Genomic DNA, 72,089 nt, shown 5'->3' on the forward strand with positions numbered 1-72,089 from the left:
GACCAAGTTAATATTATATTTTATCGTATTGTTAAATATATATTTTCGATATTAATAAACACGTTTTAAAATACATATCGCAAGTTATTCATATATCTAATTCCAACAGTTGATATTCCTTATTATTGTATGTGTCCAAATTACGTTATTTAAACAAACACTTTACCATTTATTCCGAATACCGTTAAGAATGAATGATTTCCCAAATCAACGTGGACCTTACAACAGAGACCCGTAATAATATCATAATCCTTAAGGGACTCAATAATTATCTTTTAATTCAATCGTTTGGCATAATCTTTTAACTCTGTATCTAAATATATCAATCAGATAATCAAACCAATAAGTTTAATGCACAGTATCATATACTCAACACTTTGTTACGTTTTCAAGTTATGGTATATATATGTATCTATTTACCTATAATTATTTGTGAATCGTTAAGAACAATCGAAAGGTAATTGAATAGTTCAAAAATTTTGAGATTCAACTTTACGGACTTTGCTTATCGTGTCGAAAACATTAAATCATTTAAAGATAAAGTTTAAATTTGGTCAGAAATTTCTGGGTCATCACAGTACCTACCCGTTAAAGAAATTTCGTTCCGAAATTTAAGTGAGGTCGTCATGGCTAACAATAAAAATGTTTTCATGACGAATATGAGTTGATAAATAGAGTTTTATCACCGTTGAATAATATGGATAAAACAATCCGATTTCTCGAAGCGTATGAGAGAAGTTATCGTAAAAGAGTGAAATGAAAGAATAGAGATTCGTCTTAACTTTTGACGTAGTTACGATTGATTTCCGGAATTTAAGGAATAGAAAATCTTCATAATCTAAATAAGATTTGATTCTTCGAAATTTAAGGAAATTAAGATTTCCTTTAAATGCGTAATCTGCCTCGATTGTTATGTCTGATATTTCGCTATAAATTAACCACTTCCGTTTCAATATTTTCACCACTCCTACATCTTCTTCCTTATTTTATACTTCCAAAAGATTGTGAAATGCTTAATCCAGTTCTGATTCTTGATATTTTCTTGGCTATCGTATCCTTCATTCTTCTTTTTCATCTGCCACCAGAGGAAGTTATTTTCTTCTACTATTACCTTGGGGTTATAGTATTTTTCATTCTCCCGTGTCTTTATATTGCTATACGCATTGATATACACGGTTTGTAATTTCGGGGTTGTTATCGGGCTTTATATTCTCCATTATATTTCGGAGCTTCATGCTTTCGTTTTCTCTTCCCGACCTTAAGTCAAGCGGATAATGGTCCAGAATTCGTAGCTATACATTTCGGAATGAACATAGTTAATGTTCTAAGAAAGAAATTGTAATGACACGATCTTGATTTGTCAAATTACCAGAATATCTGGAAAAGACCGAATCATCAAGAAAAGTATTTTCTTGATATATTTAAAGATTAAATAGAATGAAAGAGTTATGTAATATGGTTCATGATGAGGGTGTGATCTGTGAACCTTTATCACGTTCCATTAGAAACTCAGCATGACTTACTGTAATATAATCACGTTGATCAAGTGTCATTATATTATACTAACTCATGCTTCAATTCCCAACATTACTTCAAAACATCTATTTTTCGAATTTTTCAGATTTTAGAAACTAAAATAGTTTCTTTTATGATGTAACACAGATAGCGCGAAGAGATGAATGATTTCAGATAAGAATGGTTATAAAAAAATATTTTCAAAAATATCGAGGATATTTATAATGAAAGATACGATGATATTTTAGAATTTCTAATATCAGAGGATGATGCGGAAAATCTGTCTGTGAAGGTTTAGAATAAAAAGTAAGGTTCTTACTAATGGTTTCAGCAGACACTGAATCATTTGGATTCTTTAAAGGCAGGTTCAGTCTTTGTGATTTATCTACAGCCTCTTTCATACTTTACTCAATCCGTTTTTCAGTTCCAAACTTTCTCTTTTTCTCAGCTTTACCACCATACTATTCTTTATCATCAAACTTTTGACTGTTAAGGTCGTTTACAGTTTTTGCTACTTCATCAGCATTTTTCCAATTTCAGAGAACTAATTCATAGTTTGGGATGTTTCTCAGAAACTTCACATTCGAAGTATGTAAGTCTAAAAGATAGACATTATATGTATATATATAACTGTTGGCATAGAATTGCTGCGAAATTCGAAATACTGATTGCTAATTCTCGGTAGTTGGTATGGCAATTTTCGTTACAAGATGTAGATGAGTACATGATAGGGTTTCAATGAGTATAAAGATTTTTCGAAAGATCAAGGATCAATGAGGTTGTTGGTAAATTTACTGCTAATGTGGTGGAACATGAAAGGTTCCCCGGTAACAAGAATGTATATGTCAAGATTATAATAAGGTTAATCTGAAAAGTCGAGGTTGAATGGTTGATAATACTGGATACTTTGAAAATGGATTGCAAGATTATTTTCGGTAAAAAAATAACGTTAAAGGATCTTGCACAGTTTTGAAGTCAAAGTATAGCTTTGAAAGATGTAGAGATCTAAGAATGATGTCACCGGTTCAGAGTTATGACTTGGATTCTGATCCGTCAATATCAGAATATGTAATTAAATTTGTATGAAAACGATTGTATATCGTTGTGAGTATTGTTAATAATTTTTGAATCAAAATTGAAGAATGTACAGTGTAACATATTAATTGCAAACTTATATATTTCCAGGGTATTACCTACCCGTTAAAGATTTCACAATTAATACTTTGTAAAAAAGAATTTTTATTACCGTCTTTATGAAAATATATGTATGTATATTTTCTTCAGATGTAACACAGATTTAATGAGTTAATATCATATTAAGCTCATTTAATTTTCGGCTTGACTTAGAAATGATTAATCTCTAAAACATTAAAGATTACATAATCTTTGAGAAGTATTTCGCTAATGTAATCGATACTTCATTATTTATTCTTATTGATATTCCTCGGTGAAGGATGTTGGTGCTCGTGAAATTTTTGTGAACCTTACAAGGCACATATGATGTTTTCTGGAAAGTTTCGAGTATATCGAAATTGAAAATGTAAAATCAATTATGTAATTGATTAATACACTTGGTTTATTATGAAATGGAATTCATGGAGTTGAAACGGAGATTGTAGTTAACAATGGTTAAGTTGTTAAGGAAGGATGTACATCATTGCATATTAGTAATATGAATTAACCGAGTAGTACCTACCAGTTAAGATTCACACGTAATAGCTTAGTACGAAAATATTTATTTTGATTTCAAAATTCATATATATTAAATATACATAAAATTTCTTCAGGGGAAATGAGTTAATACTTCATCGGTTATTATTGCTGGTATTTCTTGGTAACTACGGTGCGTATGACGTTGATGCTCGTGGAACAGATTGTGAAGTTGAGGTTTGCGATGCGGATGTTGTTGGTGGTGGTAATGGTACTGTTGGTGTTGTTGTCGGTGGTACTGTTGATGCCGGTGATGCTGCTGGTGTTTGTAACCTTTGCACCATATTCTCCAAAGCCACTACCCGAGCACGAAGCTCGTTGACTTCTTCTACTACACCGGGATGATTGGCGGTTCGGACGAGCGGATGAATAAGATCCAGAATTTGAGATAGTATATTATCATGACGAGATACTCTGGAAATTAGAGAGAAAATGGTGTCTCGAACAGGTTCGCCGGTAAGTGCTTCAGGTTCTTCGCCAAGAGGGCATTGTGGTGGATGGAAGGGATCGCCTTCTTCTTGTCTCCAATAATTAAGTAGGCTACGAACCCATCCCCAATTCATCCAGAATAGGTGATGACTGATTGGTTGATCCATTCCGGTTACACTGTCTTCGGAATTCAGATGAATATCCATATCGGAATAGCTGTCGGAGTTTAAGGAATTTGAACTAGATACGGGATCCATCTTGTATAATTAAAGAGATGATTTTTGATATAAAATAGATTATAGAATTTAGATTGGTACTCTTCAATACATAATTTACATATGTATATATAATACCAAAATTCCATAAATCACGGAGGAATTTTTTGAAGATGTCAGGAAAAGTTTACAGTAACAGATACGCTAAGATATGAATTTGTCTATACACTATCTATGCAATCAATGCAATAAGACGCGTTTAGACTTTAGATGATAAACATGTAATTTCCAACAAGAAATGATAAGCAAAACTTTTAACATGCAGACACGGTCGAAGTCCAGACTTACTAATGCATCCTAACCATTATCAGTTAGACACTCATGCAAGACCTGGTTCGCTAGGACCAACGCTCTGATACCAACTGTGACGATCGCTCCAAATCCATATGGATGAACACGTCATTCATTGATTTCATTGCGAGGTATTTGACCTCTATATGATACGTTTTGTAAACATTGCATTCTTTTGAAAAGGCACACCATAAATAAATATTTAAATCAAAGGTTTTCGACATCTGATGATTTCTACATATAGACAATTACCGTATATAATAGTTTACAATAGTACTTCCGTTGACAATGCAGTCAAAATAAGGTACATGATGATGAATCGGTGAATGCAACGTTTTCTTGAAAAATATGCCATATAAGACTCCATGCACATAGCTTGTCTATCATATAAGCAAACAGCGGAAGACTTCTAGGGAACCTGAGAATAAACATGCTAACAAGTGTCAACACAAAGGTTGGTGAGTTCATAGTTTGTATGTTTCGCATAATCTGTATATAAAGATGGATCACAAGATTTCAGTTGTTTCATCCAGAAACGTTTATCAAAATATTCTACAAGATTGAGCACCCTGGTAACTAAACTTTAACGTTATAATAAGTACCCCTGTTTTAACATACATGCAACCAACATGTACAATACACGCAAACCAACGTGTACTAAACTCAAATAGCATACATCTGTTTTATAGTTCAGGCTAGGGTTTCTATACCTGGAACAGAAGGGGATGTCAAGCCCTATGGATCCATATACTACTACTCGCGCCTACCAGTTCTTATAACCGGCAGTTACTAGTTACCAAAGCTAAGGGATTTTCGGTTCAAACTCAGTATAGAATTTTGTATGTACTTTTGTCCATTGTTTAAAATAAAGTGCATGTATTCTCAGCCCAAAAATATATATTGCAAAAGCATTTAAAAAGGGAGCAAATGAGACTCACGCATATAAATATTGTATATCGGTTAATAAAGCATTTGCATGTATTCTCAGCCCAAAAATATAGAGAGTAAAAGGGATCTTATGAAACTCACGCATATAAATATTATATATCGGTTAATAAAGCATTTGCATGTATTCTCAGCCCAAAAATATAGAGAGTAAAAGGGATCTTATGAAACTCACCTTAGCAGCACATAAAGTTGTTCATCGTAATGTGACAAAAACTCGGTATATCAAATAATCGTAGATCTCAACCTAGAGAACATATGTTGGTCAATAAATGTCTATCAAGCTAGGTCAGGTCATAGTGTATCACAATCCTAATGCTCGAAATTGACATACAAAAGTTATTCAAAGTTGTTTCAAAAAGTCAATTTTGACAATAGTTCAACAAACGAGACGTACCTTATATAAGGATTCATTTACTCGGTTGGTAATATTCAAAAATCCATTTTATCAATCTCGTAAACAAGTTGTTTAAGTATTAATTGTAGATTCAAAAAGCAATTCCAATTAATGTCAATTATAATTCAGTTGACCATATCTTTTGATTCGTTCCTCGAAACTATTCGATATCTAAATGAAAAGTTATTGATTTTTCGCCAGCTTTCCGAAAACATGTATATCATATACCTTTTACCCGTAATATATATATTTAATTCGTGATTTATTATAAACTGTTTAACGACGAAATTTAGCATACAAGCATGTATAAATATATACACTCGAGCACTAGTATGTATACACTATTAATTTATAAAATATAAAATATAAATGCTTACGTATTAATATTGAGATTCAATATTGTAGAAAGTACGTAGACGTAACGGAGATGATAAACACTAAGTTTGATTCACAATTATACCCCCGAACATTACCCATAACCTCCTTGGCAATAACCCATAATTTCCTTAGCTTTAATTCACTCGAAAATCATTTTTGAAATCGTTTGAACATGACCTCGTCGTAGTATTTTATGTATAATACTAATAAAAATAATATTAATACTACTGATAATAATAAGATTAATATTAATATTAATCTTTAATAATAATAATTATAATAATTAAAATAATAATATTAATAATAATATTAATAATAATAATAATAATATAAATAATATAAATATTACGGAGTATATATCTATATATGTGTAACTGTGTGTGATTGTTCGAGCAAAATAATTGAATTTATAGTACCTTTTCTGAAAAAGCACCCCATGCGATCGCATGGGATTTGTGCTTCAAGGCCATGCGATCGCATGGCCCTCTGATCCAGCTCACAAACTTTTAACTTTTTGTTTGTCGACATAATTTTATATAATATATATAATATATTTAATTTATATAATTAATTATATATTATATTAAATTCACATGCATAGTTGACTTGTAATTTTTGTTCCGATAAGTCGTACTTCATCATTCGACTTATGTCCCGGTTCCGGTTTTTCAAATGTCCTTTCGTACGCTGAGAAAACTTGTATTTTACATTTCGTGTCATGTACCTTTGTCAAAATATAGCCTTAAATTATCCCTAAACTATACCACTCAAAGTATATCTTAAACTTTCGAGTATTTTGATCATTTACTTCTATAAATCATCGTCTCGCTATTTGTTAATATATATATAATAACAATTTGTTTTTATGACCAAGTTAATATTATATTTTATCGTATTGTTAAATATATATTTTCGATATTAATAAACACGTTTTAAAATACATATCGCAAGTTATTCATATATCTAATTCCAATAGTTGATATTCCTTATTATTGTATGTGACCAAATTACGTTATTTAAACAAACACTTTACCATTTATTCCGAATACCGTTAAGAATGAATGATTTCCCAAATCAACGTGGACCTTACAACAGAGACCCGTAATAATATCATAATCCTTAAGGGACTCAATAATTATCTTTTAATTCAATCGTTTGGCATAATCTTTTAACTCTGTATCTAAATATATCAATCAGATAATCAAACCAATAAGTTTAATGCACAGTATCATATACTCAACACTTTGTTACGTTTTCAAGTTATGGTATATATATGTATCTATTTACCTATAATTATTCGCGAATCGTTGAGAACAATCGAAAGGTAAATGAATAGTTCAAAAATTTTGAGATTCAACTTTACGGACTTTGCTTATCATGTCGAAAACATTAAATCATTTAAAGATAAAGTTTAAATTTGGTCAGAAATTTCTGGGTCATCACACTGATGTACAACCTCTTCCACATAATAATCAATGGACTAAAAGTCATCCAATTGATCTTATCATTGGTGATTCATCTGCTCCAGTCTCAACTCGAAGGGAAACTCGAAATATGTGTCTATACACTGCCTTTCTTAGTATGATTGAACCAACAACGGTTGCTCAAGCTTTACTAGATCCAAACTGGGTGGTAGCAATGCAAGAAGAGATTAATCAATTTGATCGTTTAAAAGTATGGTGATTAGTTCCAAGACTAACGGGTCAATGACCAATAGAGGTTAAGTGGATTTTTAAGAACAAGAAGGATTCTGATGGAATTGTGGTTCGAAATAAGGCACGTCTTGTGGCCAAGGGATATCGACAACAAGAGGGTATTGATTATGACGAAACGTTTGCTCTGGTTGCTAGGATTGAGGCTATTCGTCTTTTCCTTGCATTTGCTTCTCATATGAAGTTCACGGTGTTTCAAATGGATGTCAAAACTGCTTTTCTGAACGGTCATCTTCAAGAGGACGTTTATGTTGATCAACCAGAAGGCTTTGTCGATCCCATTTATCCAAACCACGTCTACTACTTGGAGAAAGCTTTGTATGGTCTGAAGTAAGCACCGCGTGCATGGTACGAGACCTTAACAAAGTATTTGCTGGACAATAGCTTCTCTCATGGAACGATTGATACAACGCTATTCATCCGTAAAAACCACGGTCACATTCTCTTGGTTCAAATTTATGTTGATGACATTATTTTTGGTTCCACGTCCTCGGCCTTATGCAAAGAATTTGGTGACCTTATGGCCAACAAATTCGAAATGAGCATGCTTGACCAGTTAAATTTCTTCTTGGGGTTACAAGTAAAACAATTACCAAATTAGATTTTTATCAGTCAAACAAAGTATATCAATGATATGCTAAAAGGTTTTAAAATGACTGCTTTAAAACCAATGACAACCCCAATGAGGACTTTACTGGATGCTGATGCTAATTTTATCAAAGCATGGTTGGTTCTTTAATGTATCTGACTGCAAGTAGACCCGACATTACACTTACTGTAACTGTCTGTGCCCGCTTTCTGTCCAACCCTAAGAAATCACACTACAAAGCGGTTGTTAGGATTTTTCAGTACCTTAAAGGTACACCTAACCTTGGGATCTGGTATCCTCATGGATCCAATTTCAATCTCACTGCTTATACTGATGCGGATCATGGCGGTTGCCATGTTGATAGAAAGAGAACATCTGGATCAATTCAGATGTTGGGGAATAGGCTAGTTGGTTGGTCATCCAAAAAGCAGAACTGTGTGTCTTTATCAACAGCTGAGTCTGAGTACATTGCTGCAGCTCACTGTTGTTCACAAGTTTTGTGGATACAAACTCAACTTTTGGACTATGGCTTTAAGATTTCTAAGACTCCAATTTACTGTGATTCACAAAGTGCTATAGCAATTACAAGCAACCTGGTCCAGCATTCTAAGACTAAACACATTGATATTCGTTATCATTTCATTAAAGACCATGTAGAAAAAGGAGATGTAGAGTTATACTTTGTGCCTACCAAAGTGCAATTAGCTGACATGTTCACTAAGCCTTTAGATGAACTTAGGCTATGTAGTGACCCGAACTTTTTCATGTTTATATATATATTAAATGAAATTGTTATTTACAAGATTAAGTGTTTCCAACATGTTAAGCAATCAAACTTGTTAAGACTTGATTAATTGAAATAGGTTTCATATAGACAATTGACCACCCAAGATGACTGGTGATTCACGAAAGTTAAAACTTGTAAAAACTATATGATGACATATGTATGGATATATATATATATATATATATATATATTTAACATGATATTATGATAAGTAAACATATAATTAAGTATATTAACAATGAACTGCATATGTAAAAGCAAGACTACTAACTTAATGATGTTGAAACGAGACATATATGTAACGATTATCGTTGTAACGACATTTAATGTATATATATCATATTAAGAGATACTCATACATCATATTATCATGATAATATAATAATTTAAAATCTCATTTGATATTATAAACATTGGGTTAACAACATTTAACAAGATCGTTAACCTAAAGGTTTCAAAACAATACTTACATGTAACGACTAACGATGACTTAACGACTCAGTTAAAATGTATATACATGTAGTGTTTTAATATGTATTCATACACTTTTGAAAGACTTCAAGAAACTTATCAAAATACTTCTACTTAAAAAAAATGCTTACAATTACATCCTCGTTCAGTTTCATCAACAATTCTATTCGTATGCACCCGTATTCGTACTCGTACAATACACAGCTTTTAGATGTATGTACTATTGGTATATACACTCCAATGATCATCTCTTAGCAGCTCATGTGACTCACCTAACACATGTGGGAACCATCATTTGGCAACTAGCATGAAATATCTCATAAAATTACAAAAATATGAGTAATCATTCATGACTTATTTACATGAAAATAAAATTACATATCCTTTATATCTAATCCATACACCAATGACCAAAAACACCTACAAACACTTTCATTCTTCATTTTTATTCATCTAATTGATCTCTCTCAAGTTCTATCTTCAAGTTCTAAGTGTTCTTCATAAATTCTACAAGTTCTAGTTTCATAAAATCAAGAATACTTCCAAGTTTGCTAGCTTACTTCCAATATTGTAGAGTGATCATCCAACCTCAAGAAATCTTTCTTATTTACAGTAAGATATTTTTCTAATATAAGGTAATACTCATATTCAAACTTTGATTCAATTTCTATAACTATAACAATCTTATTTCGAGTGAAAATCTTACTTGAACTTGTTTTCGTGTCATGATTCTACTTCAATAACTTTCATGCCATCCAAGATCCTTTGAAGCTAGATCCATTTGTCTCTTTTCCAGTAGGTGTATCCACAAAACTTGAGGTAGTAATGATGTTCATAACATCATTCGATTCATACATATAAAGCTATCTTATTCGAAGGTTTAAACTTGAAATCACTAGAACATAGTTTAGTTAATTCTAAACTTGTTCGCAAACAAAAGTTAATCCTTCTAACTTGACTTTTAAAATCAACTAAACACATGTTCTATATCTATATGATATGCTAACTTAATGATTTAAAACCTGGAAACACAAAAAACACCGTAAAACTGGACATACGCTGTCGTTGTAACACCGCGGGCTGTTTTGGGTTTGATAATTAAAAACTATGATAAACTTTGATTAAAAGTTGTTCTTCTGGGAAAATGATTTTTCTTATGAACATGAAACTATATCCAAAAATCATGGTTAAACTCAAAGTGGAAGTATGTTTTTCAAAATGGTCATCAAGACGTCGTTCTTTCGACTGAAATGACTACCTCTTACAAAAATGACTTGTAACTTATATTTCCGACTATAAACCTATACTTTTTCTGTTTAGATTCATAAAATAGAGTTCAATATGAAACCATAGCAATTTGATTCACTCAAAACGGATTTAAAATGAAGAAGTTATGGGTAAAACAAGATTAGATTTTTTTTATTTTTGTAGCTACGGGAAATATTAACAATTCTATACAAATCATATTCTAGCTAACTTATATTGTATTATACATGTATTATACATGTATTATAATATATTATGTAATCTTGGGATACCATAGACACGTATGCAAATATTTTGACATATCATATCGACCCATGTATATATATTATTTGAAACAACCATAGACACTCTATATGCAGTAATGTTGGAGTTAGCTATACAGGGTTAAGGTTGATTCCAAAAATATATATACTTTGAGTTGTGATCTAGCCTGAGACGTGTATACACTGGGTCGTGGATTGATTCAAGATAATATATATATCAATTTATTTCTGTACATTTAACTATGGACAACTAGTTGTAGGTTACTAACGAGGACAGCTGACTTAATAAACTTAAAACATCAAAATGTATTAAAAGTGTTGTAAATATATTTTGAACTTACTTTAATATATATGTACATATTTGTTATAGATTCGTGAATCGACCAGTGGCCAAGTCTTACTTCCCGACGAAGTAAAAATCTGTGAAAGTGAGTTATAGTCCCACTTTTAAAATCTAATATTTTGGGATGAGAATACATGCAGTTTTATAAATGTTTTACGAAATAGACACAAGTAATTGAAACTACATTATATGGGTGAATGATCGAAGCCGAATATGCCCCTTTTGCTTGGTAGCCTAAGAATTAGTAAACCGATCTACTAATTGACGCGAATCCTAAAGATAGATCTATTGGGCCTAACGAACCCCATCCAAAGTACCGGATGCTTTAGTACTTCGAATTCATTTTTATCATGTCCGAAGGATTTCCCGGAATGATAGGGGATATTCTTATATGCATCTTGTTAATGTCGGTTACCAGGTGTTCATCATATGAATGAATTTTATCTATATGTATGGAATGTATATTGAAATATGAAACCTTGTGGTCTATTATTATGATTTGATAATATACAAGTTAAACCTATAACTCACCAACATTTTTGTTGACGTTTTAAGCATGTTTATTCTCAGGTGATTATTAAGAGCTTCCGCTGTCGCATACTTAAATAAGGACGAGATTTGGAGTCCTTGCTTGTCTGATATTGTGGAAAAACTGCATTCAAGAAACTTATTTCATTGTAACATATTTGTATTGTAAACCATTATGTAATGGTCGTATGTAAACAGGATATTTTAGATTATCATTATTTGATAATCTACGTAAAGCTTTTTAAACCTTTATTGATGAAATAAAGGTTATGGTTTGTTTTAAAATGAATGCAGTCTTTGAAAAACGTCTCATATAGAGGTCAAAACCTCGCAACGAAATCAATTAATATGGAACGTTTTTAATCAATAAGAACGGGACATTTCAGTTGGTATTCGAGCGTTGGTCTTAGAGAACCAGAATTTTGCATTAGTGTGTCTTATCGAGTTTGTTAGGATGCATTAGTGAGTCTGGACTTCGACCGTGTTTACTTGAAAAATGATTGCTTAACAAATTTTGTTGGAAACTATATATTTTTAACATGTGAATATTATGTAATATATTAATCTCTTAACGTGTTTGATATTATGTGATAGATTTATACCTCTAGAACAAGTCCCATTGACTCACCTAATAATAATGAAGAGTCAAATGTAAATTGGAATGATTCGTGGACAGATTCACAAGTTCTCGAAGAGGAACCGGAAGAAGAGTCGGAACCGGAAGAAGAATCGGAACCGGAAGAAGAAATAGAACCAGTGGGGGAAATAATAAAACGGTTAAGTAAAAGAAAATCCTCAACCAACCGACCAAAGTTAATTATGGTCAATGGTGTTTCCGCCAAGGAAGCAAAGTATTGGGAGGATTACCAATTCTCCGATGAATCGGATCCCGACAAGGATTCCGATGATGTTATAGAAATTACCCCAACACAATTTAATAAGGCAAAAGAGAACAATAAGGGAAAGGGCATAAAAATAGAGAAATTTGATTCCAAACCCGATGAACTTTATATGTTCCGTCAACACTCGTATTTCTTAAGTTGTGACAATAACCCGGGAACCTCTAAACCACCAGGTTTTTCTAAACCAATGTGGAAAATGACGGCTCGTATTAGGGGAACATCATATATCCCTAGAAACTTGGCAAAACGAACAAAAACCGAAGAAGAAGAAACGAGCGAGTCGGAATAAGATAGTTGTATTCGTGTGGTGTAATATATGTAATATAGTGTGCTTATGCTTTATGATATATGTAAAAATTGCTTGTATTAATAAGTATTTTTTTTATGAATCTAACTCTTGTCTATTTTACAGTATAAAAACACAAAATGGATAGACAACCCAATATTTTAAGAGACCTACCCGGAGACATGATTGATGAAATCTTGTCTAGAGTCAGTCAGAATTCCTCGGCACAACTATTTAAGGCGAGATCAGTTTGTAAGACATTCGAAGAACGTTCCAAGAATGCCTTGATTTATAAAAGGCTTTCGTTCGAAAGATGGGGGATATCACATTGGGAAATCCATAAGTTACGATGTGTTTACTTTGACGCATATATTGCGGGGAACCCAAATGCTATTTTACGCAACGGGTTAAGAAATTATTTTGACTCAATATATCCGAATATAGGACTTCGTGATTGAGAAAAAGCGGCTAACATGCAACATAAAGAAGCATGTTATGCTTACAGGTTAGTAATGTTCGCTTCTCACCAAAGTGAGAACAAGAACATCGGGCTACAACTATTAAACAAAACATTCCCACAAGTGACGGAGTCGGTAATTGGGGTAAGAAATGTGGTTTTTATGTTATTACGAGACTGTTGGTCATTACGTAACCTTCATCCTTTTGACGACATTACAACACATTGTCTTACTATCGGTCACAACGGTTATGTTCCACAAAACCAAGGATGGGAAGTGGTATTAGTAAAACCAGAATACATGACTTGTTTCTGGACGTATGAATTACGTGTCTTTATTGCCTTTGCTGAACGCCTTATTTATTAACTAGAATTATCTTCGCAACTACTTTGTATCAAAGTTTTATGTGCTATATTTCATGCTATATGTAAAATAGCGGTATTGTAAGTTTGCAAGTTATTGTATAAAGGTTTGAATATGATATATATATTTTTTTTGTGATTAGTTTTTCATATAGAATTGTAGTAGTTGAAATGGTATGTTAGCTACTAAGTATGAACTTAACGGGTAGGTACTACCCGAATTAAAGAGTATAAAACGTTAATATGAAGAAAGAGCTTTTATAAATAAGTTCATATTACGCTACGAAATACTATTGACTACTCTTGATATTCTATATGATTAACTAGTTTCTTTTGGCTATTTTTGAAGGAAATGGCACCAACTACTCGACATACCGTGAGTATGAACGAAGAGGAGTTTCGTACCTTTCTTGCTGCAAACATAGCCGCAGTACAGGCTGCGCTACATACCAACAATAACGCTGAATCTAGCAATGCAGCTAACGGCGCAAGAAATCGTGTAGGATGTACCTATAAAGAATTCACTGCCTGCAAACCTTTGGAATTTGATGGAACCGAAGGACCAATTGGATTGAAACGGTGGATCGAGAAAGTCGAATCGGTGTTTGCCATAAGTAAGTGTACTGAAGAGGACAAAGTTAAGTACGCTACACATACCTTCACAGGTACTGCGTTAACGTGGTGGAACACCTATCTTGAATAGGTAGGAAAAAATGCTGCTTACGCACTACCGTGGTCAGCATTCAAGCAATTGATGAACGAGCAGTACCGTCCTAGAAACGAAGTCAATAAACTCAAGGCAGAACTTAGAGAGTTACGAACACAAGGGTTCGACGTTACCACATATGAACGACAATTCACAGAGTTGTGCCTATTGTGCCCAGGAGCATTCGAAGATGAAGAAGAGAAGATCGACACGTTTGTAAAAGGGTTACCAATAAGGATTCAAGAAGATGTAAGTTCACACGAGCCCGCTTCTATACAGAAGGCAAGCCGAATGGCTCATAAACTCATAAATCAGATTTAGGGAAGAATTAAAGAGCAGGCGGCCAAAGAAACTAACAAGAAACAACTCAAGAGGAAGTGAGAGGAAAACGGTGACAAGAGTCACCAGTACAACAACAATAACAATTACAACGACAATCGCAACAACTATCCCAACAACCGCAACAATAATCGCAATCTTAACAATAACTACAACAAACATCCCAACAACAACAACTACAACAACCATTTCAACAACAATAACAATCCCAACAACAACCTCAATAACAACAACGGCAACAAATACCAAAAACAGCCATGTCATAGGTGTGAAGAAAATCACCAGGGGTTTTGCACGACATTTTGCAACAGGTGTAAAAGAAATGGTCATAGCGCGACAAAGTGTGAGGTCTACGGACCAAAGTTTAACAGAACTAAGGGAGCAAATAATGCCGGAACAAGCAATGCCGAAACGAATAGTGTCGGAGCAAGTAATACCAACGCTGTTTGTTATAAATGTGGAAAACCGGGGCATATTATTAGAAATTGCCCGAATCTGGGGAATACTAATGGGCAAGGCCATGGAAGAGTTTTCAATATTAATGCGGCAGAAGCACAGGAAGACCCGGAGCTTGTTACGGGTACGTTTCTTATTGACGATAAATCTGCGTATGTTTTATTTGATTCGGGTGTGGATAGAAGCTATATGAGTAGAGAATTTTGTGCTAAATTAAGTTGCCCATTGACGCCTTTGGATAGTAAATTTTTACTCAAATTAGCAAATGGTAAATTAATTTCAGCAGATAATATATGTCGGAATCGAGAAATTAAACTGGTTAGCGAAACATTTAAGATTGACTTGATACCAGTAGAGTTAGGGAGTTTTGATGTGATAATCGGTATGGACTGGTTGAAAGAAGTGAAAGCAGAGATCGTTTGTTACAAAAATGCAATTCGCATTATATGAGAAAAAGAAAAACCCTTAATGGTGAACGGAGAAAAGAGCAACGCAAAGTTAAATATTATTAGTAACCTGAAGGCACAAAAACTAATAAGAAAAGGTTGCTATGCTGTGCTAGCACATGTCGAGAAAGTCAATTCCGAAGAAAAGAACATCAATGATATTCCCGTTGCAAAAGAATTTCCCGATGTATTTTCGAAAGAATTACCGGGACTACCTCCACACCGATCCATTGAATTTCAAATAGACCTTGTACCGGGAGCTGCACCAATAGCTCATGCTCCATACAGACTCGCACCTAGCGAAATGAAGGAACTTCAGAGCCAATTACAAGAACTTTTAGAGCGTGGTTTCATTCGACCAAGCACATCACCGTGGGGAGCTCCTGTTTTGTTTGTCAAGAAGAAAGATGGTACATTCAGGTTGTGTATTAACTACTGAGAGTTGAACAAACTTACCATCAAGAACCGCTACCCACTACTGAGAATCGACGACTTATTTGATCAACTACAAGGCTCGTCTGTTTATTCAAAGATTGACTTACGTTCCGGGTATCATCAAATGCGAGTGAAAGAAGATGATATTCCAAAGACTGCTTTCAGAACACGTTACGGTCATTACGAGTTTATGGTCATGCCGTTTGGTTTAACTAATGCACCAGCTGTGTTCATGCACCTTATGAACCGAGTGTGTGGACCATACCTTGACAAGTCTGTCATTGTTTTCATTGATGACATACTTATTTACTCAAAGAATGACCAAGAACACGGTGAACATTTGAGAAAGGTGTTAGAAGTATTGAGGAAGGAAGAATTGTACGCTAAGTTTTCAAAGTGTGCATTTTGGTTGGAAGAAATTCAATTCCTCGGTCACATAGTGAACAAAGAAGGTATTAAGGTGGATCCGGCAAAGATAGAAACTGTTGAAAAGTGGGAAACCCCGAAAACTCCGAAACACATACGCCAGTTTTTAGGACTAGCTGGTTACTACAGAAGGTTCATCCAAGACTTTTCCATAATAGCAAAACCCTTGACTGCATTAACGCATAAAGGGAAGAAATTTGAATGGAAGGATGAACAAGAGAAAGCGTTTCAGTTATTGAAGAAAAAGTTAACTACGACACCTATATTGTCATTACCTGAAGGGAATGATGATTTTGTGATATATTGTGACGCCTCAAAGCAAGGTCTCGGTTGTGTATTAATGCAACGAACGAAAGTAATTGCTTATGCGTCTAGACAATTGAAGATTCACGAACAAAATTATACGACGCATGATTTGGAATTAGGCGCGGTTGTTTTTGCATTAAAGACTTGGAGGCACTACTTATATGGGGTCAAAAGTATTATATATACCGACCACAAAAGTCTTCAACACATATTTAATCAGAAACAACTGAATATAAGGCAGTGTAGGTGGATTGAATTGTTGAATGATTATGACTTTGAGATTCGTTACCACCCGGGGAAGGCAAATGTGGTAGCCGACGCCTTGAGTAGGAAGGACAGAGAACCCATTCGACTAAATTCTATGAATATAATGATTCACAATAACCTTACTACTCAAATAAAGGAGGCGCAACAAGGAGTTTTAAAAGAGGGAAATTTAAAGGATGAAATACCCAAAGGATCGGAGAAGCATCTTAATATTCGGGAAGATGGAACCCGGTATAGGGCTGAAAGGATTTGGGTACCAAAATTTGGAGATATGAGAGAAATGGTACTTAGAGAAGCTCATAAAACCAGATACTCAATACATCCTGGAACGGGAAAGATGTACAAGGATCTCAAGAAACATTTTTGGTGGCCGGGTATGAAAGCCGATGTTGCTAAATACGTAGGAGAATGTTTGACGTGTTCTAAGGTCAAAGCTGAGCATCAGAAACCATCAGGTCTACTTCAACAACCCAAAATCCCAGAATGGAAATTGGAAAACATTACCATGGATTTCATCACTAAATTGCCAAGGACTGCAAGTGGTTTTGATACTATTTGGGTAATAGTTGATCGTCTCACCAAATCAGCACACTTCCTGCCAATAAGAGAAGATGACAAGATGGAGAAGTTAGCACGACTGTATTTGAAGGAAGTCATCTCCAGACATGGAATACCAATCTCTATTATCTCTGATAGGGATGGCAGATTTATTTCAAGATTCTGGCAGACATTACAGCAAGCATTAGGAACTCGTCTAGACATGAGTACTGCCTATCATCCACAAACTGATGGGCAGAGCAAAAGGACGATATAAACGCTTGAGGACATGCTACGAGCATGTGTTATTGATTTCGGAAACAGTTGGGATCGACATCTACCGTTAGCAGAATTTTCCTACAACAACAGCTACCATTCAAGCATTGAGATGGCGCCGTTTGAAGCACTTTATGGTAGAAAGTGCAGGTCTCTGATTTGTTGGAGTGAAGTGGGGGATAGACAGATTACGAGTCCGAAGATAATACAAGAAACTACCGAGAAGATCATCCAAATTCAACAACGGTTGAAAACCGCCCAAAGTCGACAAAAGAGCTACGCTGACATTAAAGAAAAGATATAGAATTTGAAATTGGAGAGATGGTCATGCTTAAAGTTGCACCTTGAAAAGGCGTTGTTCGATTTGGTAAACGAGGAAAATTAAATCCAAGGTATATTGGACCATTCAAGATTATTGATCGTGTCGGACCAGTAGCTTACCGACTTGAGTTACCTCAACAACTCGCGGCTGTACATAACACTTTCCACGTCTCGAATTTGAAGAAATATTTTGCTAAAGAAGATCTCACTATTCCGTTAGATGAAATCCAAATCAACGAAAAACTTCAATTCATCGAAGAACCCGTCAAAATAATGGATCGTGAGGTTAAAAGACTTAAGCAAAACAAGATACCAATTGTTAAGGTTTGATGGAATGCTCGTAGAGGACTCGAGTTCACCTGGGAATGAGAAGATCAGATGAAGAAGAAATACCCACATTTATTTCCAGAAGATACGTCAACACCTCCAACTGCTTAAAATTTCGGGACGAAATTTATTTAACGGGTAGGTACTGTAGTGACCCGAACTTTTCCATGTTTATATATATATTAAATGAAATTGTTATTTACATGATTAAGTGTTTCCAACATGTTAAGCAATCAAACTTGTTAAGACTTGATTAATTGAAATAGGTTTCATATAGACAATTGACCACCCAAGTTGACCGGTGATTCACGAACGTTAAAACTTGTAAAAACTATATGATGGCATATGTATGGATATATATATAGTTAACATGATATTATGATAAGTAAACATATCATTAAGTATATTAACAATGAACTGCATATGTAAAAGCAAGACTACTAACTTAATGATGTTGAAACGAGACATATATGTAACGATTATCGTTGTAACGACATTTAATGTATATATATATATATATATATATATATATCATATTAAGAGATATTCATACATCATATTATCATGATAATATAATAATTTAAAATCTCATTTGATATTATAAACATTGGGTTAACAACATTTAGCAAGATCGTTAACCTAATGGTTTCAAAACAACACTTACATGTAACGACTAACGATGACTTAACGACTCAGTTAAAATGTATATACATGTAGTGTTTTAATATGTATTCATACACTTTTGAAAGACTTCAAGACACTTATCAAAATACTTCTACTTAACAAAAATGCTTACAATTACATCCTCGTTCAGTTTCATCAACAATTCTACTCGTATGCACCCGTATTCGTACTCGTACAATACACAGCTTTTAGATGTATGTACTATTGGTATATATAATCTAATGACCAGCTCTTAGTATCCCATGTGAGTCACGTAACACATGTGGGAACCATCATTTGGCAACTAGCATGAAATATCTCATAAAATTACAAAAATATGAGTAATCATTCATGACTTATTTATATGAAAACAAAATTACATATCCTTTATATCTAATCCATACACCAACGACCAAAAAAACCTACAAACACTTTCATTCTTCAATTTTCTTCATCTAATTGATCTCTCTCAAGTTCTATCTTCAAGTTCTAAGTGTTCTTCATAAATTCTACAAGTTCTCGTTTCATAAAATCAAGAATACTTCCAAGTTTGCTAGCTTACATCCAATCTTGTAGAGTGATCATCCAACCTCAAGAAATATTTCTTATTTACATTAAGATATCTTTCTAATATAAGGTAATACTCATATTCAAACTTTGATTCAATTTCTATAACTATAACAATCTTATTTCGAGTGGAAATCTTACTTGAACTTGTTTTCGTGTCATGATTCTACTTCAAGAACTTTCAAGCCATCCAAGATCCTTTGAAGCTAGATCCATTTGTCTCTTTTTCAGTAGGTTTATCCACAAAACTTGAGGTAGTAATGATGTTCATAACATCATTCGATTCATACATATAAAGCTATCTTATTCGAAGGTTTAAACTTGAAATCACTAGAACATAGTTTAGTTAATTCTAAACTTGTTCGCAAACAAAAGTTAATCCTTCTAACTTGACTTTTAAAATCAACTAAACACATGTTCTATATCTATATGATATGCTAACTTAATGATTTAAAACCTGGAAACACGAAAACCACCGTAAAACTGGACATACGCCGTCGTTGTAACACCGCGGGCTGTTTTGGATTTGATAATTAAAAACTATGATAAACTTTGATTTAAAAGTTGTTCTTCTGGGAAAATGATTTTTCTTATGAACATGAAACTATATCCAAAAATCATGGTTAAACTCAAAGTGGAAGTATGTTTTTCAAAATGGTCATCAAGAAGTCGTTCTTTCGACTGAAATGACTACCTCTTACAAAAATGACTTGTAACTTATATTTCCGACTATAAACCTATACTTTTTCTGTTTAGATTCATAAAATTTAGTTCAATATGAAACCATAGCAATTTGATTCACTCAAAACGGATTTAAAATGAAGAAGTTATGGGTAAAACAAGATTGGATATTTTTTTATTTTTGTAGCTACGGGAAATATTAACAATTCTATACAAATCATATCCTAGCTAACTTATATTGTATTATACATGTATTCTAATATATTATGTAATCTTGGGATACCATAGACACGTATACAAATGTTTTGACATATCATATCGACCCATGTATATATATTATTTGGAACAACCATAGACACTCTATATGCAGTAATGTTGGAGTTAACTATACAGGGTTGAGGTTGATTTCAAAAATATATATACTTTGAGTTGTGATCTAGCCTGAGACGTGTATACACTGGGTCGTGGATTGATTCAAGATAATATATATATCAATTTATTTCTGTACATTTAACTATGGACAACTAGTTGTAGGTTACTAACGAGGACAGCTGACTTAATAAACTTAAAACATCAAAATGTATTAAAAGTATTGAAAATATATTTTGAACATGCTTTGATATATATGTACATATTTGTTATAGGTTCGTGAATCGACCAGTGGCCAAGTCTTACTTCCTGACGAAGTAAAAATCTGTGAAAGTGAGTTATAGTCCCACTTTTAAAATCTAATATTTTGGGATGAGAATACATGCAGTTTTATAAATGTTTTATGAAATAGACACAAGTAATTGAAACTACATTATATGGGTGAATGATCGAAGCCGAATATGCCCCTTTTGCTTGGTAGCCTAAGAATTAGTAAACCGATCTACTAATTGACGCGAATCCTAAAGATAGATCTATTAGGCCTAACGAACCCCATCCAAAGTACTGGATGCTTTAGTACTTCAAATTCGTTTTTATCATGTCCGAAGGATTTCCCGTAATGATAGGGAATATTCTTATATGCATCTTGTTAATGTCGGTTACCAGGTGTTCACCATATGAATGAATTTTATCTATATGTATGGGATGTATATTGAAATATGAAACCTTGTGGTCTATTATTATGATTTGATAATATACAGGTTAAACCTATAACTCACTAACATTTTTGTTGACGTTTTAAGCATGTTTATTCTCAGGTGATTATTAAGAGCTTCTGCTGTTGCATACTTAAATAAGGACGAGATTTGGAGTCCATGCTTGTATGATATTGTGTAAAAACTGCATTCAAGAAACTTATTTCGTTGTAACATATTTGTATTGTAAACCATTATGTAATGGTCGTATGTAAACAGGATATTTTAGATTATCATTATTTGATAATCTACGTAAAGCTTTTTAAACCTTTATTGATGAAATAAAGGTTATGGTTTGTTTTAAAATGAATGCAGTCTTTGAAAAACGTCTCATATAGAGGTCAAAACCTCGCAACTAAATCAATTAATATGGAACGTTTTTAATCAATAAGAACGGGACATTTCAGGCTAAAGTTTTTGATCAAAGAGATTGGCATGGTAGAGTATAGTGCTTGACATTCCTTAGATCTGTTGGGACTTATACTTGGGATCTTGTGTTTAGGGGGAGTAGATACTTTCTAGGGGGCTCAACTGACTTCTTATGCTTTTATTAACATCTTTCAAGGGGGAACCTTTTAGATCTGTGTTAACTTCCTAGGATTAAGTTTCAATGGTTACAAAAGGGGAAGGTAACTCATTGATATCATATTTCAAGGGGGAGTTAATTCATTTTCTTGAGAAAATATCAAAATGGTGATTTACTTTCTTGTATATCACATTTTGAGGGGGAGAAAATGGGAGAAAATGAATAAAAAATTGTTTTACAAAAGTGAATTTCATAAATTCTTTGTTTATTTCTGAAAAAAATTCACTAAGGCTTATATACATCTCAGTATGCAACCCGTTTTATCAATTGGTATTAGAGCCATACATTTAATGAACTGAATGGTGATCCTATGAATATTAATGAATGTTTCCCCCCCCCCCCCTTCAAACCTTTAAACACAAACACATATATCTTCAACCAACCTTCAACCAAATCTTCAAACCTTCATCATCTTCATCATGAAGATATGAAGATCTTCGAATTTTTTTGAAATATTTTTGGAAAATTTTTCGATACCGAATCTCGCCAAAACATAAACATAACTTAATGAGATTTGATAATGCTAAAAACGAACATATATTTCATAGCATTATTCCTCAAGAAAGACAAGCTTTTAGTTGCAATTGTTCTATTTACAAGTGATATTCGTTTAAATAATAAAAGGTGAAGACAAAAGACAGATTCGACGATTTGAAGACGCAAACGACCAAAAAGCTCAAAAGAACAAAAGACAATCAAAAAGGTTCAAAATATTGATGAGGAACGTCTCAAAATGACAAGAGTACAAGTTACAAGACGCAAAGTACGCGATTTAAAATAATACGCGAGGACGTCCGAAAATCCGGAACCGGGACCTGAGCCAAGAAGAAACGCCCGACGCAACGGACCAAAAATATCTAGTCTACTATGCACAAGAATATAATATAATATATATATAATTATATATAATTATATATTATATATATTATTATTATTATATTACGTCGGCAAGAAGAAAACAAAAGTAGTTGGCTGAATCCAGGGTGGCCATGCGACTCGCATGGCCAGAAGCACAAAACCATGCGAGTCGCATGGTTTGAGATTACTGGTCAGGTCCTATAAATAGCCAGTTTTCTGACGAGTTTTATCATCCTTTTTCTCTTCCTCTTCATAAGTAATATATATTTATATTTATAATTTATATTTTAATTTTAATTATAATTCTAATAATAAGGGTATGTTAGCGAATGTTGTAAGGGTGTAAGTCGAAATTCTGTCCGTGTAACGCTACGCTATTTTTAATCATTGTAAGTTATGTTCAACCTTTTTATATTAATGTCTCGTAGCTAAGTTATTATTATGCTTATTTAAAACGAAGTAATCATGATGTTGGGCTAATTACTAAAATTGGGTAATTGGGCTTTGTACCATAATTGGGGTTTGGATAAAAGAACGACACTTGTGGAAACTAGACTATGGGCTATTAATGGGCTTTATATTTGTTTAACTAAATGAAAGTTTGTTAATGTTAATATAAAGATTTACAATTGGGCGTCCCTATAAATTACCATATACACTCGATCGGACACGATGGGCGGGGTATTTATATGTACGAATAATCGTTCATTTAACCGGACACGGGAATGGATTAATAGCCACTAGAATAATTAAAACAGGGGTGAAATTACATTCAAGGGTAATTGGTGTAATTGTTAACAAAGTAGTAAAACCTTGGTTTACACGCAGTCGATAACCTGGTGTATTCATTAAACAAAGTATTAAAACCTTGTTACAATTCGAATCCCCAATTAGTTGGAATATTTATCTTCGGGTATAATAATAATTTGACAAGGACACTTGCAATTTATATTTATGACTGATGGACTGTTATGGACGAAAACCAGACGGACATATTGAATAATCCAGGACAAAGGACAATTAACCCATGGGCATAAAACTAAAATCAACACGTCAAACATCATGATTACGGAAGTTTAAATAAGCATAATTCTTTTATTTCATATTTAATTTCCTTTATTTTATATTTAATTGCACTTCTAATTATCGCACTTTTATTTATTGTTATTTTATTTAATCGCACTTTTAATTATCGTACTTTTAATTATCGCAATTTAATTTTATCGCATTTTTATTATTCGCAATTTCATTATCGTTATTTACTTTACGCTTTAATTTAAAGTCTTGTATTTATTTTATATTTTACATTAGGTTTTAACTGCGACTAAAGTTTTAAAATCGACAAACCGGTCATTAAACGGTAAAAACCCCCCTTTTATAATAATAATATTACCTATATATATATTTGTATTTTTATAAAAGTAAACTAATATAGCGTTGAGCTTTGTTTAAAGATTTCCCTGTGGAACGAACCGGACTTACTAAAAACTACACTACTGTACGATTAGGTACACTGCCTATAAGTGTTGTAGCAAGGTTTAAGTATATCCATTCTATAAATAAATAAATATCTTGTGTAAAATTGTATCGTATTAAATAGTATTTTCTGCTAAAAATTAATAGTATTTTATACCCCTCTGCTTTGACATCAAGTATTTTTGGCGCCGCTGCCGGGGATTCTCTTCGCCGAAGCGAAACGCCATATTTTTAATTTTTAAGTTATAATTAGTTTTTGTAAAATTTATATTTTTGTTTAAAAAATTAAAAAGATATAAAAAAAAAAATATATAAGCTTTTAAAATCGAAAAAAAAAAAAAAAAGAGTATTTTAAAGTGTATTTTTAAGTTTTTCTTTTCTTTTTACAAAATTATAAAGTATTTTAAGTTTATTTTTAGTTTTAAAAATTAAATTTTATTTTAATTATATATATATATTTATATTTTAAATATAAAACAGAAAAAAAGAAAATAAATATTAAATATACGTGACCTGTCAAATTGAACCTGTCCAGTTGAACCGGTCCAGTTAGTCATGCGACTCGCATGACCCCCCGGCTTAAATCATGCGACTCGCATGAAGGGTCTGACAGGACCACATCTGAACCCTAATTTCGTAATAATTACGGATATTATTTATTATTATTATTTAAACCCTAGTTTTATTTATTATTATTAATTAAGTTTTAGTTATTTAAATTAATTATTACTTTTAACTAGTTTTAATTATATAATACTTAATACTTTAAATTATAAAATATAAAAATAATATTTTTATAAAATCTAATATTTTTATAACTTTTAATAACTTTTTATATTTTGTCCCTTTTTAATCGTTGTAGCGTAATATTTGTATTTCTAACTCATATTTAATTTTAAACTTAGTTTTTGCTATAGTTATTTTTACTCCTAGATTTTTAGGCTATGCCGTAAAATTCCTTAAGAGCTTTTTCTTTAGACTAAGATTTAGGTGCTTTAGAATTTTGCGACGCCTTTTTAAGTTTTAGTTTCTTTTTAAGTTATTTCTATTTGGGATTTAGTTTTTCCTGTAAGCTTTAATATTTTTAGACCTTTTACTATGTATCAATTATCATTCCAATTAGTAATTTCAATTTGCGATTATAATTTTAAGTTAGTTGTAGTAATAAGGTTAAATTAGTTAAGTATTTTTAAGTTTTGATAAGTTTCTTTTAATTTTCCGTCACCTTTTATTTTTCAACCATTTTTCTTTTTCGACATTTTTCGACGCGCAATCCTTGTCTTTCTTATTTCTCGCCATTCTAGTTTTTAGGACTTAGAATTTTTTTTCTACTTCTTCTCTAAATTTCTTAAAATTACGAAAATTTATTTTAAGTGGTTAAATTGATAGACATCAAAATTTTCTGGTTCGTAGTAATAGTTGGATTTGTACGTGGACCGGGTTATTGGAGCCAAACAGTCCTCAATTATATTGAGACCAAACGAATCCTGCCCCTCTGCTGCATCTTTTGGCTATTCGAAACGTGGGCAAAATCAGAAAAGTCTATTGATTGGATAACTTATTATAATTTTTCTTTCCTTTTAAAAACTAATAGGATATTCTGTGAATGCACCGAGCAAGACGTTCATCACCTTTTGTACGTTCACCACCTGTAACTCGATCAAGACATCGTTTAACAAATATAACCGCCGTTGATTTTTCTTTAGAATCGTCATCCAGTCGACCAAGTACTTCAGTTCAAATTTCCGATAATCCAGTTTTTGAAACAAACCTCACAATTGAGAATCCAGAAAATATTCAGGAACGGTTCATAGATCCTGAACCATTAAACTTTCCTCCGGAACCACCAATCATTCAAACAGAGATTGTTGAGGAACGAACCATTAAATCAGAATCATCTAGTGATACCGATTCAACAAATTCAATTATGGAGAATCTGGAACCTTTAAGTATGGAAGACCGAATGAGAGCTAAACGCACTGGCCAAGGTCACGCAATTACTCATCCAGACATTAATGCGCCAGATTATGAAATCAAAGGACAAATTCTACACATGGTGACTAATCAATGCCAATTTAGTGGTGCGCCGAAGGAAGATCCAAATGAACATCTACGTACCTTTAATAGGATCTGCACACTATTTAAAATCCGAGAAGTGGAGGATGAACAGATATATCTCATGTTATTTCCCTGGACTTTAAAGGGAGAAGCCAAAGATTGGTTGGAATCGTTACCTGAAGGAGCGATCGATACATGGGATGTTTTAATTGACAAATTTCTTAAACAATTTTTTCCTGCATCTAAAGCCGTAAGACTTCAAGCAGAAATTGTTACGTTCACACAAAAGCCAAATGAAACTCTATATGAGGCGTGGACAAGATATGGAAAGTTGTTAAGAGGATGTCCGCAACATGGTTTAGACACCTGTCAAATAGTACAAATATTCTACCAAGGATGCGACATCACTACAAGAAAAGACATAGATATAGCAGCTGGTGGTTCTATTATGAAGAAAACCGAAACTGATGCTTACAAAATTATTGATAATACTGCTTCCCACTCACATGAGTGGCACCAAGAAAAAGACATCATTAGATCATCTAAAGCAGCTAGAGCCGATTCTAGCCATGACTTAGATTCCATTTCCGCAAAGATAGATGCTTTCGAGAGACGAATGGAAAAGATGACTAAGGATATTCATGCTATACGAATTAGTTGTGAGCAGTGTGGAGGACCACATTTGACAAAAGATTGTCTCAGTATTGAATTAACAATGGAACAAAGAGAGAATATTTCATACATAAACCAAAGGCCTGGAAATAATTATCAGAATAATTATCAACCGCCAAGACCGATTTACAATCAAAACCAGAATTATAACCGAAATATTCCATACAATAACCAACAAGGTCCTAGCAATCAACAAGTATCCAATAATACTTACAATCAGCAAAGACCGAATTTTCAAAACAAACCACCACAACAAACCGATGATAAAAAGCCGAATTTAGAAGATATGATGACGAAGCTAGTTGAAACTCAAACGCAGTTTTTCACATCTCAAAAACAAACCAATGAACAAAATGCTCAAGCATTTAGAAATCAACAAGCTTCTATTCAAAATCTAGAACAAGAAGTAAGTAACCTAGCAAGGTTAATAGGTGAAAGAAAACCGGGAAGTCTACCTAGCGATACAAATGCTAACCCCCGGAATGAAACAGCTAAAGCTATTACCACAAGAAGTGGTACAACACTTAAACCACCTGAAATACCTGTAACTTCTGATGAAACTATTCCTACTTCACAAGAACCACAACCTGATCAAGATAAGGAAAAAGAACCGGTAGTTGAAAAGGTTAATGAAGATAACACAGTTAAGACTAAACCTTATGTTAAACCATACCAACCACCACTTCCTTACCCGAGTAAAATGAAGAAGGAAAAACTTGAAGCCGAGCAATCCAAATTCTTGGATATGTTTAAACAGATAAATGTAAATCTTCCTTTCATTGATGTAATTTCAGGAATGCCAAGGTATGCTAAATTCTTGAAAGATCTAATCACGAATAGAAAGAAAATGGAAGAACTCTCGGCTGTTACTATGAATGCTAATTGTTCAGCAGTGCTGTTGAATAAGATACCAGAAAAACTATCTGATCCAGGAAGTTTCACAATTCCATGTTTTCTGGGTAGTCTTAGTTCAATAGAAGCATTGGCAGACTTAGGTGCTAGTATAAATCTAATGCCGTATTCACTATACGCTAAACTAGACCTCGGAGAATTGAAACCAACAAGAATAAGCATACAACTAGCCGATAGATCAATAAAATATCCTAGAGGGATAATGGAGAACATGCTAGTTAAAGTTGGTACTTTAGTATTTCCAGTAGATTTTGTTGTTTTGGACATGGAAGAAGATTCTCAAGTTCCTCTCATATTAGGAAGACCATTCTTAAACACGGCTAAAGCAATGATAGACGTGTTCGGTAAGAAACTGACCCTAAGTATAGAGGATGAGAGTGTTACCTTTTCAGTTGATAGAGCAATGCAACAACCAATATCTGCAGATGATACATGTTATTATATTAAAACTATAGATGCACATGCAGAATTATTAGAAGAATTTCCAGAATTACAAGGAACAGGAGAATGTTCTTTAGGAGAAGGAAATGAACCAATTGATGAAGCTGAAATGTTAGCTACACTTATAGCTAATGGATATGAACCAACAACAGAAGAAATTCAAATGCTAAAAGAAGAAGACAGATATCGATATAAATCATCGATAGAAGAACCTCCGAAATTAGAGTTAAAGCCACTTCCAAACCATTTGGAATACGCTTATTTACATGGTGAATCTGAATTACCTGTAATAATATCGTCTTCTCTTACTGAAAATGAGAAATCACAGCTCATTTCTGTGTTGAAAGCTCATAAACCAGCCATTGCATGGAAGATTCATGATATTAAAGGAATAAGTCCTTCGTATTGCACACATAAAATCCTTATGGAAGAAGGTCATAAAACGTATGTGCAACGCCAACGAAGACTAAATCCTAATATGCAAGATGTAGTTAAGAAAGAGATTATTAAACTGCTAGATGCAGGTTTGATATATCCAATTTCTGATAGTCCATGGGTAAGCCCAGTTCAATGCGTGCCTAAGAAAGGTGGCATGACTGTCATCACAAATGAGAAAAATGAGCTTATTCCTACTAGGACTGTAACAGGATGGCGTGTATGTATTGATTATAGAAAATTAAATGACGCCACCAGAAAAGATCACTTTCCCTTACCTTTCATAGATCAAATGTTGGAAAGATTAGCCGGAAATAGTTACTACTGTTTTCTAGATGGATTTTCCGGATATTTTCAAATTCCAATAGCACCCGAAGATCAAGAGAAAACCACATTCACGTGCCCTTATGGTACTTTTGCTTACAAACGCATGCCATTTGGACTTTGTAACGCCCCTGCAACCTTTCAAAGGTGTATGATGGCGATTTTTCACGACATGATAGAAGAATGCATGGAAGTATTCATGGATGACTTTTCAGTCTTCGGTGATACATTTAAATCATGTCTAGTTAATCTGGAACGAATGCTAATTAGATGCGAAAAATCAAATCTAGTACTTAATTGGGAGAAATGCCATTTCATGGTTAAAGAAGGCATCGTTCTTGGACATAAAATTTCAAAAGAAGGAATTGAAGTGGATAGAGCTAAAGTAGATGTAATTGCTAAACTTCCACATCCCACCAATATTAGAGGAGTTAGGAGTTTTCTAGGGCATGCCGGTTTTTACCGACGTTTTATAAAAGATTTTTCTAAAATTGCCACTCCTATGAATAAACTCCTAGAAAAGGATGCGCCATTCATCTTTTCAGATGAATGTATCAAATCTTTTAATATTCTTAAAGAAAAACTCACTAATGCACCAATCATGATAACACCAAATTGGAATCTACCATTTGAACTAATGTGCGATGCAAGTGATTTTGCAATGGGAGCCGTTTTAGGACAAAGGATTGAAAAACGATTTCAACCTATATATTATGCTAGTAAGACGTTACAAGGAGCACAAACAAACTATACAACTACTGAAAAAGAACTCCTTGCTATTGTCTTTGCTTTTGACAAATTTCGATCATATCTCGTTCTAGCAAAAACGGTGGTCTATACCGACCATTCTGCTCTTAGATACCTATTTTCAAAACAAGATGCTAAACCAAGATTAATCCGTTGGATCTTACTCTTACAAGAGTTTGATATTGAAATCCGAGATAAAAAAGGAGCAGAAAATCTCGCCGCTGATCATCTTTCTCGTCTTGAAAATCCCGAATTAGAAGTTCTAAATGAATCGGCCATACAAGACAACTTTCCTGATGAATATCTATTGAAGATAGATTATAAAGAAATCCCATGGTTTGCAGACTATGCAAACTACTTAGTTTGTGGATTCCTTGAAAAAGGATTATCGTACCAAAGACGAAAGAAATTCTTCAGTGATATAAAACACTATTTCTGGGAAGATCCACATCTGTTTAAAAGTTGTCCCGATGGAATAATACGCCGATGTGTATTTGGAGATGAAGCGAGTAAAATTTTAAACCATTGTCACACAGGAGCAACAGGAGGGCATTATGGGCCTCAACTAACAGCAAGAAAAGTTTATGAAGCTGGATTCTATTGGCCTACAATTTACAAAGACGCACACCTTCTTTGCAAATCCTGTGATGCATGTCAAAGGGCCGGAAAAATAAGTCAACGTGATGAAATGCCACAAAATGTCATCCAAGTATGTGAAGTATTTGACATTTGGGGTATTGACTTTATGGGTCCATTTCCAAAATCTCATAATAATCTATATATACTCGTAGCCATTGATTATGTATCTAAATGGGCGGAAGCACAATCTCTCCCAACTAACGATGCACGAGTTGTAGTCAACTTTTTGAAACGTCTTTTTGCAAGGTTTGGAACACCGAAAGCTTTAATAAGTGATCGGGGTACTCATTTCTGTAATAATCAACTTGAGAAAGTTCTTAAAAGATATGGAGTAACTCATAAAATCTCCACTGCATATCATCCACAAACAAGTGGACAAGTTGAAAATACCAACCGAGCCTTAAAACGTATTCTAGAGAAAACCGTAGGATCAAATCCGAAGGAATGGTCCATTAAATTGGAGGATGCACTCTGGGCTTTTAGAACAGCCTACAAAACTCCAATTGGAACCACACCTTTTAGACTTGTTTATGGAAAAGCATGTCATCTTCCAGTAGAAATTGAACACAAAGCATTTTGGGCTTTGAAGACATGTAATCTTGATTTACATGAAGCCGGACGTCTACGATTAAGTCAACTAAACGAATTAGAAGAATTAAGACATGAAGCATACGAAAATTCGTTAATCTATAAAGAAAGAACGAAGAAATGGCATGATAAAAGAATCAGAAGTTCAAAAGAATTCAAAGAAGGAGACAGAGTTCTTCTTTTCAATTCACGATTCAAGCTATTTCCTGGAAAATTGAAATCAAGATGGTCTGGACCATTCATAGTCAAAAGAGTTTTCCCATACGGAACAATAGAATTAATGAATTCAAATGGGATTGAATTTAAAGTTAATGGTCACAGAGTTAAACATTACATACATGGTCCGATGGAAGTCGACAACGAAGTTAATCACAATTTCGACACCACAGCTAACTAAGTGTGGGGAGAATCAAGTCTTTAAAGGATAAATATGTATTTCTGTTAAAGTTAGATTGTCTGTTTTCGTGTAGTTCTCGAAAATGGAACACGTATGGTCTTTCCCTAGCAGACCCTAAAGAACTAGTCTTCTCCCCCCATTCTGAATTTTTATTTTTTTTTAGGTTTTTACGAAATGAAGACTGCCTGTGAACTAAACCATGGTCTAATGCTACACGCTTTGATCACTAAAAGAAATAATGACATACTACCGAGTGAATTAGTATCAGTAATCAGAGAAAGAATGGACGGAGTTAGAAAAGGATCCAGATGCGAAGATAATAAGTTACAATTTGGTAAAGGAAAATCAAAATCCGCAGCGAAAAGAAGAGCACGACACCTAGAAAAATGTCACAAATGCGGAAAATGGTCACATGGAGGTAAATGTTCAAATAATCAAACCTATTCAAATACCGAATTTGTTACTTTATGCAGAGACGGACCGTTCATATGTTTAGAAGAAAAGACAATGAATGCTCGAGGTTACGCCTATGCAGCCATGGAAGACCAATTAAACCGACTATCTTATGAATATAATAGATCATATAACTAAGAAATCTATTTCACAGGTATGTCTGTACAGTTTTTATTTTTATTTTTATTTTTAACCTTTTGATAATAAACGCTAATTTGTTCGCTAAAAAGTATTAAATTGGTATTAAATAAAATTAGGTTTGGCGACTGAAATTATTGATATCATTCAAAAATTTATTACATCACTGCGAAATTTAACGTTTATTCTTAAGGTATAAATATCTTTAATCAATCAACCCAAAATATTTCAAAAATTCGTCATGAGTTAAATTAGGTCTTGGAACCGAAATTACTTTACCGAAAAGAGGGGCGCATATTTTTGATAATATTTGATTGATTAAAGTGGGATAAAAAGACAAAAAGATTTTTAATTTTATTATTTTGTTTTTAATCTTAATATTTAAATCTTAAATTAATATTGTAAACTTTGTAAAAACAATATTTTTAAAATTGTAAATATTTGAAAAAATTAATATAAGTTTGGTGTGAATTTATAATATGAATTTTTAAATTAAGTTTGGTGTGAATTTTTAATTTTTAAAATATGAATTTTTAATTTTATGCATTTCAAATTTTAAGTTTGGTGTGAATTTTTTTTTAATTTTGAATTTTATATTTATGTTGTGTGAATTTAAAAACAAAAATTTACTTTATCTAATTAAGTTAAGAATATGATTTTTAAAATTCGTCGTAAGTTGAAGACTAGGTCTTTGAACCGAAATTGCTTTACCCGAGGGAGGGACGAGAACTTTTATTATCATTATTTTTAATCTTATTGATTTAAAGTATGCCAAAAACATTAAAAAAAACCCAAAAATCTTAGCTTTTAAAACAATCGCTACAAAAAGACAAATTTTAAAATTTTGTCAAGGGACGGACTAGGGCATCGTCCCGAAACGACCTCGTCTTAAAAAGAAACAAAATTTTTAAAATTTTATTAAATTTCATGTTTTAAAAGTATAACCTTTTTATAAAAAAAAAAAAAAAAAAAAAAAAAAAAAAAAAAAAAAAAAAAAAAATAAAAAAAAACCTGGAAAATACCCCCATGCGAGTCGCATGAGGGAAAGGGTTATGCCATGCGACTCGCATGGCCACTAAAAACTGGACAGGAACAAAATCCAGCCGAGTTCTGCTCTTTCTTTCACAATAACACACACATACACGAACCATCTCCAAACTCTCTCAATTTTTCACCAATTTTCACCAAATTTCTTGCAAAACTTCACAATAATCATGCCTAGATTCAGTAGTCTCAACCCCTTCAGGAGAAAGGTAAAGATTTCACCCCTAATCTCTTTAAATTCAAATTTTTGTGTTTTTGAGCTAGAAAATTTATATTTTGATTTTGTTAAATTTAGGTGTAATTAGAGCTAAATTGTTGTTATATTATGCATGTATATCCTAGATAGAAGCTATTTAACATGAATTGAAGCTAAAAACTTCAAATTTTTTAGAATCTAGGGTTTGTGTTCTTGAGCAATTTGGGGCTTTTTGATATAAACAGGTTATGGCCGATTTTTGTCATGAATTGTTACTAAATTGAGTAGTGTAACATGTCTAGGTAGTTAATTGATCAAAACTTTGAGCCTAAACATGTTTTTGAGAATTAAAGTAGACTTTTTAAGTCTAAAAATTCATGAACTTGGATAATTTGATATAAAGGCTATTTGAAACTTGTTTCATTGCTAGTAGTGATTATTTTGGCATGTTATTTGAGATAAATGCTTATGAACTTGATGTACATTTTTCGTATATGCTTATTTGACAAAGTGTAGACTTGACAAAAATAAGAAAATGAGCACTAGTTTGATTTGAATGCCATGTAACAAGTGTTTAATTGTTATAATAATTATTGTTGACATGTTTAAGAGTTTAAATGTGATAAAACATTGTACACATTTTCGTATGTAAAAGTATATAAATGTTATTTTTAGGAAAATATGTATAAAATATGTTATGAATTGAACATGTCATCATAATTGTTTCAAGTTATTATTTTGCTAACACTAATGCATATTTGGATGCAAAAATTTTGTGTTTAATGTGTTTTGCAGAAAGCCGATACTGGAGGTTCAGGAGCATCATCATCCAGGCAACCAGAGCCCGAACCGCAAATGTTTCATGAACAAGAACAACATATGCAACAAGAAGAAGAAGAACAGGAGGAGCAACATATTCCTTATCACGATCAAGATCAATTATTCGTGAATCAGTTTCGTCAATTCGCTCCACATCAAAGGATTCTGAGTTTAGACATTAATGAAGATCAGTTACACCCAAATCTGAGATTTGATCGATGTTGGATAGAGTATCCAGATTATCAAAAGAACATGCACATTCTCTACAATAAGGTTGTTGAAATGCCAAGGGCAATTGACTGGGTACCTTTGGAAACAGTTGACCTTGCCGAACCGATTCGGCAATTATTGGTGCAAAGGTATGGTAATTCTCAGTTTAACGATTGGATGCGCCTATTTTCCATTCGTAGAACCATATATAGGGAATGGTGTATAGAATTACTTAGTACTATTAAGTTAAACAGTGATGTTAGGAGGATAGATGATAGAAGCTTTATTAGATTTCTGTTAGGTGGACGCATGTACAGAATGTCCATGATAGATTTAGCCAGGGCCTTACAGATTTACACCCCTGCTGAACTTTTGAGCCCCGACTGTAATAGCCTGATTGCCCAAGGAGAAAGGGTAGATAGGGAATTTGATGTTAACGCTGTCTGGAGGCGTATGTCACACTTTAATGAATTTCACGCCAGTGGAAATCATACATACTTAGATATAGACAGAGCTGAACTCCGGGTGATTCATAGATTCTTAGCAAACACAATCACACAAAGGGGTAGGAATAAGGAGAAATTGACCGTAAACGATTTGTTCTACCTCAAGTGTATTAGAGACCCGAGGAGTTTCGTTAACATTCCCTATTGTGTTGGTTATTATCTCGCTAATGTAGTTTCGGGGATGAAATCGGGGAGTATTATAGGTGGTGGTATTTTCATTACTCTCATTGGAGAGTATTTAGGTGTAGATAAACACCAAGGGGGTCCAATGAACGAAATAGAGGACGGAGGTGAAACTATAAGTTCAAACCTTTATCACGGTGCAAGGGTATTATTGATGAGACGTGGTCGGGTATATAGATACGAGGGACCTCAGCGACAGGTAGAGAGAGGTTCGGATGACGAGATGGAGGAGGCGAACAACATTATAGGAGTTGTTCGGGAGACTGCTCTTGATTTAGGTATTCGTATGGAGGATGAATACATGACGAACTATGATAGGCATATGCAGTACGAGGCATGGCAACGCCGGAATGACTACGAGCATTCCCGGCAACGAGAGCATGGCCGATGGGATTATCATCAGCGCCAAATTATAAGCCAGTTGCAGCCTGGTGAGATGTATTATCCGACCCGACCCGCATACTATCCCGCACATCAGCCAGAGATGAGACCACCCTATGATTCATATGATTATGACGCAGCATACCAGTACACCTATAATCAGCCATGGAACCCGGACGCGAACATGAATTGGGATCCATATCCTAATTTTCCTCCTAACCCACCTCCTGATCAGTAGAGATAAGTTGGTAATCTTTATTTTTATTTTAAACACTTAACATTTATTTACGTTTATGTAATGTTTGATATTCTTATTATTATTGTGTACTAATATTTTTCTTATAGTTTGAAAGTGGGATGCCAAAGTTCCATTTCAAATTGCATGTATGATTATATTTGTATTGTATGTATTCTATTTTATGCACAAAACAGGGTAAAACAACGCGTTTTCAAAGACTGGCATTAAGTTCAGCAAAAGCAAGTAATTTTGACGACAATGATGCAAAATGTATGTGAAATAACAACAAGACGGAATGAACAAATGACGTGCACCATTTATCATTCAGCAAACAAACGCCAATATATTTGGAAACTTTGGTAAAAATTTAATCATTTTCACACAAATCACCCTCAATAATTTAAATTGTTACTGATTTCTTGCAAATGAGGGCATTGCAAGATCTTAAGTGTGGGAAGGGGTTAAATTCTTTCGGATTTTAAAATTTTTATATTAAACACTTGGTTACCATTAAAAATACTAGTAAAGCAGTAGTTGTATTAGAATCTAGTGCTCTCTGATAAAAAAGAACAGCCCTAGTCTTATATACTGACTACCCAATTCTAGTAAAATTTTTCAAAATTTTCAATTAAATGAATTCAAAATCATGTTTATACATACTTATGAACGATAAAACTAGGTTTTAACACCGAAATTATTGTTACCTCGGAAAGGACATAAATTGAGAAACAAACTAAAATGTTAAAATTCATTTAAAATGGAATAGAGGACGATAAAAAGAAGAATAAAAAGCCAAGTGTGGGAAAATTTACCAAGTTATTTTAAACATATGTCACATATATTTGTAACAAATAACTGAAAATACTTTTGCTTTGGACTAAACTAAACTGTTTTACCCGATGAAAGAAAAGAAGAGATGGATCTACACGATGAATCAATTCCATCATTAAAAGGAAGTAAAGTCTTCCGAAAAAGACACGCGCTTCTTGATTTAGGTCATGAAGTTGTCGTCCAGACCAGCTGTAGGTTGACGAAAAATCTAGAAAAGTCATCACTAAAATCAGCAGGAAATCCACGGACCTCAGCATCAAACAGGGTCGCCAAGTGGTCAGATTTATCCTAACCATGAGAAGGATTTATCTCGTACAATGGGGAGGCACCGTGCAAATTAGCTGGATAAGACTAATGAATCAGATCCCCAGAAAGGATAATCTCCTTAAAGATTAAAAATCAGCTTTTAAGACTGATATTACTCAATCCTAGAGATTGACCTTAAAGATTGAGAATTACAAACTCATGGAATTCAATGATATCTAAACTCGAGCTTAAACGAGAAAATATTTTGATCAAAAATACAAACTGATTTGTTTTCTAAAAACCCTATTTTCAATGCGTTCATTACCATTGAACGTAAAATCCTAGGAATTCACATGGAATTCATTAGGTCACCTGAACTAAATCGGGTGTCAACCGTAAGAACGGTGGTTGCATAACATGGTCAAAGACAGGACCTTGTGCCAAACCGACAAATTATAAGGGTGAGCTTTACTATTGCTCCTACCAAGGATAGTAATTGCGTCCGACACATTATAGGCCATAATCAAAAGCATGTCACGAGACATTGCCTTAACAGTTGCTTGTTCAACGCTTTCCTTTACAACCGGACGGTAGTTTACCGAAAGGTAATATACGGAACAAGTAAACTGGACGTGTTGCTTTCCAAATACAAGGTTAGCAAGTGGGTGACACAAAACCGCAAGTTTTGAGCTAAAATTTTCAAATCTGAAACCCACCAAACCCACAAAAATATTTTGCAAACACCGGTAAAGGGTTATTCCGGAAAACTTATCTAGGGTAAAAACTAGATTTAATTTTCAAAAGATCAAATGTTTTCATAAAGATCCAATTTCCTTAATGGATCTAAATTTTTATAGTCATGTGGGACTGTAACCATATCGTTACTACCATTGTTTATACCGCCGTATAGAAATCACTGATGTACAAAGTGTGAAGAATAAAGAAGTGATTCTAGTATTTCAAGACAATATTGCTTGAGGACAAGCAACGCTCAAGTGTGGGAATATTTGATAATGCTAAAAACGAACATATATTTCATAGCATTATTCCTCAAGAAAGACAAGCTTTTAGTTGCAATTGTTCTATTTACAAGTGATATTCGTTTAAATAATAAAAGGTGAAGACAAAAGACAGATTCGACGATTTGAAGACGCAAACGACCAAAAAGCTCAAAAGAACAAAAGACAATCAAAAAGGTTCAAAATATTGATGAGGAACGTCTCAAAATGACAAGAGTACAAGTTACAAGACGCAAAGTACGCGATTTAAAATAATACGCGAGGACGTCCGAAAATCCGGAACCGGGACCTGAGCCAAGAAGAAACGCCCGACGCAACGGACCAAAAATATCTAGTCTACTATGCACAAGAATATAATATAATATATATATAATTATATATAATTATATATTATATATATTATTATTATTATATTACGTCGGCAAGAAGAAAACAAAAGTAGTTGGCTGAATCCAGGGTGGCCATGCGACTCGCATGGCCAGAAGCACAAAACCATGCGAGTCGCATGGTTTGAGATTACTGGTCAGGTCCTATAAATAGCCAGTTTTCTGACGAGTTTTATCATCCTTTTTCTCTTCCTCTTCATAAGTAATATATATTTATATTTATAATTTATATTTTAATTTTAATTATAATTCTAATAATAAGGGTATGTTAGCGAATGTTGTAAGGGTGTAAGTCGAAATTCTGTCCGTGTAACGCTACGCTATTTTTAATCATTGTAAGTTATGTTCAACCTTTTTATATTAATGTCTCGTAGCTAAGTTATTATTATGCTTATTTAAAACGAAGTAATCATGATGTTGGGCTAATTACTAAAATTGGGTAATTGGGCTTTGTACCATAATTGGGGTTTGGATAAAAGAACGACACTTGTGGAAACTAGACTATGGGCTATTAATGGGCTTTATATTTGTTTAACTAAATGAAAGTTTGTTAATGTTAATATAAAGATTTACAATTGGGCGTCCCTATAAATTACCATATACACTCGATCGGACACGATGGGCGGGGTATTTATATGTACGAATAATCGTTCATTTAACCGGACACGGGAATGGATTAATAGCCACTAGAATAATTAAAACAGGGGTGAAATTACATTCAAGGGTAATTGGTGTAATTGTTAACAAAGTAGTAAAACCTTGGTTTACACGCAGTCGATAACCTGGTGTATTCATTAAACAAAGTATTAAAACCTTGTTACAATTCGAATCCCCAATTAGTTGGAATATTTATCTTCGGGTATAATAATAATTTGACAAGGACACTTGCAATTTATATTTATGACTGATGGACTGTTATGGACGAAAACCAGACGGACATATTGAATAATCCAGGACAAAGGACAATTAACCCATGGGCATAAAACTAAAATCAACACGTCAAACATCATGATTACGGAAGTTTAAATAAGCATAATTCTTTTATTTCATATTTAATTTCCTTTATTTTATATTTAATTGCACTTCTAATTATCGCACTTTTATTTATTGTTATTTTATTTAATCGCACTTTTAATTATCGTACTTTTAATTATCGCAATTTAATTTTATCGCATTTTTATTATTCGCAATTTCATTATCGTTATTTACTTTACGCTTTAATTTAAAGTCTTGTATTTATTTTATATTTTACATTAGGTTTTAACTGCGACTAAAGTTTTAAAATCGACAAACCGGTCATTAAACGGTAAAAACCCCCCTTTTATAATAATAATATTACCTATATATATATTTGTATTTTTATAAAAGTAAACTAATATAGCGTTGAGCTTTGTTTAAAGATTTCCCTGTGGAACGAACCGGACTTACTAAAAACTACACTACTGTACGATTAGGTACACTGCCTATAAGTGTTGTAGCAAGGTTTAAGTATATCCATTCTATAAATAAATAAATATCTTGTGTAAAATTGTATCGTATTAAATAGTATTTTCTGCTAAAAATTAATAGTATTTTATACCCCTCTGCTTTGACATCAAGATTCATTTGATACCGAATCTCATTTACCTAATCTAAACCGAAACTTATTCAAATCACAATTCTAAAACACAAATTAACAAATCATAACAATAATCACAGATCATTATCTATTATCATTTCAGATTTAGTATTTCACAAAATAAATTCAGATTCATGATTATTTCAAACAGCTACAGTGCTCGTGACATCTTCATCATACTCAAACTATCAAATATTTCTATGATGTTTGTTACAATGATTTAACTACTAGAAAATCGATTCTAACACAAATCCTAACCTTCGTGATTCATAAATCATGAACATCAACAACAAATTCATAGCGAATTCGATCGTGTTCTTCATCTTTTTACTGAAAATATAACTCGATGTGTTTTGAATGATTTACTCAATCATCGATCAATTTGAGCATGTTTCTGGAATCATTATGATTCATTTATGCTTCATGCTGCTTCATATTGGATAAACAAACATCACAACGATTCAGATCTACGAGTCAAACTTTTTGATACAAAAGTCAACGAATCAATTGGAGTGATATTGTGATTCTTAGGTTAAGCTGATGATTTTCGAAGATTAAGTGAAGGATTTGGGACAAGTTTCATGTAGTATTCATGATCTAAAACAGCCTAATTCGTGATTTCAATCTTGAGTTCATATGAAGAAAACCGTCACTGTTCATCTTAATTTTGATAAATCTGTTGCTGTTTGATTGCTGAATCTTCACAAACGCTTGTTATTCGCTATATTTGGACTGAATTACCATAACTTTGCAGCAATAATTCGAGTAATTTGATCAAATTGAAAATTCATGTTCATCAGCATAGAGATGGTTACAGTTGGATGATGAACACATTCGGTAGTGGTTATTGCTTTTATTGACACTCTGATTCGGTATTACTCATGATCATGATTTCGGTATATGGTTGTTATGATGATGATTCAGTATGTAACACACGTTTGAATCATCTTCGGTATGATACTCGACTCAGACTCATTCAGTATTGATGATTGGTTTGGTACGTGGGATTGAAGATTCAGTATTTGCAATTTGAATATGTGAAATTGGGCCGTGTATTTTCAAATGGACAAGCCCAATAGCCAACCGAATCTCACTTGATCCTTAGTGGATTACCGAATCTGCTTTTGCTTGTTGGGCCTACCAAATTTGAAATGTCCCGTTCTTATTGATTAAAAACGTTCCATATTAATTGATTTCGTTGCGAGGTTTTGACCTCTATATGAGACGTTTTTCAAAGACTGCATTCATTTTTAAAACAAACCATAACCTTTATTTCATAGATAAAGGTTTTAAAAAGCTTTACGTAGATTATCAAATAATGATAATCTAAAATATCCTGTTTACACAAGACCATTACATAATGGTTTACAATACAAATATGTTACAACAAAATAAGTTTCTTGAATGCAGTTTTTACACAATATCATACAAGTATGGACTCCAAATCTCGTCCTTATTTAAGTATGCGACAGTGGAAGCTCTTAATAATCACCTGAGAATAAACATGCTTAAAACGTCAACAAAAATGTTGGTGAGTTATAGGTTTAACCTATATATATCAAATCATAATAATAGACCACAAGATTTCATATTTCAATACACATCCCATACATAGAGATAAAAATCATTCATATGGTGAACACCTGGTAACCGACATTAACAAGATGCATATATAAGAATATCCCCATCATTCCGGGACACCCTTCGGATATGATATAAATTTCGAAGTACTAAAGCATCCGGTACTTTGGATGGGGTTTGTTAGGCCCAATAGATCTATCTTTAGGATTCGCGTCAATTAGGGTGTCTGTTCCCTAATTCTTAGATTACCAGACTTAATAAAAAGGGGCATATTCGATTTTGATAATTCAACCATAGAATGTAGTTTCACGTACTTGTGTCTATTTTGTAAATCATTTATAAAACCTGCATGTATTCTCATCCCAAAAATATTAGATTTTAAAAGTGGGACTATAACTCACTTTCACAGATTTTTACTTCCTCGGGAAGTAAGACTTGGCCACTGGTTGATTCACGAACCTATAACAATATATACATATATATCAAAGTATGTTCAAAATATATTTACAACACTTTTAATATATTTTGATGTTTTAAGTTTATTAAGTCAGCTGTCCTCGTTAGTAACCTACAACTAGTTGTCCACGGTTAGATGTACAGAAATAAATAAATATTATCTTGAATCAATCCACGACCCAGTGTATACGTATCTCAGTATTGATCACAACTCAAACTATATATATTTTGGAATCAACCTCAACCCTGTATAGCTAACTCCAACATTCACATATAGAGTGTCTATGGTTGTTCCGAAATATATATAGATGTGTTGACATGATAGGTCGAAACATTGTATACGTGTCTATGGTATCTCAAGATTACATAATATACAATACAAGTTGATTAAGTTATGGTTGGAATAGATTTGTTACCAATTTTCACGTAGCTAAAATGAGAAAAATTATCCAATCTTGTTTTACCCATAACTTCTTCATTTTAAATCCGTTTTGAGTGAATCAAATTGCTATGGTTTCATATTGAACTCTATTTTATGAATCTAAACAGAAAAGTATAGGTTTGTAGTCGGAAAAATAAGTTACAAGTCGTTTTTGTAAAGGTAGTCATTTCAGTCGAAAGAACGACGTCTAGATGACCATTTTAGAAAACATACTTCCACTTTGAGTTTAACCATAATTTTTGGATATAGTTTCATGTTCATAATAAAAATCATCTTCTCAGAATAACAACTTTTAAATCAAAGTTTATCATAGTTTTTAATTAACTAACCCAAAACAGCCCGCGGTGTTACTACGACGGCGTAAATCCGGTTTTACGGTGTTTTTCGTGTTTCCAGGTTTTAAATCATTAAGTTAGCATATCATATAGATATAGAACATGTGTTTAGTTGATTTTAAAAGTCAAGTTAGAAGGATTAACTTTTGTTTGCGAACAAGTTTAGAATTAACTAAACTATGTTCTAGTGATTACAAGTTTAAACCTTCGAATAAGATAGCTTTATATGTATGAATCGAATGATGTTATGAACATCATTACTACCTTAAGTTCCTTGGATAAACCTACTGGAAAAGAGAAAAATGGATCTAGCTTCAATGGATCCTTGGATGGCTCGAAGTTCTTGAAGCAGAATCATGACACGAAAACAAGTTCAAGTAAGATCATCACTTGAAATAAGATTGTTATAGTTATAGAAATTGAACCAAAGTTTGAATATGATTATTACCTTGTATTAGAATGATAACCTACTGTAAGAAACAAAGATTTCTTGAGGTTGGATGATCACCTTACAAGATTGGAAGTGAGCTAGCAAACTTGAAAGTATTCTTGATTTTATGTAACTAGAACTTGTAAAATATATGAAGAACACTTAGAACTTGAAGATAGAACTTGAGAGAGATCAATTAGATGAAGAAAATTGAAGAATGAAAGTGTTTGTAGGTGTTTTTGGTCGTTGGTGTATGGATTAGATATAAAGGATATGTAATTTTGTTTTCATGTAAATAAGTCATGAATGATTACTCATATTTTTGTAATTTTATGAGATATTTCATGCTAGTTGCCAAATGATGGTTCCCACATGTGTTAGGTGACTCACATGGGCTGCTAAGAGCTGATCATTGGAGTGTATATACCAATAGTACATACATCTAAAAGCTGTGTATTGTACGAGTACGAATACGGGTGCATACGAGTAAAATTGTTGATGAAACTGAACGAGGATGTAATTGTAAGCATTTTTGTTAAGTAGAAGTATTTTGATAAGTGTCTTGAAGTCTTTCAAAAGTGTATGAATACATATTAAAACACTACATGTATATACATTTTAACTTAGTCGTTAAGTCATCGTTAGTCGTTACATGTAAATGTTGTTTTGAAACCTTTAGTTTAACGATCTTGTTGAATGTTGTTAACCCATTGTTTATTATAACAAATGAGATGTTAAATTATTATATTATCATGATATTATGATATATAATATATCTTAGTATGATGTATATACAGTTAAATGTCGTTACAACGATAATCGTTACATATATGTCTCGTTTCGAAATCATTAAGTTAGTAGTCTTATTTTTACATATGTATTTCATTGTTAATACACTTAATAATATATTTACTTATCATTTAACATAATTAACCAAGTGTATCAATATCTTAATATGATTCATATGTACCTAGTAAGACGTTGTTATAACTATAATCGTTATATATATCGTTTTCGAGTTTCTTAAATTAATAGTCTCATTTTTATGTATATAACTCATTGTTAAAATACCTAATGAGATACATACTTATAATAAAAACATTTTAACTATATATATAACCATATATATGTCATCGTATAGTTTTTACAAGTTTTAACGTTCGTGAATCACCGGTCAACTTGGGTGGTCAATTGTCTATATGAAACATATTTCAATTAATCAAGTCTTAACAAGTTTGATTGCTTAACATGTTGGAAACATTTAATCATGTAAATATCAATCTCAATTAATATATATAAACATGGAAAAGTTCGGGTCACTACAGTACCTACCCGTTAAATAAATTTCGTCCCGAAATTTTAAGCTGTTGAAGGTGTTGACGAATCTTCTGGAAATAGATGCGGGTATTTCTTTTTCATCTGATCTTCACGCTCCCAGGTGAACTCGGGTCCTCTACGAGCATTCCATCGAACCTTAACAATTGGTATCTTGTTTTGCTTAAGTCTTTTAACCTCACGATCCATTATTTCGACGGGTTCTTCGATGAATTGAAGCTTTTCGTTGATTTGGATTTCATCTAACGGAATAGTGAGATCTTCTTTAGCAAAACATTTCTTCAAATTCGAGACGTGAAAAGTGTTATGTACAGCCGCAAGTTGTTGAGGTAACTCAAGTCGGTAAGCTACTGGTCCGACACGATCAATAATCTTGAATGGTCCAATATACCTTGGATTTAATTTCCCTCGTTTACCAAATCGAACAACGCCTTTCCAAGGTGCAACTTTAAGCATTACCATCTCTCCAATTTTAAATTCTATATCTTTTCTTTTAATGTCAGCGTAGCTCTTTTGTCGACTTTGGGCGGTTTTCAACCGTTGTTGAATTTGGATGATCTTCTCGGTAGTTTCTTGTATAATCTCCGGACCCGTAATCTGTCTATCCCCCACTTCACTCCAACAAATCGGAGACCTGCACTTTCTATCATAAAGTGCTTCAAATGGCGCCATCTCAATGCTTGAATGGTAGCTGTTGTTGTAGGAAAATTCTGCTAACGGTAGATGTCGATCCCAACTGTTTCCAAAATAAATAACACATGCTCGTAGCATGTCTTCAAGCGTTTGTATCGTCCTTTCGCTCTGCCCATCAGTTTGTGGATGATAGGCAGTACTCATGTCTAGACGAGTTCCTAATGCTTGCTGTAATGTCTGCCAGAATCTTGAAACAAATCTGCCATCCCTATCAGAGATAATAGAGATTGGTATTCCATGTCTGGAGACGACTTCCTTCAAATACAGTCGTGCTAACTTCTCCATCTTGTCATCTTCTCTTATTGGTAGGAAGTGTGCTGATTTGGTGAGACGATCAACTATTACCCAAATAGTATCAAAACCACTTGCAGTCCTTGGCAATTTAGTGATGAAATCCATGGTAATGTTTTTCCATTTCCATTCCGAGATTTCGGGTTGTTGAAGTAGACCTGATGGTTTCTGATGCTCAGCTTTGACCTTAGAACACGTCAAACATTCTCCTACGTATTTAGCAACATCGGCTTTCATACCCGGCCACCAAAAATGTTTCTTGAGATCCTTGTACATCTTCCCCGTTCCAGGATGTATTGAGTATCTGGTTTTATGAGCTTCTCTAAGTACCATTTCTCTCATATCTCCAAATTTTGGTACCCAAATCCTTTCAGCCCTATACCGGGTTCCGTCTTCCCGAATATTAAGATGCTTCTCCGATCCTTTGGGTATTTCATCCTTTAAATTTCTCTCTTTTAAAACTCCTTGTTGCGCCTCCTTTATTTGAGTAGTAAGGTTATTATGAATCATTATATTCATAGATTTTACTCGAATGGGTTCTCTGTCCTTCCTGCTCAAGGCATCGGCTACCACATTTGCCTTCCCCGGGTGGTAACGAATCTCAAAGTCGTAATCATTCAACAATTCAATCCACCTACGCTGCCTCATATTCAGTTGTTTCTGATTAAATATGTGTTGAAGACTTTTGTGGTCGGTATATATAATACTTTTGACCCCATATAAGTAGTGCCTCCAAGTCTTTAATGCAAAAACAACCGCGCCTAATTCCAAATCATGCGTCGTATAATTTTGCTCGTGAATCTTCAATTGTCTAGACGCATAAGCAATCACCTTCGTTCGTTGAATTAATACACAACCGAGACCTTGCTTTGATGCGTCACAATAAATCACAAAATCATCATTCCCTTCAGGCAATGACAATATAGGTGCCGTAGTTAGCTTTTTCTTCAATAACTGAAACGCTTTCTCTTGTTCATCCTTCCATTCAAATTTCTTCCCTTTATGCGTTAATGCAGTCAAGGGTTTTGCTATTCTGGAAAAGTCTTGGATGAACCTTCTGTAGTAACCAGCTAGTCCTAAAAACTGGCGTATGTGTTTCGGAGTTTTCGGGGTTTCCCACTTTTCAACAGTTTCTATCTTTGCTGGATCCACCTTAATACCTTCTTTGTTCACTATGTGACCGAGTAATTGAACTTCTTCCAACCAAAATGCACACTTTGAAAACTTAGCGTACAATTCTTCCTTCCTCAATACTTCTAACACCTTTCTCAAATGTTCACCGTGTTCTTGGTCATTCTTTGAGTAAATAAGTATGTCATCAATGAAAACAATGACAAACTTGTCAAGGTATGGTCCACACACTCGGTTCATAAGGTCCATGAACACAGCTGGTGCATTAGTTAAACCAAACGGCATGACCATAAACTCGTAATGACTGTAACGTGTTCTAAAAGCAGTCTTTGGAATATCATCTTCTTTCACCCGCATTTGATGATACCCGGAACGTAAGTCAATCTTTGAATAAACAGACGAGCCTTGTAGTTGATCAAATAAGTCGTCGATTCTCGGTAGTGGGTAGCGGTTCTTGATGGTAAGTTTGTTCAACTCTCGGTAGTCGATACACAACCTGAATGTACCATCTTTCTTCTTGACAAACAAAACAGGAGCTCCCCACGGTGATGTACTTGGTCGAATGAAACCACGCTCTAAAAGTTCTTGTAATTAGCTTTGCAGTTCTTTCATCTCGCTGGGTGCGAGTCTGTAAGGAGCACGAGCTATTGGTGCAGCTCCTGGTACATGATCTATTTGAAATTCAACGGATCGATGTGGGGGTAATCCCGGTAATTCTTTCGGAAATACATCGAGAAATTCTTTTGCGACGGGAACATCATTGATGCTCTTTTCTTCAGTTTGTACTTTCTCGACGTGTGCTAGAACAGCATAGCAACCTTTTCTTATTAGTTTTTGTGCCTTCAAATTACTAATAAGATGTAGCTTCATGTTGCCCTTTTCTCCGTACACCATTAAGGGTTTTCCTTTTTCTCGTATAATGCGAATTGCATTTTTGTAACAAACAATCTCTGCTTTCACTTCTTTCAACCAGTCCATACCGATTATCACATCAAAACTCCCTAACTCTACTGGTATCAAGTCAATCTTAAATGTTTCGCTAACCAGTTTAATTTCTCGATTCCGACATATATTATCTGCTGAAATTAATTTACCATTTGCTAATACGAGTAAAAATTTACTATCCAAAGGCGTCAATGGACAACTTAATTTAGCACAAAAATCTCTACTCATATAGCTTCTATCCGCACCCGAATCAAATAAAACGTAAGCAGATTTATTGTCAATAAGAAACGTACCCGTAACAAGCTCCGGGTCTTCCTGTGCCTCTGCCGCATTAATATTGAAAATTCTTCCGCGGCCTTGTCCATTCGTGTTCTCCTGGTTCGGGCAATTTCTAATAATGTGGCCTGGTTTTCCACATTTATAACAAACTACATTGGCATAACTTGCTCCGACACTACTTGCTCCGCCATTACTCGTTCCGACACCATTTGTTCCTTTCGTTCTATTAACCCCTGGTCCGTAGACCTCACACTTCGCCGCGCTATGACCATTTCTTTTACACTTGTTGCAAAATTTGGTGCAGAATCCCGAGTGATACTTTTCACACCTTTGGCATAGCTGCTTCTGATTGTTGTTGTTGTTGCGGTTATTATTGTTGTTGGGATGATTGTTGTAGTTGTTGTTGTTGTTGTTGTTGTTGTTGTTGGGCCGTTTGTTGTAGTTACGATTGATGTTGCGATTGTTGGGATAATTGTTGCGATTATTGTTGTTGTTGTATTGGTGATTCTTATCACCGTTTTCCTCCCACTTTCTTTTGACTTGCTTCACATTGGCCTCTTCAGTAGTCTGTTCTTTAATTCTTTCTTCAATCTGGTTCACTAGTTTGTGAGCCATTCTACATGCCTGTTGTATGGAGGCGGGCTCGTGTGAACTTATATCTTCTTGGATTCTTTCCGGTAATCCTTTCACAAACGCGTCGATCTTCTCTTCCTCATCTTCGAACGCTCCCGGACACAATAGGCACAATTCTGTGAATCGTCTTTCGTACGTGGTAATATCAAATCCTTGGGTTCGTAACCCTCTAAGTTCTGTCTTGAGCTTATTGACCTCGGTTCTGGGACGGTACTTCTCGTTCATCAAGTGCTTGAATGCTGACCACGGTAGTGCGTACGCATCGTCTTGTCCCACTTGCTCTAGATAGGTATTCCACCATGTTAACGCAGAACCTGTGAAGGTATGCATAGCGTACTTCACTTTATCCTCTTCAGTACACTTACTTATGGCAAACACCGATTCGACCTTCTCGGTCCACCTGTTTCAATCCTATCGGTCCTTCGGTTCCATCAAATTCCAAAGGTTTGCAGGCAGTGAATTCTTTGTAGGTGCATCCTACACGATTTCCTGTACTGCCAGATCCAAGGTTATTGTTGGTATGTAGCGCAGCCTGTACTGCGGCTATGTTTGAAGCTAGAAAAGTACGGAATTCCTCTTCATTCATATTCATGGTGTGTCGAGTAGTCGGTGCCATTTCCTTCAAAATAGTCAAATGAAACAAGTTAATCATACAGAATATTAAGAGTAGTTAATAGTATTTCGTAGCATAATATGAACTCATTTATAAAAGCTTTTTCTTCATATTAGCGTTTTATAAGTTTAAATTCGGGTAGTACCTACCCGTTAAGTTCATACTTAGTAGCTAATATACAATTCAACTACTACAATTCTATATGAAAAACTGATTATAATAATATTTCGCGTTCAAACTTTTTCACAATATTTTACAAACTTACAATACCGCTTATTTTACATAAAGCATGAAATATAGCACGCAATTACTTTGATACAAGATAGTTGTGAAGATAATTCTAGCTAGTACACAAGTCGTTCAGCAAAGGCAATAAAGACACGTAATTCATACGTCCAGAAACAAGTCATGCATTCTGGTTTTACTAGGATTACTTCCCATCCTTGGTCTTGTGGAACATAACCGTTATGGCCATTGATAAGACAGCGTGTTGTAACGTCGTCAAAAGGACGAGGGTTACGTAATGTCCAACAGCCCCGTAACAATCTAAAAACCTCATTTCTTACCCCAATTACCGACTCCGTCACTTGTGGGAACGTTTTGTTTAATAGTTGTAGGCCGATGTTCTTGTTCTCACTTTGGTGAGAAGCGAACATTACTAATCCGTAAGCATAACATGCTTCTTTATGTTGCATGTTAGCCGCTTTTTCTAAATCACGAAGTCCAATATTCGGATATATTGAGTCAAAATAATTTCTTAACCCATTGCGTAAAATAGCATTTGGGTTCCCCGCAATATATGCGTCAAAGTAAACACATCGTAACTTATGGATTTCATAATGTGATATCCCCCATCTTTCGAACGAAAGCCTTTTATAAACCAAGGCATTCTTGGTACGTTCTTCGAATGTCTTACAAACTGATCTCGCCTTAAATAGTTGTGCCGAAGAATTCTGACCGACTCTAGACAAGATTTCATCAATCATGTCTCCGGGTAGGTCTCTTAAAATATTGGGTTGTCTATCCATTTTGTGTTTTTATACTGTAAAATATACAAGAGTTAGATTCATAAAAAAAATACTTATTAATACAAGCAATTTTTACATATATCATAAAGCATAAGCACACTATATTACATATATTACACCACACGAATACAACTATCTTATTCTGACTCGCTTGTTTCTTCTTCTTCGGTTTTGGTTCGTTTTGCCAAGTTTCTAGGGATATATGATGTTCCCCTAATACGAGCCGTAATTTTCCACATTGGTTTAGAAAAACCTGGTGGTTTAGAGGTTCCCGGGTCATTGTTACAACTTAAGGACTTCGGGGGTTGACGATACATATAAAGTTCATCGGGGTTGGAATTAGACTTCTCTATTTTTATGCCCTTTCCCTTATTATTTTCTTTTGCCTTTTTAAATTCAGTTGGGGTAATTTCTATAACATCATCGGAATTCTCATCGGAATCCGATTCATCGGAGAATTGGTAATCCTCCCAATATTTTGCTTCCTTGGCGGAAACACCATTGACCATAATTAACCTTGGTCGGTTGGTTGAGGATTTTCTTTTACTTAACCGTTTTATTATTTCCCCCACCGGTTCTATTTCTTCATCCGGTTCCGATTCTTCTTCCGGTTCCGATTCTTCTTCCGGTTCCGACTCTTCTTCCGGTTCCTCTTCGGGAACTTGTGAATCAGTCCACGAATCATTCCAATTTACATTTGACTCTTCATTATTATTAGGTGAGTCAATGGGACTTGTCCTAGAGGTAGACATCTATCACATAATATCAAACGCGTTAAGAGATTAATATATCACATAATATTCACATGTTAAAAATATATAGTTTCTAACAAAATTTGTTAAGCAATCATTTTTCAAGTAAACACGGTCGAAGTCCAGACTTACTAATGCATCCTAACAAACTTGATAAGACACACTAATGCAAAATTCTGGTTCTCTAAGACCAACGCTCGGATACCAACTGAAATGTCCCGTTCTTATTGATTAAAAACGTTCCATATTAATTGATTTCGTTGCGAGGTTTTGACCTCTATATGAGACGTTTTTCAAAGACTGCATTCATTTTTAAAACAAACCATAACCTTTATTTCATAGATAAAGGTTTTAAAAAGCTTTACGTAGATTATCAAATAATGATAATCTAAAATATCCTGTTTACACAAGACCATTACATAATGGTTTACAATACAAATATGTTACAACAAAATAAGTTTCTTGAATGCAGTTTTTACACAATATCATACAAGCATGGACTCCAAATCTCGTCCTTATTTAAGTATGCGACAGCGGAAGCTCTTAATAATCACCTGAGAATAAACATGCTTAAAACGTCAACAAAAATGTTGGTGAGTTATAGGTTTAACCTATATATATCAAATCATAATAATAGACCACAAGATTTCATATTTCAATACACATCCCATACATAGAGATAAAAATCATTCATATGGTGAACACCTGGTAACCGACATTAACAAGATGCATATATAAGAATATCCCCATCATTCCGGGACACCCTTCGGATATGATATAAATTTCGAAGTACTAAAGCATTCGGTACTTTGGATGGGGTTTGTTAGGCCCAATAGATCTATCTTTAGGATTCGTGTCAATTAGGGTGTCTGTTCCCTAATTCTTAGATTACCAGACTTAATAAAAAGGGGCATATTCGATTTTGATAATTCAACCATAGAATGTAGTTTCACGTACTTGTGTCTATTTTGTAAATCATTTATAAAACCTTCATGTATTCTCATCCCAAAAATATTAGATTTTAAAAGTGGGACTATAACTCACTTTCACAGATTTTTACTTCGTCGGAAAGTAAGACTTGGCCACTGGTTGATTCACGAACCTATAACAATATATACATATATATCAAAGTATGTTCAAAATATATTTACAACACTTTTAATATATTTTGATGTTTTAAGTTTATTAAGTCAGCTGTCCTCGTTAGTAACCTACAACTAGTTGTCCACAGTTAGATGTACAGAAATAAATAAATATTATCTTGAATCAATCCACGACCCAGTGTATACGTATCTCAGTATTGATCACAACTCAAACTATATATATTTTGGAATCAACCTCAACCCTGTATAGCTAACTCCAACATTCACATATAGAGTGTCTATGGTTGTTCCGAAATATATATAGATGTGTCGACATGATAGGTCGAAACATTGTATACGTGTCTATGGTATCTCAAGATTACATAATATACAATACAAGTTGATTAAGTTATGGTTGGAATAGATTTGTTACCAATTTTCACGTAGCTAAAATGAGAAAAATTATCCAATCTTGTTTTACCCATAACTTCTTCATTTTAAATCCGGTTTGAGTGAATCAAATTGCTATGGTTTCATATTGAACTCTATTTTATGAATCTAAACAGAAAAGTATAGGTTTATAGTCGGAAAAATAAGTTACAAGTCGTTTTTGTAAAGGTAGTCATTTCAGTCGAAAGAACGACGTCTAGATGACCATTTTAGAAAACATACTTCCACTTTGAGTTTAACCATAATTTTTGGATATAGTTTCATGTTCATAATAAAAATCATCTTCTCAGAATAACAACTTTTAAATCAAATTTTATCATAGTTTTTAATTAACTAACCCAAAACAGCCTGCGGTGTTACTACGACGGCGTAAATCCGGTTTTACGGTGTTTTTCGTGTTTCCAGGTTTTAAATCATTAAGTTAGCATATCATATAGATATAGAACATGTGTTTAGTTGATTTTAAAAGTCAAGTTAGAAGGATTAACTTTTGTTTGCGAACAAGTTTAGAATTAACTAAACTATGTTCTAGTGATTACAAGTTTAAACCTTCGAATAAGATAGCTTTATATGTATGAATCGAATGATGTTATGAACATCATTACTACCTTAAGTTCCTTGGATAAAACTACTGGAAAAGAGAAAAATGGATCTAGCTTCAACGGATCCTTGGATGGCTCGAAGTTCTTGAAGCAGAATCATGACACGAAAACAAGTTCAAGTAAGATCATCACTTGAAATAAGATTGTTATAGTTATAGAAATTGAACCAAAGTTTGAATATGATTATTACCTTGTATTAGAATGATAACCTACTGTAAGAAACAAAGATTTCTTGAGGTTGGATGATCACCTTACAAGATTGGAAGTGAGCTAGCAAACTTGAAAGTATTCTTGATTTTATGTAACTAGAACTTGTAAAATATATGAAGAACACTTAGAACTTGAAGATAGAACTTGAGAGAGATCAATTAGATGAAGAAAATTGAAGAATGAAAGTGTTTGTAGGTGTTTTTGGTCGTTGGTGTATGGATTAGATATAAAGGATATGTAATTTTGTTTTCATGTAAATAAGTCATGAATGATTACTCATATTTTTGTAATTTTATGAGATATTTCATGCTAGTTGCCAAATGATGGTTCCCACATGTGTTAGGTGACTCACATGGGCTGCTAAGAGCTGATCATTGGAGTGTATATACCAATAGTACATACATCTAAAAGCTGTGTATTGTACGAGTACGAATACGGGTGCATACGAGTAAAATTGTTGATGAAACTGAACGAGGATGTAATTGTAAGCATTTTTGTTAAGTAGAAGTATTTTGATAAGTGTCTTGAAGTCTTTCAAAAGTGTATGAATATATATTAAAACACTACATGTATATACATTTTAACTTAGTCGTTAAGTCATCGTTAGTCGTTACATGTAAATGTTGTTTTGAAACCTTTAGGTTAACGATCTTGTTGAATGTTGTTAACCCATTGTTTATTATAACAAATGAGATGTTAAATTATTATATTATCATGATATTATGATATATAATATATCTTAGTATGATGTATATACAGTTAAATGTCGTTACAACGATAATCGTTACATATATGTCTCGTTTCGAAATCATTAAGTTAGTAGTCTTATTTTTACATATGTATTTCATTGTTAATACACTTAATAATATATTTACTTATCATTTAACATAATTAACCAAGTGTATCAATATCTTAATATGATTCATATGTACCTAGTAAGACGTTGTTATAACGATAATCGTTATATATATCGTTTTCGAGTTTCTTAAATTAATAGTCTCATTTTTATGTATATAACTCATTGTTAAAATACCTAATGAGATACATACTTATAATAAAAACATTTTAACTATATATATAACCATATATATGTCATCGTATAGTTTTTACAAGTTTTAACGTTCGTGAATCACCGGTCAACTTGGGTGGTCAATTGTCTATATGAAACATATTTCAATTAATCAAGTCTTAACAAGTTTGATTGCTTAACATGTTGAAAACATTTAATCATGTAAATATCAATCTCAATTAATATATATAAACATGGAAAAGTTCGGGTCACTACAAAATTTAAATTGGCCTACCGAATCTGATTTAATTTGGGCCTTTAGCTTCAACTAAGCCCAAATACCGAATCTGATAGCTTTGATGTGACTGTTACACTTGCAGTCCCTAACAAGTTTCATATTTTTGCATGATCAGTCCTATACCGAATCTGGCTACATTTTTGGCAGCTTTGACCCCTAAAGCTTATCACAATTTTCAGAGATGGTCCTTTACCGAATCTAGCCTTCCAAAGCATACTTTTCGATATTTTTGAGGCTCGAATTCACACGGCTTTTCTCATACGCGTTCTATATGATCTTTTGGAGATTTGCCGGGCACGTCAACCATTTTATACAATGACGCTCTTATTTCATACGATATTCATGCGAGCATCATTGTGGGGGAGATATGTATATGGTTGATGTGCGTGTGACTTCTATACATGTACGGTATAGGACTCGGACTTTAAAGAAAGAATTGTTTGTTTGGGGGGGGGGGGAGCTAGAGACTTGAAGAAGATCCTACATCATATGGGGAGTTTTCTTATGACTAGTATTGAAAATACTCTTTGGAACGATGAAAGTTCAAGAGGCATGTATCGGTAGTTAAACCGGTGGTATTTACGTCATGACACTTTGATGTGAGCCCATGTACTTTGAGGGGGGAGCTTCTAAAGTTTCAAAACGACTTCTCAATGCAAGCAAATTCTAAAGACATATCACAACTAAGTCAAAGAAGGGATTGATAGAAACATATTTAGTTTGTGATGTGTTCTTCAATGCGCATTCCGCTGTGCACACTCAAAGACCGTTGAAAGAGCAAAGATATCACGATGAAGTTCAAGTCTCAAACAAAGTCGAAAGAAGATTGTTAGCGTGACAATTCGAGGATCTAGGGGGAGGTTGAAGCGTAATGATTGACCAAGACGATGTTAGAGATGCGAATTCATTTGATAATTCAAAGTGAAGATTCAAGATCTTCATCAACGGCCGTACATCATCCGGGGGGGGGGGGGGGTGGGAGTTAGTTATCAATAGTTGATTTTTTCCTTGTAATGTTGTATGTTTACTAGGGAGTTAGTTTTTGGAAACCCGTCTCACTCCTGGGGGAGATTGTTAGAACCCCGAGAAAGGAGTAATACGAGTTTCCCTAGCCTTATGGAGGATCCTTTATACGAGGCTATATAAAGAATCCAAGGCTCCCTAGATTAGCTAAGCTTAGCCACTGTTATGTAGAGGTTTCAAGAGAGCCGTGGAAAGTCAATCTTGACTGATTGAATTTCTCTCTCAATCTTAATGGTTAATCTTCACATTCATTGATATTCATGTGTCAAGGGTCCTATCAGAGACAAACTCGTTGCCATCCTTACAGACATTTTGTACTCTAGAAAGATCACATTAACAAAATGTTGAATCCTTGATGCTTCATTTCATACCCACTGAGAGATAAATCTCGAATTGTCCATAAACTGGCCAATCACTTCATCAATTGACATCTGAGGCGTGATTCTCATTTCTAAAAACTCGGTCTTCAATCGGTTAAGATTGAATGAGGAACAATACTGTTCATCAACTTTCCATTGGAGTTGTTCCCAAGTAATCTTTAACATTCTCCTTTAGAATACTTGACGTTAACGCATTCCACCAAACCATAGCTCTACCCTTTAGCAATCTACTAGCATACATAACCCGCAACTACGGTTCACATTGACAGGCTTCCAAAGCCCTTTCAACCTCCATCAACCAATTCATAGTTTCTATTAGGTCAGAACTTCCCGAATACTCTGGGGGTTTGCAATCTAAGAACTGTTTATAAATACATTTCTTATGGGGTTGAACAAAGGGTTGTTGGAACATCTGAGTTTGGTACGGATTCATTAACATTGGATTTTGAAAAGGAAAATTATTTTGTGGTGGCATGTAGTACTGTTGATATATCTGATTTTGCCCTGGGTTTTGGAATTGATTCTGGTTCATGTTGGATACTGTTTGGGATTGTGCTGTCGGAAATCCAGGTGGGGTATCATCATTTCTCGCAGGATTTACCAGCTCAAGCTCAGGAATTTTATCCTGAGCTTCTTTCAGTTTACTTTCTAAATCATGAATATAACTACGTTAATCATCATCATCAGACTCAACACCCTCGTCTGGTGCTCTGTATGTTCCGGGGTTTGTCGGGCCGGTTGCATTTGCATCTCTGTTAGCCATACATGTGCTACAAAACAACTCACACAAAAGCTTATTGGATAACTGGTTAGCTCAACACAACTAACGTACACGTATCCCTGCATTCACTTAGCCCCACCCACGGTCATGTTTGACTCCACTTAAGGTTTAAGAACAAGATACACGCATATACTTGCTGTCAAACCTATGCTCTCATACCAACTTGAAACAGCAGCCATTTTTTATAACACATCGGAAGTCTTACTTAATAAAAACACAACATTAATTACATTAGTACAAAAGCTACTTAATTAAGTTTAACTTTCATAAATGGTGTTACGTTATTACAAACACAGTTACAATTGTCCACATCAGAGTTACTAGTTAAACATGTCTTCTACATCATGGCCCGATCCCATCAGCAGTACCTAAAACCTGCAAGGGAGGAATGTGGGGGATTAGAGCACCGCTAAGTGAATGAAATCTACCTATAGATTAAGCTTAAATAATCCATCATATAACAATCACCTAACATGCGTACAACCAACAAGTATACAAACTAAGACAATATAAGGATCGGCGACTTGTGCGGGCACACGACCCTAGCTAATCGGGCTAGGATCTACCGATAGTCCTTCCTACCAAGTCTTTGCATAACTATCCAAACACAACACACGCGTCCTTCTAAGATATACTGAACAAACTGTAGGACTTGGACCCAACCTGAGCCAACATCAGTTGACCTCATACGAACTCCACCTGTCCCGACATCGGTGGGTTCCCAACCTGACCCATCATCGGTTGGCAATCACTATACTAGCATGGCAATCACTATACTACACAAGGTAATCAAAATAATCCACAGTAGCATGACATGCTACTTAAACTCTATGCGAAGATAGACCCACTCACCGATTACCAGCAACTGAAGATTCTCAGAGGTCTAATCTTTTTGAGTCTTCTCTTCTCTCTTTTCCACCTGAGAATAGACATAACACAGTCAGTAATCATATCTTGATATTAAATCAACAATAAGACAACAACATTATAGATCAACACTTAAACACTTAAAATAGGTCTACCAACCGTACGAGTAACACCCTCACTTGCACATTTGAGAACACTCAATCATGCGGTTGAAAACTCACTCGTACGTTTGGTATAGGACTAAACATCCAACAGTGAATCACCTGATCCGTACGGTTCGCCACACTAGTGACCAGTAACTCGTACGAGTCACATCTCAACCATAAGTATCATCTTAATCAAAACAATAGTTCTTCTTAACCACTCACTTGCACTGTTCATCACACAGTTAACCACCTCAACCGTACGAGTGAAGTCTCACTCGTGCGAGTAATGAAGAACAGTAGTAATAACTTGTTTAGACGGGTTTCAACCCAAAATACACAACATGAAACATTAATACATACTTTAAATCAACACATATAATCATGTATTCACTATCAGATAAGTCTACATCATAACCTCAATCAATAACAACATTCACATGTGTGCAAAACAATACACACACCCTAAAACCCCTTTTTTGACCAAAATAAATTTGATCCAGCTTCTTAAAACCTTATTATTATAAAGTAGACCTCAAGACGATTCCAACAATAGTTTATTCATTGAAAACAGAGTTACGGTTTGAAAGTTATGCCCTTTTCAAATTTACCAAAAGCTGACAAGTGCTCAACCACGTGGTTGAGCCCTCAAATGCGTGCGCAACCACGTGGTTGAGCTGTCAAAAGTATGGGAGCTGAAGAACAGATCCAACTCGCTGTTTTAGCACATTTTGACCCCAAATCTTGATTTTTGCTTGTTTTGGTCACAAAACCACTTCAAAAACGTCATAACACAAGTATATAACATATATCTAACATTAATTAGCACTAACAAACACATTAAGATCAAGAATCAATCTAGCTTTTCATCAAAACCCCATTAGACATAAAAACCCAATTCCCATGAATTAAAACACGAATTCAAGCATGCTAACCTGGATAAATGCTTACAATGATGCTAAGAATCAGTCACTAAAGCCTATTGATTCAATTTCACACTTGAATTAAACTAGGGTTTGAGATGGAGACACATACAAGTACGGGTTCTATTTTTGGGATATTTCTAGCTAGATCAAAATGGAACAGCTTAAACTCTTAAGTGAGTTATTAAAACTCATACCCCACAACACACGGGTATTTTTCAGATATCCTTTCGTACAATGTTAGGAAGTCCTAACGGAGTCCAAATTTAATGAACGAACCATTTCTGTGACCCTTATCACAAACTGTTCTTAATCACATATTCAATCACTTATAAACATTTAACTAAATTGAAAGCATATTTAAACACAACTATAAACCTAAGGGCAATTAAATAATCTTACTTTTAACCCCGGTTTCAGTATGTTACACTTTCCATGTAAGCATTCAAGTCAAGTTCGTCCAAAGAGAGTAGGTCAATTGAACATTGAAACTAAAAACCGTCCTAGTTTGATTGGGGGGGGGGGGGTGTTTAATTGATTTTGACTAACAACTAAAACTTGTAACAATAAGCAAATAACTAAATATCGAAATATAAATCAAGTAACTAAGTAGTGTCCACTAATCTAATCTACCCTTATGCTTGGATTGCCCCGTATTATCCCAATTGCTATCACATTCGTTGCTGAACTATTAGATGATTAATATCACTTTTACACCTTAATCAAGTTACACTTTGCAAATTCACATAAGCATCGAATTACAAGATCAAGTTGAACCATGAGAAGTCATTAAGATTATACTTGGATTAAAATCACTTAAAATCCCTTAGTAATCAAAATCACTTAAGAAAACTAAGCACCACTAGTTTTGACTAAGAACACCTTGAAAACCTATACAATTAAAGGACACAATCACTTATAATCCTTTCCTTGATTGTCTAGATCATGCAAACATGTTGAAGTACAAATTGAATCTCATTATAAATCACCTAATAATGATCAACAACTCATATAATCAAGGTTAGGTTCAAAACAAAACTAGCAATGAATCATTAGCTAACTCAATAACAATTACTCAAGTATTTCATTCAAACAACAATTATTCAATCAATTTGGGGCAAAACCTTACATTAGAGTTTCATAGATAAGCAAACACAATCAAATTAGCCAAGCATGGCTAAACTAACATAGTAACACTAATAAAAAACAAAATATCACAATTAAGCTTCATGTTCCAACAATTACAAGTATTCAAATGAAAACAATGAAGATGAAGGTGGAGATTACAACCCAATTCAAACTATGATGTAAATCTAACACTAAATTTGCTTGAGCTTGAGCTTAATCCTCCAAATTAGCCTTAATCTCCTACTTGATGATGAAAATAGGGTTTTTAGGGTAATATTCGAGGTAAAAACTGCAGCTATCTCTTTAAATCTAATCTCCTTTTCTATTTATAGCCTTGACAAAATTCTGCGCCAAATAGCGAAGATGCGGCGCATTTAATTAGAGATGCGCCGCATTTGGTCATGAACAGTAAATGCACCGCATTTAATAAACGATGCACCGCATTTGACAATGTGATACGCTGCATTTGAAGATTATTGCGGCGAATTTTTGTGCTTCCAAATATTCTGGTGCTGAAGGGGCCCAATGTACACCAGAAATGCGACGCATTGGCCATTTTGGTGCGCCGCATTTGCTGAAATTCTGCATTCTCTTGAATTTTGCCATTTTTGTTCACTTTTTGGCTAAACTAGCTTGGTCAAATTTGCACCAAGAAGTGATATTTAGCCATGAACCATCACTTTGCTCAAATAAACCCTTTCCAAGCTCAATAATCCACTAAAAATGAGTGAAACGAGAGAGATATTGCAAGGTAAAACATGTGTAAATCGAGCAATATCAGTAAAATTATGTTTTTATGATTGTTGTTTTATAGTTTATTGCTGCCATGTTCTAGATCTATATTTGCATGCTTAATGATTAAGTAATAAGAGTTAAGATTAACTAGTAATTAATTCTAAGTAAGCTTTTACTCGATTCATCTAACTTTGGAGATTTTAAACATTAATTATTGTTAGGTTTAATCGAAGATCCCTTGCTTATGTGAATTCAATTGTCAATTACATGAAAGCTTAGTCAAAAGATTGATTTTCAGCTAGTAACTTGAATTAATCTGATTAGGTTTATCAGCTTATATATTTGTCATTCTGGATGAGTGTTGCCTTAGTCCACACCACAAGATTAAGAATACATTTATCATGTGATTATTTGGATAATGTAAGTTAGGATATTAACTTTGAACACTCACTTAGTTAATATATGCTTTAAATCTATTTTGTGAACTTTATGTGATAACAAGATTAACCTTTTTAGGGATGATAGTTGGGCTATGATTATTGTTTTGTTATTTATGAATATCAGTAATGAAACTATCGAATATTAAATCTCTAATAATCTATCCGTCGTAACAACCACTTGCTTTTACTTTCTTTTATTATCTTATATTTTATTTTAATTTACTTTAATTCAATTTAATTCATATTCTATATTTCTTAAGATAGTATTATCAAAGTTAAAACAAAGATAACTTATAATAGTAATAAATAAATATTTAAAATAATAATTGAAATAAAACCAACTGATATATGCTACCCGTAATCTCATGGGATGATACCTAACCTACTAATTGTTATAATACCTTGATGGGGTTTTATTGCTCGTTAGAGTGTTAAAAGTGAAAAGTAATTTAGATGATATAAATTAAAAAGTTAATTGCAATTAAGCACATATTCACACACTTTTCGCACATCAATCCTAGAAAGTCATATGCCATCATTGGCACGAATGCAGATAAAGAAATACAATCCCAGTTACATATGTATGTACTCACCTTGCGAAAAGCTTCCAAGACGATGACAAAAGAATAAAAACTGTTATAGAAACCTATAAACATAAACATGCATACATACTTACATTACTTACATTACTTCCTAAACTTTCTTCTAATATCATTTCTTCGCTTCAACAAAAGAGGTGTGACTTAGCACACTTCCTTTCATACGGGTTTTCCTACTTAATCGCTTCTTGACCCAAGACCCATTTTGACACTTAAAAGGTTTTAACTATAAATAATTTTTAACATAACTTCTTTTATAAACTCACCAATTTCAAATTTTATAACTACATAAGAAAGGAACCTTCATTAACAAAATCACTCATAAAATCATGTTTGTAAAAAATCCTCTTTTAGCACAAGATTACTACCAAAAACATTACTACAAATCACAACTCAATCAAAATTTGTGACTTTTAACTTCAAGATTCATGGTCTTCAAGTCTCAAACTAATTTTTTAAACTAAAAATATCATCTTCATGTTTCTACTAACCCATAAACATCTCATAAACATATTAACCAACAAAATCTCAAGATAAATAAACATGAAGGAGTTAGAGTTTCTTACAACAACTGAATTTAGAGATAATGATAATGATATCAATTGCATAACTCTCAAAATCTAGGTTCAATTTTCACCAATTCATGAATTTCTCTCACTAGCATACTCCATTATTAGCGCGCTCTCTCTCTAACCCCTTCTCTCAATTTTTTTTCCAAAAATTATATGAGGCATTCGGAATCTCCTTATAGGTTTAAATTTATGAAGTTTGCAATTAAGTCCCTATACTTTCCAAAATTACAAAATAGTCCCTATATACTTTCCAAAATTACAAAACAGTCCCTGTAGTTCAGGCAGAGTGTGCGACACACACCTCTCTTGTGCGGCACGCCTCAAAACATTAGGTTGTTGCTACTGGAGTCTTCTTATATCAATTTAAGTACGTGCGAAAAGTTCTTGAAAAAAACCGGTATGTTGACGTGAAAATCCACAAATACGCCAATGGAACCTAGTTCGATACTCGGCTCTGATGCGGGTGTGCCTTACCGAATCCCACGTATTATAGAAGTATATCTGATGCATTATAATACATAACGTTTATACAACCCGATATTGTTCATGTCGTTCAACAAATATGTCTTCATATGCATGCACCTTGTGAGGGTCACATAGGTGCTTTAAAGTGCCTTCTCCGTTATGTATTAACTTCGGCATTCATATGTATTGATTTGTTTCTTAAAGTTTAATCTCCTACATCAATGCTGACTAGGATGGTTGTCCAGATACGAGATGTTCGACATCCGGTTATTGTGTTTGTTTTGGTGATAATATTATCTCATGGTTGTCCAAGCGCCAGCCCACGCTATCTCGTTCTAGTGCTGAAGCAAAATATCGTGGCGTGGCAAATGTCGTCTCTGAATCTTGTTGGTTACGTAATCTGCTATTGGAGCTCCACCATTTGATTCATAAATCCACAATTGTTTATCATGATACTGTCAATGCCATATTTCTCTCTAGAAACCCCATTCAGCATCAACGCATGAAGCATATTGAACTTGATTTTTAATTTGTTCGGGTATGTAGTGACCCGAACTTTTCCATGTTTATATATATATTAAATAAAATTGATATTTACATGATTAAGTGTTTCCAACATGTTAAGCAATCAAACTTGTTAAGACTTGATTAATTGAAATATGTTTCATATAGACAATTGACCACCCAAGTTGACCGGTGATTCACGAACGTTAAAACTTGTAAAAAACTATATGATGACATATATATGGATATATATATAGTTAACATGATACTATGATAAGTAAACATATCATTAAGTATATTAACAATGAACTACATATGTAAAAACAAGACTACTAACTTGATGATTTTTAAACGAGACATATATGTAACGATTATCATTGTAAAGACATTTAATGTATATATATCATATTAAGAGATATTCATACATGATAATATCATGATAATATAATAATTTAAAATCTCATTTGATATTATAAACATTGGGTTAACAACATTTAACAAGATCGTTAACCTAAAGGTTTCAAAACAACACTTACATGTAACGACTAACGATGGCTTAACGACTCAGTTAAAATGTATATACATGTAGTGTTTTAATATGTATTTATACACTTTTGAAAGACTTCAATACACTTATTAAAATACTTTTACTTAACAAAAATGCTTACAATTACATCCTCGTTCAGTTTCATCAACAATTCTACTCGTATGCACCCGTATTCGTACTCGTACAATACACAGCTTTTAGATGTATGTACTATTGGTATATACACTCCAATGATCAGCTCTTAGCATTCCATGTGAGTCACCTAACACATGTAGGAACCATCATTTGGCAACTAGCATGAAATATCTCATAAAATTACAAAAATATGAGTAATCATTCATGACTTATTTACATGAAAACAAAATTACATATCCTTTATATCTAATCCATACACCAACGACCAAAAACGCACCTACAAACACTTTCATTCTTCAATTTTCTTCATCTAATTGATCTCTCTCAAGTTCTATCTTCAAGTTCTAAGTGTTCTTCATATATTCTACAAGTTCTAGTTACATAAAATCAAGAATACTTTCAAGTTTGCTAGCTCACTTCCAATCTTGTAAGGTGATCATCCAACCTCAAAAAATCTTTGTTTCTTACAGTAGGTTATCATTCTAATACAAGGTAATAATCATATTCAAACTTTGGTTCAATTTCTATAACTATAACAATCTTATTTCAAGTGATGATCTTACTTGAACTTGTTTTCGTGTCATGATTCTGCTTCAAGAACTTCGAGCCATCCAAGGATCCGTTGAAGCTAGATCCATTTTTCTCTTTTCCAGTAGGTTTATCCAAGGAACTTAAGGTAGTAATGATGTTCATAACATCATTCGATTCATACATATAAAGCTATCTTATTCGAAGGTTTAAACTTGTAATCACTAGAACATAGTTTAGTTAATTCTAAACTTGTTCACAAACAAAAGTTAATCCTTCTAACTTGACCTTTAAAATCAACTAAACACATGTTCTATATATATATGATATGCTAACTTAATGATTTAAAACCTGGAAACACGAAAAACACCGTAAAACCGGATTTACGCCGTCGTAGTAACACCGCGGGCTGTTTTGGGTTAGTTAATTAAAAACTATGATAAACTTTGATTTAAAAGTTGTTATTCTGAGAAAATGATTTTTATTATGAACATGAAACTATATCCAAAAATTATGGTTAAACTCAAAGTGAAAGTATGTTTTCTAAAATGGTCATCTAGACGTCGTTCTTTCGACTGAAATGACTACCTTTACAAAAACGACTTGTAACTTATTTTTCCGACTATAAACCTATACTTTTTCTGTTTATATTCATAAAATATAGTTCAATATGAAACCATAGCAATTTGATTCACTCAAAACGGATTTAAAATGAAGAAGTTATGGGTAAAACAAGATTGGATATTTTTCTCATTTTAGCTACGTGAAAATTGGTAACAAATCTATTCCAACCATAACTTAATCAACTTGTATTGTATATTATGTAATCTTGAGATACCATAGACACGTATACAATGTTTTGACCTATCATGTCGACACATCTATATATATTTCGGAACAACCATAGACACTCTATATGTGAATGTTGGAGTTAGCTATACAGGGTTGAGGTTGATTCCAAAATATATATAGTTTGAGTTATGATCAATACTGAGATACGTATACACTGGGTCGTGGATTGATTCAAGATAATATTTATCGATTTATTTCTGTACATCTAACTGTGGACAACTAGTTGTAGGTTACTAACGAGGACAGCTGACTTAATAAACTTAAAACATCAAAATGTATTAAAAGTATTGTAAATATATTTTGAACATACTTTGATATATATGTATATATTATTATATGTTCGTGAATCAACCAGTGGCCAAGTCTTACTTCCCGACGAAGTAAAAATCTGTGAAAGTGAGTTATAGTCCCACTTTTAAAATCTAATATTTTTGGGATGAGAATACATGCAGGTTTTATAAATGATTTACAAAATAGACACAAGTACGTGAAACTACATTCTATGGTTGAATTATCGAAATCGAATATGCCCCTTTTTATTAAGTCTGGTAATCTAAGAATTAGGGAACAGATACCCTAATTGACGCGAATCCTAAAGATAGATCTATTGGGCTTAACAAACCCCATCCAAAGTACCGGATGCTTTAGTACTTCGAAATTTATATCATATCCGAAGGGTGTCCCGGAATGATGGGGATATTCTTATATATGCATCTTGTTAATGTCGGTTACCAGGTGTTCACCATATGAATGATTTTTATCTCTATGTATGGGATGTGTATTGAAATATGAAATCTTGTGGTCTATTATTATGATTTGATATATATAAGTTAAACCTATAACTCACCAACATTTTTGTTGACGTTTTAAGCATGTTTATTCTCAGGTGATTATTAAGAGCTTCCGCTGTCGTATACTTAAATAAGGACGAGATTTGGAGTCCATGCTTGTATGATATTGTGTAAAAACTGCATTCAAGAAACTTATTTTGTTGTAACATATTTGTATTGTAAACCATTATGTAATGGTCGTGTGTAAACAGGATATTTTAGATTATCATTATTTGATAATCTACGTAAAGTTTTTTTAAAACCTTTATCTATGAAATAAAGGTTATGGTTTGTTTTAAAAATGAATGCAGTCTTTGAAAAACGTCTCATATAGAGGTCAAAACCTCGCAACGAAATCAATTAATATGGAACGTTTTTAATCAATAAGAACGGGACATTTCAGTTGGTATCCGAGCGTTGGTCTTAGAGAACCAGAATTTTGCATTAGTGTGTCTTATCAAGTTTGTTAGGATGCATTAGTAAGTCTGGACTTCGACCGTGTTTACTTGAAAAATGATTGCTTAACAAATTTTGTTAGAAACTATATATTTTTAACATGTGAATATTATGTGATATATTAATCTCTTAACGCGTTTGATATTATGTGATAGATGTCTACCTCTAGGACAAGTCCCATTGACTCACCTAATAATAATGAAGAGTCGAATATATATTGGACTGATTCACAAGTTTCCGAAGAAGAACCGGAAGAAGAATCAGAACCGGAAGAAGAATCAGAACCAGAAGAGGAGGAACCGGAGGAGGAAATAGAACCGGTGGGGGAAATAATAAAACGATTAAGTAAAAGAAAATCCTCAACCAACCGACCAAGGTTAATTATGGTCAATGGTGTTTCCGCCAAGGGAGCAAAATATTGGGAGGATTACCAATTCTCCGATGAATCGGATTCCGACGAGAATTCCGATGATGTTATAGAAATTACCCTAACTGAATTTAAAAAGGCAAAAGAAAATAATAAGGGAAAGGGCATAAAAATAGAGAAATCTAATTCCAACCCCGATGAACTTTATATGTATCGTCAACCCCTGAAGCCCTTAAGTTGTAACAATGACCCGGGAACCTCTAAACCACCAGGTTTTTCTAAACCAATGTGGAAAACGACGGCTCGCATTAGGGGAACATCATATATTCCTAGAAACTTGGCAAAACAAACCTAAACCGAAGAAGAAGAAACAAGCGAGTCGGAATAAGATAGTTGTATTCGTGTGGTGTAATATATGTAATATAGTGTGCTTATGCTTTATGATATATGTAAAAATTTCTTGTATTAATAAGTATTTTTTTTATGAATCTAACTCTTGTCTATTTTACAGTATAAAAACACAAAATGGATAGACAACCCAATATTTTAAGAGACCTACCCGGAGACATGATTGATGAAATCTTGTCTAGAGTCGGTCAGAATTCTTCGGCACAACTATTTAAGGCGAGATCAGTTTGTAAGACATTCGAAGAACGTTCCAAGAATGCCTTGGTTTATAAAAGGCTTTCGTTCGAAAGATGGGGGATATCACATTGGGAAATCCATAAGTTACGATGTGTTTACTTTGACGCATATATTGCGGGGAACCCAAATGCTATTTTACGCAATGGGTTAAGGAATTATTTTGACTCAATATATCCGAATATTGGACTTCGTGATTTAGAAAAAGCGGCTAACATGCAACATAAAGAAGCATGTTATGCTTACGGATTAGTAATGTTCGCTTCTCACCAAAGTGAGAACAAGAACATCGGGCTACAACTATTAAACAAAACGTTTCCACAAGTGACGGAGTCGGTAATTGGGGTAAGAAATGAGGTTTTTAGATTGTTACGGGACTGTTGGACATTACGTAACCCTCGTCCCTTTGACGACGTTACAACACGCTGTCTTATCAACGGCCATAACGGTTATGTTCCACAAGACCAAGGATGGGAAGTAATCCTAGTAAAACCAGAATGCATGACTTGTTTCTGGACGTATGAATTACGTGTCTTTATTGCCTTTGCTGAACGACTTGTGTACTAGCTAGAATTATCTTCACAACCATCTTGTATCAAATTTATTGTGTGCTATATTTCATGCTATATGTAAAATAAGCGGTATTGTAAGTTTGTAAAATATTGTGTAAAAGTTTGAACGCGAAATATTATTATAATCAGTTTTTCTTATAGAATTGTAGTAGTTGAATTGTATATTAGCTACTAAGTATGAACTTAACGGGTAGGTACTACCCGAATTTAAACTTATAAAACGCTAATATGAAGAAAAAGCTTTTATAAATGAGTTCATATTATGCTACGAAATACTATTAACTACTCTTAATATTCTGTATGATTAACTTGTTCCATTTGACTATTTTGAAGGAAATGGCACCGACTACTCGACACACCGTAAATATGAATGAAGAGGAATTCCGTACTTTTCTAGCTTCAAACATAGCCGCAGTACAGGCTGCGCTACATACCAACAATAACCTTGGATCTAGCAGTACAGGAAATCGTGTAGGATGCACCTACAAAGAATTCACTGCCTGCAAACCTTTGGAATTTGATGGAACCGAAGGACCGATCGGATTGAAACGGTGGACCGAGAAGGTCGAATCGGTGTTTGCCATAAGTAAGTGTACTGAAGAGGACAAAGTGAAGTCCGCTATGTATACCTTCACAGGTTCTGCGTTAACATGGTGGAATACCTATCTAGAGCAAGTGGGACAAGATGATGCGTACGCACTACCGTGGTCAGCATTCAAGCACTTGATGAACGAGAAGTACCGTCCTAGAACCGAGGTCAATAAGCTCAAGACAGAACTTAGAGGGTTACGAATCCAAGGATTTGATATTACCACATATGAAAGACGATTCACAGAATTGTGCCTATTGTGTCCGGGAGCGTTCGAAGATGAGGAAGAGAAGATCGACGCGTTTGTGAAAGGATTACCGAAAAGAATCCAAGAAGATATAAGTTCACACGAGCCCGCCTCCATACAACAGGCATGTAGAATGGCTCACAAACTAGTGAACCAGATTGAAGAAAGAATTAAAGAACAGACGGCTGAAGAGGCCAATGTGAAGCAAGTCAAAAGAAAGTGGGAGGAAAACGGTGATAAGAATCACCAATACAACAACAACAGCAATTACAATAATAATCGCAATAATTATCCCAACAATCGCAACATCAATCGCAACATCAATCGCAACTACAACAAATGGCCCAACAACAACAACAACAACAACAACAGCAACTACAACAATCATCCCAACAACAATAATAACCGCAACAACAACAACAATCAGATGCAGCTATGCCAAAGGTGTGAAAAGTATCACTCGGGGTTCTGCACCAAATTTTGCAACAAGTGTAAAAGAAATGGTCATAGCGCGGCGAAGTGTGAGGTCTACGGACCAGGGGTTAATAGAACGAAAGGAACAAATGGTATCGGAACGAGTAATGGCGGAGCAAGTAGTGTCGGAGCAAGTTATGCCAATGTAGTTTGTTATAAATGTGGAAAACCGGGCCACATTATTAGAAATTGCCCGAACCAGGAGAACACGAATGGACAAGGCCGCTGAAGAGTTTTCAATATTAATGCGGCAGAGGCACAGGAAGACCCGGAGCTTGTTACGGGTACGTTTCTTATTGACAATAAATCTGCTTACGTTTTATTTGATTCTGGTGCGGATAGAAGCTATATGAGTAGAGATTTTTGTGCTAAATTAAGTTGTCCATTGACGCCTTTGGATAGTAAATTTTTACTCGAATTAGCAAATGGTAAATTAATTTCAGCAGATAATATATGTCGGAATCGAGAAATTAAACTGGTTAGCGAAACATTTAAGATTGATTTGATACCAGTAGAGTTAGGGAGTTTTGATGTGATAATCGGTATGGACTGGTTGAAAGAAGTGAAAGCAGAGATCGTTTGTTACAAAAATGCAATTCGCATTATACGAGAAAAAGGAAAACCCTTAATGGTGTACGGAGAAAAGGGCAACATGAAGCTACATCTTATTAGTAATTTGAAGGCACAAAAACTAATAAGAAAAGGTTGCTATGATGTTCTAGCACACGTCGAGAAAGTACAAACTGAAGAAAAGAGCATCAATGATGTTCCCGTCGCAAAAGAATTTCCCGATGTATTTCCGAAAGAATTACCGGGACTACCTCCACATCGATCTGTTGAATTTCAAATAGATCTTGTACCAGGAGCTGCACCAATAGCTCGTGCTCCTTATAGACTCGCACCCAGCGAGATGAAAGAACTGCAAAGCCAACTGCAAGAACTATTAGAACGTGGTTTCATTCGACCAAGCACATCACCATGGGGAGCTCCTGTTTTGTTTGTCAAGAAGAAGGATGGTACATTTAGGTTGTGTATTGACTACAGAGAGTTGAACAAACTTACCATCAAAAACCGTTATCCACTGCCGAAAATTGACGACTTATTTGATCAACTACAAGGCTCGTCGGTTTATTCGAAGATCGATTTACGTTCTAGATATCATCAAATGCGAGTAAAGGAGGATGATATTCCAAAAACTGCTTTTAGGACGCGTTATGGTCATTACGAGTTTATGGTTATGCCGTTTGGATTGACTAATGCACCAGCAGTGTTCATGGACCTTATGAACCGAGTGTGTGGGCCATATCTTGACAAGTTTGCCATTGTTTTCATTGATGACATACTTATTTACTCAAAGAATGACCAAGAACACGGTGAACATTTGAGAAAGGTGTTAGAAGTATTGAGGAAGGAAGAATTGTACGCTAAATTTTCAAAGTGTGCATTTTGGTTGGAAGAAGTTCAATTCCTCGGTCACATAGTGAACAAAGAAGGTATTAAGGTGGATCCGGCAAAGATAGAAACTGTTGAAAAGTGGGAAACCCCGAAAACTCCGAAACACATACGCCAGTTTTTAGGACTAGCTGGTTACTACAGAAGGTTCATCCAAGACTTTTCCAGAATAGCAAAACCCTTGACTGCATTAACGCATAAAGGGAGAAATTTGAATGGAATGATGAACAAGAGAAAGCGTTTCAGTTATTGAAGAAAAAGCTAACTACGACACCTATATTGTCATTGCCTGAAGGGAATGATGATTTTGTGATTTATTGTGACGTATCAAAGCAAGGTCTCGGTTGTGTATTAATGCAACGAACGAAGGTGATTGCTTATGCGTCTAGACAATTGAAGATTCACGAACAAAATTATACGACGCATGATTTGGAATTAGGCGCGGTTGTTTTTGCATTAAAGACTTGGAGGCACTACTTATATGGGATCAAAAGTATTATATATACCGACCACAAAAGACTTCAACACATATTTAATCAGAAACAACTGAATATGAGGCAGTGTAGGTGGATTGAATTATTGAATGATTACGACTTTGAGATTCGTTACCACCCGGGGAAGGCAAATGTGGTAGCCGATGCCTTGAGCAGGAAGGACAGAGAACCCATTCGAGTAAAATCTATGAATATAATGATTCATAATAACCTTACTACTCAAATAAAGGAGGCGCAACAAGGAGTTTTAAAAAAGGGAAATTTAAAGGATGAAATACCCAAAGGATCGGAGAAGCATCTTAATATTCGGGAAGACGGAACCTGGTATAGGGCTGAAAGGATTTAGGTACCAAAATTTGGAGATATGAGAGAAATGGTACTTAGAGAAGCTCATAAAACCAGATACTCAATACATCCTGGAACAGGGAAGATGTACAAGGATCTCAAGAAACATTTTTGGTGGCGGGGTATGAAAACCGATGTTGCTAAATACGTAGGAGAATGTTTGACGTGTTCTAAGGTCAAAGCTGAGCATCAGAAACCATCAGGTCTACTTCAACAACC

This window comes from Rutidosis leptorrhynchoides, chromosome 2 (genome assembly GCF_046630445.1).
Source record: "Rutidosis leptorrhynchoides isolate AG116_Rl617_1_P2 chromosome 2, CSIRO_AGI_Rlap_v1, whole genome shotgun sequence".
Lineage (NCBI taxonomy): Eukaryota > Viridiplantae > Streptophyta > Magnoliopsida > Asterales > Asteraceae > Rutidosis > Rutidosis leptorrhynchoides.